General features: G+C 34.1%; 1 protein-coding gene across 2 annotated transcripts; it reads right to left on the reverse strand.

Moving 5' to 3' along the window:
* Positions 1-1,040: 1,040 nt before the first annotated feature.
* On the reverse strand, positions 1,041-59,563 carry Tmem196 (transmembrane protein 196). Of its 2 annotated transcripts, none has more exons than XM_047561844.1 (5): positions 58,619-59,563; positions 10,198-10,254; positions 7,115-7,369; positions 5,891-5,964; positions 1,041-3,844 (listed from the first exon to the last, which is right to left on the reverse strand). In XM_047561844.1, the coding sequence occupies exons 1-5, from the start codon at positions 58,763-58,765 to the stop codon at positions 3,838-3,840; spliced, it is 540 nt and encodes a 179-aa protein (XP_047417800.1). In that variant the 5' UTR covers positions 58,766-59,563; the 3' UTR covers positions 1,041-3,837. The 2 variants fall into 2 exon arrangements, with proteins under 2 accessions (XP_047417800.1, XP_047417799.1); XM_047561843.1 differs by having other exon boundaries at positions 58,601-59,563.
* Between the last annotated feature and the right edge of the window lie 12,526 nt (positions 59,564-72,089).

The following is a 72,089-nucleotide window of genomic DNA, read 5'->3' on the forward strand; positions in this document are numbered from 1 at the left end:
TGGGCAGTATTCCCTATCATACAAACAGATGAAAGTTTGTTAGGGCATTTTTGGTTGCTAGGGTGACTGGGTGTATCCTTCTAGCATTTAATGGGTAGGGACCAGAAATGGTAAATAGCCTGAAATGCATAGGACAGTCTTCATGATGTGTCATTGGTACTCAAATTGACAAACAAGCAGAATATCAGAATTTCCTAATACTGTTGTTTTACTTGTGAGATTTGCAATCTCAGTCCTACCTGTAAGCAAAAATAACCAAAAAAAGGGAGCAGACCTTGGATCAGCAAGCTGTCTTTGTTAAGCAGAGGTGGAATGGCACATTTTCAGGGGAGAAAATGGTGACTGGTTACAAAAGGGGTCTGTTTTTATAGGTCTTAATGTAAATTAATCATAGCAGAATGTTTTGTATGACTTAATCATTAAAGACTGAGGATGTGCACTTGGGCAGTTAGAAAACTAGTTGTGTAGGTTAAACATCTAACTCAGGAAAACAGTTACAAAAGCTTGAAACTCATTGTTACTGGGATAAAATCCCAGAGCCCAGAGTCCATTTGTTTGCCTTCTCCTCCAGGAGAAGTTACTCAGTGTAACTGGGAAAGGATGAAAAACTGGAGCCCAGAGCCTAAAGTTCACCTTCTCTCTTCTAGGACCCATTGTCCTCCCTCCTCCCTGAGGACTGTCATTTCCCTCTTCTTGGGGGATGTTATTTTCCATATCCTTCACTACCTATAATTTATTCTGTCCTCTCTGATCTGTATTTCATCTCCTACTGCCTCCCGGGACTTTATTTTCTTATCATCATTTTATTTTGTGTCCTCAAGCACTCTTCAGTTGAACAAGTTTTAGTTTTTCCTATGTTAAGGAGTGTTCTTTAAAACTTCTATATTCTCCGTGACTGTTTTTTCTCTTTATTCACAGCAGTATTTACCTTGACAATATCAGAATAGCACATTTATTTATTTAGCTTTGGGGGGATAACCATTTTTTGTATTATAATAAAAACAAAGCTGACACCATACAAAGTTTCAAAGAACACCGCCTTTTATTACATAGATGCATCTACAATCATACCACTTTCCACTTCAAAACCTTTTTGTGTGAGTGTACACACACACATATATGCATACAAATGTTTTTAAAATTTTCAAGGAGAGTCCACTTTTATTCTTTTATGCTAATAATAACTCCACTGGTTTGTATTCAAACCACATCCCCACATTGTTTTAACATATTTTTTTCTAATTTATTTATCACATTACTTTCCCCCATGAATGGGCTCATACTAAAACTATAGTCACTTAAAAAACTAGTTCATAGTCAATGTATTGTCAAAACTAAGTCTTCAATTATTTGAACAGTGTCTTTTTAATTTCCCCTACTTATCTCAAGAATCATTATACATCCAAAGTAAATCACTCCACAGAGCCTTGAAAACATTATATCACTCCACAGAGCCTTGAAAACATTGCATTGAAATAATTGCATTTAAATATATAGCTATACTTGGTTAAACATAATTCTGTACTATTTGGATAACTGTGATGACTGCAATTTTTTTTAACTCTATGTCAAAGCAGTGATATACTATTTTTGTCTTTTAATGTGTGGTTTTATGAAGTAGTTTAAAGGCGTTAAAATGACCTACTTATGTATTATAATTCTGTATTGTACAAACATGTCTACAGAGAAATGCCACCAAAAATTAGTGTCAGTGGTTTATTTCTTTCTGTACAAAACTATATCCTTGCATAAATTCAGTAGAACTGCACACACACAAAATTTCTGCATTTATAGTTCAGATTTTCAGTGACAAAACCATGCCCAATTTTGGCATCAAATGAACTGTGATGATGTTGATTCACTATTTGAGGTTGCATTTATGGACAACATGTGTAATCTATCAGATACTGAAGTTATCTCAATGAGTTGGGAAACTTCATAAACTATATCAAACTAGAGTCCAGTTGTTACTGTTGAGTTGATAAAGAGAATTTTTTAAGGAACTAATTTAAACAGTTTAAATGATAATCATGTTGCTATAAAACTAAAAGCCTTCAGGTGTACATTAAATCAAATTATTATTTTTAGCACAATTAAAACCCTTATCTTCCTTATAAATTACAACATATTCTTATGCTGGATAGTAAAGATTTTAATTTTACCTATGGTTCAGTAAGTAACTCATAAAAAATGACAAAAATTGATACATGTTGGGAAGTAATAAAAATATACAATATAGTGTGTTATTTATTTAAAAACATTAGATTTCTTCATTTTCTGTCAGAGTTTATATTCTCAACGACCACAATATTTTCTTGCCCATATGCAATATTGGTTGCTATTTTACCATTCCATTATGGAAGAGAAGTATTGAATGTAGCTATATGAATGTCATTCATATTTTTATTTCCTTCAGAGCCTTTGGATACATATCTTCCCATTATAAAAGAGAATAGAGAAAAAGGGGTGGGTCTGTAAGTCTGTGGTGGAGCATTTGCCTGATATGCATGAAACCCTGGGTTTCATCCCCAGTACTGCAAAATAAATAAATAGATAAATAAAAGGAAGAAAAAGAAAACACCTTAATAAAGGATAGCAAAGCTGATTGTAATTTTGTTTTTAAAGGGGAGACTGCGGAAGGATACATCATCTGTTTTCTGTATAATTTAATTGTGTTTGAGATCTATCACAAGTAATCCTAAGTTGTAATGCCTTTGTTTATAAAAATGAAAGATATGGTTTGACATTATTATTATAAATCAATCTTGAAATTATTATTACATAAGTACTATGATCATAGTAAAATAGCCAAAAAACTAAGTAATCTATCTTTATAATACTGTATTCAGATCACAGAGCTCCATAAATATCAGTCACAAAGTTATATACATACAACAGATATGAAGAAAAAAAATGGAAAATTTTAGTTGAAATTAAATATGTGATTTTGTGGGCATAGAAAAACCTTGAGCAATTACCTTGCCATCTGTGTTGAAATACCCCACAGCATCACAATTTCTTTTCTACTATCTGTTTACATTCATGTAGCTATAAATATATGCTGGATATATGTTCTGTATTTACAGTATATACACACATACACACTTTATTAACTCATTTGTGAACATGCAGATTAATCTGCACAGTGTGATCAAAACATTTTTCTCATATGGTATTCACTTATAACTTTTCACTCATGTGCAAAAATGCAAAAATAGCATACAGATTAATATTCTCTTTCTAAAAATTTCTCTTCTTTATGTTTTAGGGTTTTTATAGTTTACAAGTAAGTTATGAAATATAGTTCATTCACAAATTGAAAATAATTACAATGTTGTTGTAACAAGGCATTGCTGAGGTTTTGAATTGTGGCATTCTTGAAGCCATCGTCTTTCAAAACAAAGACATCAATAAGTTATTGGTATTTTTTGTTATTTTCACTTTTTAATTACTCAATAGGAAATATGTAATTACAAATCTAATACTCATGCTAGTCAAATGTTTGTGTAGAATATGAATTTTATTTCTGTTTTATGTAGATTTTTTTTTTCCTGAAAATTCTTCTTCAGAACAATCTGTAAAGTACGATGAAATGATCAAACTAGAGCATTTCTGGAAAGGTTTTCACTGCATAAAAATGGTCGAAGAATAAGTGAGATAAAATTGATGAAGAATAATTTTAGTGGATGTTCAGGAGAGAGAAAAGCAAATACAAGAACTGTTTTAATTTTATCTCCTAGTCCCTTGATATCTCCTTGCCCCATGAACATCCTAAAAACATTGATTATACTCTTCCATTAAATATCAGTTGTGGTCCTCCATTGCTCATGTTGTCTGTCACTTCCTGTTAGGAAAATAACATGAATTAATTAAAATTCACTTACAGAGTAAGATATTGATTTCATTAACAGAGTCGAAACAGAAATTTCAAGCCATTGAAAGACTTTTGAGGGGAAGGACAGGATTGATACTGTTGCTTCATTTGAGGGAATATAATTTCATGGGATTTTGGAGCACATGAAAATGCTGGAGGGACAGTCCCTTAAACCAAAGTCTCCTATCCACAAAATCAGTTCACTCTCCCTACTTTCCTGAGTGCCCCCTTTTCCCACTCTGCTCTATTTTGGAGGGACCTCAACTAGAAAGAATGATCAAGTGCTCAGGTTTCCCACTGTACCAGCTGCTCTGCTATGCCAGCACATTGCCTGGATTTACCTTCATTCTATAGAAAAATGCAGCCTTTGGACTACAAAATGAAAAGGCTCACAAGGGGATTGTTGTTCATTTGTAACTATGGTTAACAAAAAAATTATAGAAGGAAAGTTTTTTTTTTTTTTAATGACAATATCACTTTTTATAGTAAAAAACAAAACAATGAAATTGCTGAGCATGTCTTTAAGGGCCCAATTACTAAGAAGTTAGGCAATGAAAAAATATATGTAAAGAATAACACAAAAAATTCCATTATAATTATAGAAATATATTAAGAAAAATTTGGTTGTTTTGAATTCATATACCTTATTTAATATTAAGCCCTTCCTTACAAAATAAAAGGTGAGAAGATGTGAGGCCCATTTACTTTTATCATGGAACACCATATTATAAATAATATATCAGTAAAATAATCTAAAAATATATTGAAAACATCCATATTCAAACAAGCCTATTTGCAAAAGAGCAGGAATAAAAAATACTTTCAAGTGAAATTATTTTCTCAATAATCTAATTTCTATCTAATTTCTGTTTTGAGAAAGTACAAGTTATCTTTGGAGAATCTTCTAGAGATATACAATGTGAAAGTGGTCTGAAAATACATTCATGTTATTGGACCGGTGTTAACCTGATTTGAGGCTTCATTTAATAATTCACTATTGATGGCAAGATTAATATAAAGTGTGCCCCAAAATGATAGTTAACAAAATTTACTCAAAATTTTTATTCTTATTTATCCTGCTAGAAGAAAGAGAACTTTTCTTGTGGATTTGTAGAAATAGGAACTTTATTTGTCTCTTCCTTTTCAGAAAAGGCTTTGCATTAATAAAACTGCTTTAAAAATATAAAACTGAAGTATCAAACTTTTATTGCAGAATTTAAAGAAAGTTGTTTTTTTTTTTTTAAATTTACAGAATAAGAGAATTGTCTTAACTAAATTCACCCCAATATGGACACAGTTAAATTATTCATAGGAAATAACAGTAAACAATAGTTTTGAAATGGATGAGTCTTATCACCTTATTTGTAAATAGGAATGTCCAATTTAATGAGAAGGTTCTAGTAGAAATTTGGGTAGGGCCAATTGGATATTTGCAAATGGACATACTCTCTGCAATTGGGTCACTGTATAACTTTCTGTATTTCCAATTATACTGTTGAACCAAACCAAAAACTTTATTTTCAGCAATTGGAAATATGGAAAATAAATTGGAAAAATATTGTATTGGATAATTTTGCCAGAAAAATTTTTTATACAGAATTTGTACTATATTAGTGTCAAACTTTGGCTCTCTGTTCATGCAATTTTGGCAAGAAGGAGATACAGTTTGTAGACTCATCTATTATTGAAAGCAAAACTGGTCTGTGAATGATGATATTGAGTCAGAATCATGATGTAGCAGAGAATAAAAGGAATTATGAATCATCCAAGCAAAAATGTGTTTGGATGCTTAAAGGCAGGCTGAATATTTTAAATACTCAACAAACTTTCAAGCTGCAAGACGCTGCCATGTAGATTTATGTCAACTCCTCGAAGCAGCCCTTATGAAAGTGATACTTGGAGGAATAACATTACAGCATCAGTCCAGACTGATCTGCTGACATCATGGCTTCCTGAAAGAAGCAGTGCTTCCTGCAGCGACATTACAACATGGCAACTCCCTGGAAATCAGCGTACCTTGTAGGTAACTCTGGTGTCGGGGGCACCACCGGGCAGCTGGGCAAGTCGGTTATTTCAATAGCCCTCAATCTCTAATGTAAATATAACAATTATACAATAAATATTGCACAAACATATACAAAAAAACGAAAGCACACTAGAATAGAAATAGAGCACAAAAAACTATCCAATATATAATGATCATCTATTTGTAATGACCTATTTTTTTAAATTATAAGTCCTGCTACTTAAACTATTAATTATTTTTTGAAGGATATCCAGAGCTCTGTCTAAAATTACTTTCTTGGGACAATTTAAGAGCATCTCCTCCCCTTATATATGGATCATATACAAAATGAAAACATACCAACTGTAAAATAAATATTTTTTTTAACTTCAAGGGAACATTATAAAGAAATATACTGTAACTCCTGCTGCTATTTCTTTTACTCTGTGGTTGTAGAATTTTATTTCCATGACACAAAGCAAAATATGTTTGGCCATTATTTTAGTGAGTTTATTTTACAGATGTTTATTATTTCCTTAATAGATCCAGTAACAGGAACTGAATTAAGAAATGTGTGCAAAATATAGAAGAAACAGACAGCTCTCTATATTATTTCTCCTTTTATGCAATTAATATAACTTTCTGCTTGAATAGGTTTCATGAAACAATTGTGCAAGGATCATTGTTTAAAATACAGGCAAAGCAATCCAAATATGCATCAAGTTAAGATGAGAATTAAATGAAGCTTTATATGGATTGTAAAATATGCACTGATAGATGAAGCATTTTGTCGCCTTCTTAAAAAGCCCCTTTATACTTGATGATCTAATTTACATAATCAAATGCATCTACTTACAAGAATAAGGGATGAGCTAGGAAAGGGAATTCATGCGATTTCTAAAACTGGCATTATTGAGTTGAGACTGTTTTTAGTTTGTGTTTTTCCTTGGTATAATACATAAAAATTCATATTTATAAGGCATTCAATATTTTATGAAAGGCTATTTTAGGAAATGTGTTTTGAATAGTCAGGCTACAAAATTATGTTGAAAATAGATGTAACCATGAATTGCAGAGAAAACGTAATTTAAAAATTCCCATACTTAATCCAATAGGGTCAAATTTATAAATTATGACCCCTCATATTGTCATCTGGGCTTGCAAGTTGAGTCACCCAGAGCAGACTGCAGTCTTCATTACATGACAGCAGTAGAAGGCAAAGGTACAAAACTCACTTTCTCAGCCATTTCATGAGAGTGATGCAGGGAATGCTCCCTTTCCGAGAACATCCTCCTCTGCTCATAGCTGGCTAGTCGGCAAGTGAGCCAGGAAGACAGGGTGCAGCCCCCAATCCCAATGCACGCCAGGGACATGGAGGCGAGATGCAGAGGATACAGGGATGAGGTCTTCTTTGTGACTGCCCGAAGGAACTGAAAATTCAGGATGCCCCCAATGAGCCCACAGATACAGCAGGCTGAGAAGAGGATCATCTGATAAGGAAAAGAAATAGGGGTTAAACTTAGCTAACCTAGAAGATGCTAATAGGGGACAGGAGTTAATCGTTTAGCTGGGATCCTACTCATTCAGATGTATTGGAGAGGGAGTAGACCACAGTGTCTCAGAAATAGAAATCAAGGATATATCTGATGACAGTTCTGAAGTAAGCATTGTCTTTCAGCTAGATTCAGATTTAAACAATATTTATTTAATACCTATTGTGTGCTACTATGCTAGGAATTGCAATAGTTGTCATCTCAATTTGCCTCCACTGAAGAGATACTAATACACATTTTGGAAAGGTGAATGGTAATCAGAATAAATTCAGATTATAAGTACACAGATTTTCTGACTTAAATCCAGTTTCACTATGTCAGTCCTCTCAAAGTGTCAAAAGATCTTCTTCTCATTAAATATTCATTACTTCCACCTAACTATTTATGCCTTTCTACCTATGTGAACTTAGGAAATTTAATTAAATTCTTGTTTCTTTCATTAAGTATTTTATTGTGTATGTATCTATTTCCCCAACATGTAGGTTGAGGCTTCCCATGAACTGGCCCTGCATCTTACAAATCTTTTGTTTTACTCTGGTGGCACTACAATGAAATATACATAATAGGTGTTCCAGAAATACTGTTTGATTATTATGGCTTAGCTTTCAAATTTATTGGTTTGATCTGGGTCTCTACTCATAGAAGTGGGGAGTAATCAACTTAAATAGCATCCCAGAAGAACCAAGTACAATGCCTTCTGTAGCAATGTTCTCTGAATATTTAAGAAATTTAATAGACTATTCCAAAAACTTTAATAAATTTTTCTTTGTTTTTGCATTTGGTATAAATAATCCTGTTACTTGATAAGGTGATACTAATTTAATTATCCAACCTTGTTTCCATTCTTCTCTGGAACACAGTATTCAATCACCCCATCCCAACACCCACTGGTCTAGGGATGGAACCCAACCCTCAAGCTCCAAGTCAAGCACTGCAGCACTGAGCTACAGCCTGCCCAGACATTCTTGCCCATTAATAAAGCTTGCTCATTTCCACCTCAAGGATATTTTTAGTTTCTTGGAAATGTTTTTGCTTTTTACTTGTACTCCTAGATGAAAGGCACAAATCAAGTCTTAACTTTTTCAGAAAGCCTACCTGAATTTATTGACCCCCTCTTTGCAATAGTTCCTCAGAGCAAGCAACTTTATAAATTACTTTAGCGTTTACTTTTACAATAAGGTATTGTTTGCTGACTACAGGTAGTTAAGTTTAGCATCATTACTGAGTACCTAGCACTTGTGAGACCATAGTGAGGCAGCTGGCACTACCAAGAATACTCATAATCATTCTCCTTGAGATCTTGTGAAAGAGAAGATTCAACTTCTCAAGGTGGTGTGATAAATATTAAGAGGAGGAGATGCATGGTTGCCCTAGGAGTAGGGAAAAGGGGAGTTTAGAGCTCAGCCCAGTGAGAGTTGTTGGAAGCTTCCGGGAAAATATGCCATCTCAGCTAAGTGCATCTACATGCCAGCAGAAGGCCCAGCCTGTGTGGGTCAAGCGCAATGAATAATGTTCAGATCTTTTTTTTTTTTTTTTTGTTCAGATCTTATGAGTTTTTCTTTTATATTTTATAAGAGACTTAGGAAGACAAAAGAGATAGTAGTGTCTTTTTAAAAAGTTTGTCCTCCCTCTGTCCCTTTCTTGCTTTTTTCTCCCAATAAGTTGTTCCTGCATAGCCATAGAGAGTCTTGATAGAGGAAAGGTGTAGAAAGAATGGAGGTCATGTCTAAGGAATGATGGGAGAATCACAGGTGCCAATTCCATGTATCCAAGAAACACTTTTTTCATCCAAAGATTTCCTTTTCCATTTTCATATAATTTTTTAAAACTACAGCTCACATGTCTACGACAGTGAGTGTGTAATCCTTTTTCTCACAGTAGAAGTTATCATAGAGAAAGGCATAATTAGAAAATGGGGTAAAACGAAGATAGCTGCAATTCTATCCATTTCTGGCCCTGCTCAGTTATCTGATGCCTCCTTGTAGAACTTCAGGCACAAAGGCCACTTCCTAGAGTTGTTGTGCAGCATGGATTTTGCCATTTGGCAAAGGTTTATAATCTTTCCTTTTGTATTCAATAAAATAATCCATGTTCTTTCCTTTTCTTCAAACTCTCACAAAATGTCATAAAAGGCAATAAGGGGCTCCACACTTTAGCATGCAGGGTTCTCCTCCAGCCTAATGTCAGAGTCAACTGGCAGCATGTTCCCTACCCCAGAACCCCATGATAGAACCATTAAACATCTGAAAACACTTACATGTGCATTTATAGTAATAAAACAAGATAAATCTTTAAGAATTATCTGTAACCATAGCAACACAGCTGTCTTGATGCTTTGCAAAATTAGTTTCATAAAGCCAGTAATCCTTAGGCCCAATTCCTTCTTAACCAGTTAAATTTCCCATAGACTCAAGCTTTATCTTTTTTAGCTCATGGAAGGATTCAGGTGATTGCTAGGGAGTCTCTAAGTGGAAACCTGGAGGCTGTCATTCCTAGCAGACATTAATGCTTGCATATTTATGTATTAAGAGGGTATATCAAAGCTTTTTTTGTTGTTGTTTTGGTGTTTTGTTATTGTCTGTACTACTCTTGGTGATTTTCTTTGAAACAAGAAAACCAGGATTTATTTGTCAGATTTGTCAGTCTCCTTTTTATCCTAGATTAGTAACATCCAGTACACGAAAGTTGGCTAGTCATCATTTCTGTTTTTGAATTCTTATAATTTAAACACTTCAATGCACAGTACAAACAAGGCATAAACTTACGACAAGTCCTGATTTTTTTTTGGCACACAATATCCCACATATGCCACAGAGAAGAAACTGCAAAGAAAAAGAAGAACAATTACTTCATATTCAAAGATAGGAGAACACCTAGATTTTAGTTTATTATAATTCACTCATGACACTTGCTCCAGGGAGGCGTGAAAGTTTTAAATTCCCATCAAAGACTAGAAAGAAAAATACTTGGTTATAGAATAGTGAAGGCTAAAAATGTATACTCTAATTAAAATTTATTTTTTGCAAAGTTGATAAATGTAATTGTGATATTTAAGCCCAAATTAATCAGGCTAACACCAGACAAAAATATGAAGTAAATGAATTTAGAGTTCTGTTCCTCTTGTTTCCTATTACTTCTTATCTCTTTCTACTTCCTCAGAAAGAAAAGTGGTGTGATACATTCATTCATACTAAGCAACTAGCAATAGGTTATACTACAGGTAGGGGTTTAACACTTTATCTTTTTAGATAAGGCATCAGGCAGAGACATATTTCTCTATAGAGACATTATTTGTACCTGTCAATTGGTACAATGGCTCCCTTAGTCCATCAGAACTGAGGATGCTGCCTTTGTGGAAACATCAAAAGAACACAAGGGAATGAAGTGACTAGAGGCATGTAATTTCATGTAAATAAGAACACTGGTGACATAATTGCTTTGCAAAAGCAATTACATCTAGTCATTTCCAATGACAGATATTAGACATTTTGATTATCATGAAATGGTAAACAATTAAGTTTGGATATAAACATTTAAGGCCATTTGAATCCAAATTGGCAAATATTTTCAACTTGAAATATATCATATAAATAGAATAATTCATTAGAAAGAATAAACCCACTAAAGGCTTTCAGATTTGCAAAAAGAAACTTGTTTCCACTTTATTTTTTTAGATTTTGCTATTCAAATAAGAACTAGAAATAAAACTGATTTAAACTACATATCTCACACCTGAATAGATTTTAAAAGTATATATCATAATATCCTAAGGCTTATCTGAAATAGTATGCGTATGAGAAGTACAAATAAAACTTGTTGGAAAATAATAGGTAAGGGAAATTGTTGCCAGGGCACTTCCTAAATAAGGGAGGAGAATAATCACAAAGCAGGAAGAGGTACTGGAGGACAAATCAGGTGACACGATTTAGATGACCTTTCAAACTGATGAGGAAAGGATCAGGATTATTTGTTCAATAAATGAAATTACATAATTTGTTAACTTTCCCTAATGTCTCACACCATAATTAATATGAAGTGATTTGAGTGTTTAGAAGCATAAAAATTTATAAGTGCATTGGGATACAACAAAGTTAATAATCTATAATTTTACAGGAATGGGAAGATTATCTAAATATAACACTGAAGTTATAGATCAAGGTAGAAAACACTTATAAGTTGAAGAGGAAATTATGATTTTATGAATCAAAAATATTGAAACTTTCAAAGACAAAAATAACTTTGGGGTTATGTTCAGAAAATATATTATGGGAAAAGGGTTAAAATATTCTATATATAGATCTTACACAATATTTATAGTGCTATAAAACCAGGAGAAGATAGAAAACTTGAATACTTGCATAATTTTCAAAAATATTAAAAAGTTATTTCTGAGCAACTGCTTCTCACTGCCGTCTGTGCCCTAACTTAGACCTCCTGGTGTTTGTGAAGTCCTTATAACTGATTCTATCTAGCATGTTTCAAGGCCATGCTCAAGCAATTCCAGTTTGGACCAATCCTGTACCTCTTCATGCTTCAAACTTCAAAGCCCAAGCACATCCTTCTCCTTAACTAATTCTAACTCGACCTGAAAATCTATTCACCCAGAATTCATTCTTGAAATAATTTGAAAGCAGTGTAGTTTTATGTTCTTTGGATCTGTTTTGAAATCTATAAATATCATCATTATTTATTTACAGTAAGGCTCAGGGGACCTCAGGAGCATAAGCGGAGGTCACCACCCCAGGCACTTGGTTGGAACATCTAGTTGGAAATGAAATTGCTACATCTAGGTAGCAATTGTTCCACTTCACTTGGATGGAGCTAAGAAATTGGGAGTTCAGGGCTGGGGAGGGGGAAAGTAGAGGAGGGAAATTAAGCAATATTTTTCCATTCTTGCTCATCTCTGCAGTGTAAATACTCTCTAAGAGTTACTTCTGGATCCAAAATCCACATTCCCTAGAGGAAACCTGTAATCTGAGAAAAAATAGACACATGTAATGGGAAGTATATAAAATCATGGAATTTCTGAGTACAATCTAAGAGATCTTGACTTAAGTTTAGTCATTGTAATTTACAGAGAAGAGAAAAAGCATCCTCCACCCCAAAAGCTGTAAATTGACCTTTTATTCCAGTGGCTGTCTTTACCCCAAGCCATACCACTGGAAGGGATTTCAAGTGATGATTTAATTAGCCCTCATTATTTGCACATGGGGACCTGAAAAACTAGATGTCCAGGCAGTTTTAGTGACTTACTAAATGTCACAAGTGAAGATGAGCCTTCACACCCTTCACATATAATTTAAGCTTTTACCAACTGTCTAATTTAACTCACTTCTATTAATATGATGGAAATGCTTCTGAAAATAATTTTTTAAGTGTGAGTACATTGTACTTTATACTAGTAAATTCAATGAACATCCACTCATCTATGATTGCTATCTTTGCTCTTGGCATAGTTAATTTTCATGGTAATAAAAATAATTAGAAACTCATCATGGTGTTACAGTCTAAAATTACTTGTACCTTATTTTATAGGGGAATCTGCTATAATAATTTAGAATTACTTATTTTGCTCAACATGACTGTATGCAGGATGGAAAGTACTTATTCACATTGTGGAAATTATTAAGCAAGTATAAAACAAACCAGCTCAAAGCTGATAGCTGGTCATATAAATTGTGTGTGTGTGTGTGTGTGTGTGTGTGTGAGAGAGAGAGAGAGAGAGAGATGGGAGGGATGTGTGTGAAACCATGCTCCTTCCTTATTCTTCCCTTTTTAAAATAATAGTTTTAAGACCCTGGCAGAGGGATCACAAAGTATTTCATTTCCAGGGCATAGGCAAGAGTAGATGGTCACTGTAATTAGGGAAAAGTAGAAGAAACAATTATTTGTATAGGAATAGAGGCAGAAATTCATCTGGGGCCTAATACCCTATGCCTATACTTAATGAACACTATCAACCACTGGAGAAGAGGCAGGATCCCACTACATAAGACCAACCACAGATACAAGGCAGAATTTAGCTTGTCACAAAGAGGAGGGTACAGAATACTAAGAAAGTGCCACATCTGAGGCCAGATGCCCAGGGTCTTTCTAAACTGAGATGGGCCTAGAACAACAAAGAAGTTTCTTCTGGATCCTGCCTGCCCTTAACTTGGAGCCTAGCACATGGAAGTAACAAGAACAGCAGTTTTCCACTAAGGGGAGGCAAGAGCATGGCAGAAGACCCCTCTGGTGCCTGTGAGCAGGGACTCAAGCTGAGTGTCTGGCATTAATAATGAAGAATATATTTTTGCACCCAAGTTCCTACCTGGAACACAGGATGACCATGGCCTACTACTAGAAGAATTTGAAGACTTTGGTGCACCAAAGATATTTATATTAATAACAAAATTTAATTCCTCCTTAGAATGACAGGACCTCTCACACTGGTAGTCTAAAAGAAGATATAAACTACTATATTCTGAAAAAAAAATTAAATTGGAGCTATACCCTCCATCTAAACTCTTACTCAAACAAGAGATTATAAGAAAGCCATGCACATGTGGCTACGGGCATGGTGGTAGAATGGATTATGGCCCTCCATGTTCTAATCCCAAGAACCTTTGAATGTCAATTTATTTGGAAAATAAAAACAAAAACAAGCAGATGTGATTAAGTTAAGGGTCTTGATATGGGGAGAATATTATAGATTTTCCCGAGACACCCTAAAAATATAACCACAAGGATCCATTGTTGGGACTAATGACACATTAACTAACTCAGGTTGACTTCTTACTCCCTGGAAAGTGAGCAAGATCAAGGCCTCAAAGGCGGTTTCAAAAGGAAAGCAGTGTGGAGATTCCTTAGAAAACTTGGAATGGAAACACCATTTGACCCAGCTATCCCACTCCTTGGCCTATACCCAAAGGACTTAAAATCAGCATATTACAGAGATACAGCCACATCAATGTTCATAGCTGCTCAGTTCACAATAGCCAGATTGTGGAACCAACCTAGATGTCCTTCAATTGATGAATGGATAAAGAAAATGTGGTATATATATACAATGGAATATTACTCAGCCATAAAGAATGATAAAATTACGGCATTTGCAGGCAAGTGGATGAAACTGGAGAATATCATGCTAAGTGAGATAAGCCAATCTCAAAAAACCAAAGGAAGAATGATATCACTAATAAGTGGATGATGAAACATAATGGGGGGTGGGAAGGGTTAGTGTTGGGGTTGGAGTTGGGTTTAGGGAGGGAGGCAGGAATGGAGGAAGGGAGGACTGTATAGATGGAGGGGAGGGGTGGGAGGGGGGGAAGGGAAAAAATGGCAGAATGAATCAAACAACATTACCCTATGTAAATTTATGATTACACAAATGGTATGCCTTTACGCCATGTACAGACAGAGAAACAACATGTATCCCATTTGTTCACAATAAAAAAAAAAAAAAAGTTAATGACGGGGGCTGGGGAGATAGCTCAGTTGGTAGAGTGCTTGCCTTTCAAGTACAAGGTCCTGAGTTCAATCCCCAGCACCACAAAAAAAAAAAAAAAAAAGTTAATGACGATAAATCAGACCACCGTCAGGGATTGGTTAACAACAGTTCAGCGAACGTGATCAGCTCATGCTTGCCATATAGCCCTATGGGACTCTCGCCTGCGTGAACCCCCGTGCCTTGCTGACCTTTAAGCTGATTGGTTCCCCCCTAACCTCCACCATACATAAAAACTATGTGACTTCCTCAATAAACATGTTCCTGCTGTGACTGGTCATCCCTGATGTGTCTGATTGTCCTCACCTGGAGGGCTGGGTGTGGGCGGTCAGTCGGCCCTACCTTTCCCGGTCTGACCTTGTTGGGGAATGCTCCCTTCCCTTGTCGCTGGTCGAGAAGACCAAAGGGGCTAAAGACCCCGACAATCCATTAAGCGGGGAGCAGGATCAAAAGGAACAGAAGGCTGTGTAATAACAAAAGCAAAGAGGCAGAGAAATTCCTGAAGATGACACAGGGCTGGTTTTGAAGATTGGAGAAGGGAGCCATAAGGCAAGGATATAGGAGTTCTCTGTCAATTGGGGAGGAAAATGACATGAATTCTCCCTGGAACCTATAGTCCTGCAGACCCATTTTAGATTTCCAGAATTCAGAACTTTGAGAGAATGAATTTCTGTTGTTTTAAGTCACTAAGTAAGGATTCTTTTTTATTTTTACAAAAGCAATAGGAAACTAACACAGGTTCCAAAACATTTCACATGAAACACTCTAAGAGAATTACCAGAAGCTATTTTTAAAGAAGATAGAGGAATGAAGTAGCAAAAGCACTGACTAAGATGGACTCCGTGGCACATGCTTGTCATTCCAGTGACTCAGGAGGCTGAGGCAGGAGGACTCCAAGTTCAAGGTCAGCCTCATTAACTTAGTGAGGCCCTAAGGAACTTAATGAGACCCCATCTCAAAATAAAAATAAATAAGTTATTTAGAGACAGGGTCTTACTGAGTTGCTTAGTGCCTTGTTTTTGCTGTAGCTGGCTTTGAACACGTGATCCTCCTGCCTCAGTGTCCCAAGTCACTGGGATTACAGTGAGGTACTGGAAACTTCCAGGGACACAATAAGTCCACAGGGTAGAAACTGTATTGCTTCAGATTCATACTGTGAGATGGGTAGACACACAAAGAACATGAAAAAGCAAGGGAAAAAATTGCCCCAAGCAAACGAAGATACTCCAATAACAGAATCCATCGACACCACAGTGGAAGAAATGTCAGAGAAGGAGTTTAGAATGTGCATAGTTGAACAGATCTGCAAAAGTAAAGGATGATATAGGAAGCAAATATAGGAAGCAAAAGATCACTTCAATAAAGAGACAGAGATTCTGAAACAAACAACCATAAATCCTTGAAATGAAGGAAACAATAAACCAAATTAAAAATCAATAGAAAGCATCATCAATAGACTAGACTACTTGGAAGACAGAGTTTCAGGCAATAAAGACAAAATATATAATCTTGAAAACAGAGTTGACCACAGAGAGAGATGTTAAGAAACCATGAACAGAGCTTCCAAGAATTATGGGATAACATGAAAAGACCAAATTTAAGATTTATCAGAATAGATGAAGGTGTGGGGATACAAACCAAAGGAATGCATGATCTTTTCAATGAAATAATATCAGAAAATTTCACAAATCTAAAGAATGAAATGGAAAATCCAATACAGGAAGCTTATAGGACCCCAAATGTGCAAAATTACAACAGACCTACATCAAAGCACATTATAATGAAAATACCTAACATACCAAATAAGGATAGAATTTTAAAGGCTTTGAGAGAAAAATATCAGATTACATACAGGTGAAACCAATTCAGATCTCAACTGATTTCTCAACCCAGACCCTCGAAACTAGGAGATCCTGGAATAAGACATACTAAACTCTGAAAGAAATGGATGCCAACCAAGAATCCTATGTCCAGCAAAATTAAGCTTCAGTTTGAAGATGAAATAAAAACCTTCCATGATAAACAAAAATTAAACGAATTTACAACAAGAAAGCCTACACTTCTGAATATTCTCAACAAAATATTCCATGAAGACAAATGGAAAAAGAAAGTGAAAACCAGATAAGAGAGGAACTACATTAAAGGAATAGTCAAACAAAGAGAAACTAATGCAAATTAAAACCTAGAAATAAACCAAAATGACAAGGAACACAAATCATATCTCAATAATAACCTTGAACATTAACAGTCTAAACTCATCAATCAAAAGACATAGACTGGCATATTAGATTCAAAAACAGGACCTAACAATATGCTGTTGACAAGAGACTTACCTCACAGACAAACGCATCCACAGACTAAATGTGAAAAGATGGGAACAAATATCACTCACATGGATCACATAAACAAGCAAGGGTTTCTAGCCTTATATCAGATAAAGTAGACTTCAAGCCAAAGTTAATTAGAATGGACAAAGAAAACCATTTCATACTGCTTGAGGGAATTATACAAAAATAAGACATAACAATCATAAATATTTTTTATGCCCCACACAATGGAGTTATGTACATCAAACAAACCCTTCACAACTTCAAGAATCAAATAGACCACAACACAAATATACTAGGTTTGAACATTTTAAAACATACATATGAACACAAATGTGAATATATATGTAAAAATATATATGAAAATATTTAAATGGATATGGATTTGTGTATAGTTATTTTTCGTTTGAGATGGATGTTTATGATTTTGGTAAGATATAGGATATGATTATATAACTGAATATATATGAAAATTTTGGGGTAGGACTTGGGTTGCCATTAAGGTGCCCATATGACTGTATACATACATATATGGAATATATATGTGAAAATACATAAGGATACTCGGTTGTGTTTATAATTTTTGTTAAAAAGGCTCAAGATTATGGGTAGGGTTAGGTTTAGTTCTGAGTTATGGCTTTGGTGTTTAGGGGATGGATTACCTTAGGAACAAATATATCAATATATATGAAAATAAATATGAATATAGAGATAATATTATACATCCAAATTTATATATGTATATTTACCTATGGATATTTTTAAGGTAAGCAATATTGTTATATCATATGTGAAATATGGATTATGCCTGTAGAAATGAGTATATATGTAAATCTCTGGGTTTTTATGTGAATTTATGAATTTATATCCCCAAATACATAGGTACATTCATGTAAAATGTTATGATTCATATATAGAGAGATTTCTCTGAGGTGTACTGGTAGGTATAGGACTAATGTAGAAAAACAGGATTAATTTAGTGATTGAAAACTTTTACCTATATATAAGAATACAAATATGAATATATATGTAAAAAATACATGAAAATATTTAAATGGATATAAATTTGTATGTAGTTATTTTTATTTTGAGATGGCTGTTTACAATTTATTTTAGTTATAGTTTATGATTATGTAATTGAATATATATGAAAATGTATGAACAGGAATTTGGTTGCTGTTAGAGTATATATATATGAATGTATATAAACATATATAGGCATATATATGTGAAAAATACATATGGATACTCAAACTAAATATAAATAAATAAATGAATAAATAGATTTAAAAAATAAAAATGAATAAATAAATAAAGAGCTGGGGATGGCAAAATATCCCTGGGTTCAGTCCTAGGGGTAGGGTTGGCAGGGAGGAGCACAGAATAAAATAAAATAGCAAATATTTTTAGTGGAAAATATTGATTCAAAAAGTTAGTACATATTTAGAATGGATAGCCCAGTTGATTTTGATTTTGGCATGAGATATGCTGTAAGAAAAATGTTCTTTTTTCTTATATCATTTAGCAGAATAATAGAGATCCTAACTAATTCTAAATATTGATAGGAAAGTAGAAATTTAAATTTGTGCATTTAATTATAGAAAACTAGAAAAATAAAGAGAAAAAACATAGTGATAACCACAAAGATTAAACCAACAGCTGTCAGGAAAGTTAAAAAATAGTGAAAAGAAATAAAGTGAAACTATAAGGTAGGTGGACATGAATAATTCTCATAATGAAAACCATTGGACTAAATGTGAATGCGTTCAATTTTTCCAACAAAGGATTTTGTCAACATGAATGAAAACTTGTCCTTTTCTTAGAGGTTCTTCCTCTCCTTTCTATCTCTAAGAATAAAACATACTAAAACAGGCTTTTGTGGAATTTCCCTGGTTTGTGTTATGTAACAAAGGTTCTCCAAGGATGATTGCTGTGGAAGCAGATAAAAGCAGTGGGTCCCTCAACCAGCCCGAGAGCATGTGAGGCTGACTTGATGGGACTATGAAAGATGATGAGCCGATCTTGTTTCCAGACAGCATATTAACCTTTTTTTTCCACTTTACATTTTACCACTTCACATGAAATGCTTTTTTCTGAAATTCTGTAACCATTACAGAAGATGCATTCATTAGAAACAGGACTAGTTGTTTTCCCCTTCAGATCAGGGGCTGAACCACAAATGGAATTAAATACTTTAAAACCACTCCTGATTTATGCACTTTTATAAAAATCAGTCAGTTTTAAAGATGTATTGAAAAATTGTCAGGAAAACACACAAACATTAAATGTTGTGAAATTGATCTAATATTATCTATTTAATTTAGATAATATAGTCTGTAGTTGGATTAAAAGTTGTATAATTTATTTCGCTAATAGAAGTTTTTAAATATCTTTATTCTGCTTCAACCATTTCTTATTTAAAAAAATAACAACTATGGGCTCTCTTAAATGGCTTATTTTGGAGTGTAGCATGTAAAATGCACATAAAAAGCAATTCGTATTTTTCCTGGTATCATGCTGATATAATTGTAGATTTTTTTTTATCAACACTAGTTAAACTCTAAGGATGCCACTCTTTCATGGGATTCATTTCATTTGGGATTCCTTTCCCCTAGATATTCCTGTAAAGATTATTTGTGTAAAATGGGAAAGTTTATCAATTTGGGTAGCTTGCCTGTAAGCAGTGGGTCTCAACTTTGGTTGCATATCAGTTTAAAATTCTTGATGCCTTGAATAGGTTAGAATCTCCAAGTTAGTGTCCATATATTTAAATCTTTCCAGGTGATTCCAGTGTATAGTCAGGAGCCAAGAACCATATGCCATTAGGAATCACACACATGCTCAATGATACCTTACCTGTAGACCCTCACTTCAGGATTTTCTACAGAACCTTTGGTACAGCCCTTAATTCTCTCAGTGAGATATGGACAAACATGAAGGCCAGCAAAGTACACTTCAAGGGAGAAATACCAAGTCTATAACATACCAAGTTTATAACATACCAAGTTTATAACATACCAAGTTTATAAAATAAGGTCAGAGAGTCAGAGCTGTTTGGTCTCTAATGACTCTTAGAAATTGAGATCATTATATAATCAGTCATTAGTTTTATTCTACTCAGTCCCTTTCATCATTTTTCCCACTGACCCCCTGAACTTTTCTAGACTTTCAAGTTTTCTGTTTCACTTTACTTTACTACATCTAGAGATAACCATAATACACGATTAACAGGAAGTATCACAGTATGTTTCTTGAGAAAAAGGGAATAAGAAAGATATCTATACAAATAATCATCAATTTAGGAAACTATTGAAATGGAATAGGTTGAAATTGAGAGAAAAATAAGAAAACAAATGACTAAATTAAAATATGGGCAAAATATCTGAACAGACACCAGAACAAAGAAGACATACCTGACAACTAAGCATATGAAAAGATAGTCAACATTACTTGTCATTAAGAAATTTATATTTAGGATTCTCCATATTGCTTTCCAGAGTGGCTGCACCAATTTGCAACTCCACCAGCAATGTAAAAATGTGCCTTTTCCCCCACATCCGTCAACATCTATTATTGTTTGTGTTCTTGATAATAGTCATTCTAATTGGAGTAAGATGAAATCTTAGAGTTGTTTTAATTTGCATTTCACTAATTACTAGGGATGTTGAACACTTTTTCATATATTTATTAATTGCCTGTATGTCTCCTTCTATAAAGTGTCCTTCGACAGATGAATGTATAAAATAACTGTAGTATATATACACAATGGAATATTATTCAACCATAAAGAATAATATTATGGCATTTGTAGATAAGTGAATGGAATTGGAGAATATCATGCTAAGTGAAATAAGCCAATCCCAAAAAACCAAAGGCCAAAAATTTTCCCTGGTAAGTGGATGATGATATATAATGGGAGTGGAGGAGTAGGGGGTGAGAGAAGAATGCAGGAACTTTAGATTATGTAGAGGCAAATGAGAGGGATGAAGGAGGGGGCTGTGGTATGAAAGATGGTGGAATGAGACAGACATCATTACCCTATGTACATGTATGATTACACGAATGGTGTGAATCTACATTGTGTATGACCAAAGAAACGAAATGATGTACCCCATTTGTGTACAATGAATCAAAATGCAGTCTGTAAAAAATTAAAAGCTAAATAAAAAAATAAATAAAAACAATAAAATTGAAAAAAAGAAATTTATATTTGAACAGCAACTGAGCACCAATATACATCTTTTATAGTGGGTAAAATGCAAAATACAAGCCGGATGATACTAACTACTGGTGATGTGGAGCAACAGGAATATTCATTATTTGCTTATAAAAATGGAAAAGGAAACAGCTGTTTTGGAAAACAGTGTGGTAGTTTCTTACAAAGCTAAATATAGTCTTCCCTTATGCCCTGATTGTGCTTTTGGTATCTGTCCAACTAATCTGAAATGTCATGGCTTTATTCATCATTGATAAAAATTGGAAGCAGTGAAGTTTTTCTTTATTAGGTGAATGAATAAACTGTGGAACAACCTTGCAAAGCAATATAATTCAATGATTAAAAAATGAGATATCAAATCACTCAAAGACATGGCTAGAATTTAAATACATATTGCTAAATAAAAAAAAACTAGTCTGTGTACAGTACAAGTCTGATTATAGGGCATTCTGAAAAAAGTGAAAAAAAGAAATAGCCAAAAACAACAATAAAAAAAGTAACAGGCCTTTGGGGGAGAGAAAGAAGGTTGAATAGGTAAAGCAGATATTTTCAAGACAGCAAAATTACTCTGTATGATATTATAATTGTGGATACATGGTATTTGAATTTGTTAAAACTTTATGGCACAAAAACCTTAGTGTATGCAAATTTTTAAAAAAAATTTAAAAATTCATTCAGGAATAAAAATAAGAGAATTCAGAACATTATCAAACAATATAATTATTACAAATGTATTAAGATGATTTTACTGAAAGTGGGAAGAGAAAGACACTGACTTAAGTAACTTTGGAAATAGTAGAATAGAAAACTAAAGGAAAAAAATAGAAAATCTGAACCTATGTACTGTATTTAACAATATTGTTTCCTGCCAGGTAACTGGTTAACAATTCTGATACAAATATAGATGTATCTTGGAACTGAAAAATTCAGTTAATGTGTGGTGTGGTGGAAGCCAGATTTCTTACTGTTGGCATATGAGTTTATAGATAATCAAGGGGAAGAGGTTAGAATAATCTACATGGTAAGTCATTAGAATGAAAGATACAGTATTAAACAATTTTATAATTAATATAGATACAGATGGTTAAATATAGAAATATTTATAGATATGTCTATATTCACATTAGAATACACGTATAAATTTCACTGCTTTGTCAACTGATAGGGCCTACATAAACTAAACCTCAGTAAAAATGAGCATACCACTCACCCAGATCTTGGTTTTTAATATCATTCTCCATAAAAGGAGCTGTGCCTCCTTGGAGAAATGGCTGATTCTAGATTAAGGCAAGAAATATATAAGGTGAGCTTAGAGTATAATATAGTATCAGAAGTAATTAGATACCCAATAAACAAACAGCACACACTGATTGAAGTTTGTCAAAAGGAAAAAGGAACCAATTGAAAGAGCTTCCAATTGCCAAAGTTGGAAAAATTTGAGCAATAAAATAGGTAAGTATTGGATTATGACCCTCTGTGTACAGTAAATATTCATGAGATCATAAAGATGAAAACAAATGACCAAATAAATCAATAAATGGTAAAAAGAGAAAAATATCTATGCAAAAAATCCAAATAATTTATATAAATACATTGCTCTTAAGGCAACAAAATATATATCCCTCTCCCTAAGTGTGGGTCACACATAATGATTTACTTCCAAAAGTATCATATGTAAAAGGGAAAAAGTGTAAACTTAAGGTAGAGAAATGGAACAAAAGCTACCTTGGTCAGATGACAAAGGTCAATACCAAGAGTGATGACATGTCCATTTTTTGTGTACTTGATATGATATGACAAAAATGTAAGGATGTCTACTATAATCACTTGTGTTAAACACTGAAATGGAAGTACTTAACAAGAATTAAACAATAGAAAGAAATTTAATATATAAAAATTGGAAAGGGATAAACTGTCATTGTTTTCAGACAATTTGATTAATTTATGAACTCTCCAAAAGAACCAAATCCAAAATTTGCTACAAAAAAGTAAACTAATTTAGTAAGGTAGCAAGGCACGAATTAATATATGGAAATTAATAATATTTATGTACAAAGCATCCTATTGGAAGCTGCAATGGAAGAAATCCCATTCTTATACAAAAGGATGGATTTCCTAAAAATTTATTTTATAATATAGGTGTTAATCAATAAGTGGAAAACTTAAAAACATGAATGATGAACATAATCACGGATTTGTACAATTGAAAAATATATAACATGATGGCTATCTATGTTAAGTTTATGAATGGGAATAATGCCCTAAAAGAGACCTGAGGAAAATTGTTCATCCCTTCAGCCATGTGGTGCACTAGAGGTGCCATCTTCTCCCCAGATGCTGACTCTAATGGTGACCTGATCCTGTACTTCCCAGCCTCCAGAACTGTGGGCAATAACTTTTGCTTTTTATAAATCATTGACTCTAAGGCATTTTGTCATAATAACTTAAACTGACTAAGACAATGATCTTAGATGGAAAAATTATAATAGTAAAGTATGCTGATAGTTTTAATTTAATTTGGTAATTTAATACTATTCAATAAAACACCAAAATGATTTATTCTCTTAAATTAGAAGGTTGATTTTAAAATTAATATGAAAGCATAAATATCTTTCAGGAGAAATATCAAAGGAAAAACTCTGTTAAAGATGAGCTATGAAGTTGTTGAATTTTAATAGCAGCTATCAAAACATATTATGAAACCTCAGTAATTTAAAAAAATGGTATTTGAAAATGAATAGAAAAATTGAACAAAGGAATAGAATTACAAAGTCTAGAAATAGTCAAATACATATGAAATTCATTTTATAATAAAATGGCATCTTTAAGCAGTTATGAAAAGATAACTTTCATAAATGATATTTGGGCATCTCTGTATTCATCTGGAAGAAAAAATGAAATTAGATTCATAATTTACATCATCTCAGGGTAATAGCCCAATGGACTAAAGATTTCATTTACAAACAAAACTGTGAAAGTACTGGAAGAAAACAGAACTTCTTTAGTACTTTGAAGTGGCAAGGACCTTTCATCTATGACTAATAATCCATAAAATGATAGACATTAAAAAATTAAGAGCTAAAAACTGTCACTAAGAGAAATTACAGAAAAACTTCCTATGTGGCCAAAACAAACAAACAAACAAAAAACCAACTATGAATAAGTTTTAAATGACATCTGGTGACAATATTTGCAGCTATAAAAAAAGTCTAATCTTCGCAATGTAACATGAACTCTTAGGAGTCAATTAAGAAAAGATTAACTATCCAATAGAAATATAGGCAAGAGATATGAACAGATACTTCCTTGAAATACAAATGACTTTTAAACATGAATAAGCTCAACTTCATCCATAATGACAGAAATGCAATTTCAAATTAACTTGGTTAAGCTTTTTTCAGCTATTTGATTGGCAGAAGCCTTAGAGTTTAATAAGAACTTTGCCAGTCTTGGCAAAGATAACCAGACAGTCATATACTGTTTGTAGAAAAATTAGTTGCTACAGTCTCTACTAGAAGGAATTCATCAGCAATTATCAAAATTATATAACACATATGTTTACACTCAGCAGTCCCATTTTTGAGAATTTAGCCAACAGATGTAACTGGAAGTATGCAAAGAGATCTATGTGCCAAATTATTTATTTTAGTATTGTAAGTAATGACACAAGAAGGGCAATTCCAAATGTCAGTCAGTAGGGAATTGACTAAATTCAATGGAATTCTCTATAACTACTTAAAAAATATGAGAAATCACTACACATTGATATGGAAAGTTCTGCTAAGTATAGTGAAAATAGCAGAACTCAGGATCATGTATTATATGATACACAACTTTTTGTGTAGATAGGCAAGAGACACATAGTAATATGAATGCCATTGACACATACATATATAAGGTAATTCTGGAAAAACACAGAAGAAACATAGCTGTGGTTACTGGCAGTGAGTGAGGGGAGAGGAGTGATGGCAACCTGGTAATAAGGGCTGGACTTTTCATTGAATATTTTTTGTTTTATTTATCATTGAGCCATATGTAGGTGTTGCCTATTTAGAAAGTTAAATAAGTAACTTCCTATTTGCTCAAGTCAAAATTATTGTGTAGAGATCAGAAAAAAAATAACCCATTAAGATTCATCCTTACAAGTGAATGACTCAGAGAGATTCACGCCTCCTGTGGGTATTTAGAAAACACCAATGAAACCCTCCCAGTCTGTATATTATCAGAATGTGTACTTAGGAAGAGGCGATGACAGAAATATTGAGGGTCACAGAGCTCTGCCAGTGTGTCTTCAGTCACAACTTGAAGGTCATTGTCTTGCCTTCCTATTTGCAAGACTGATTTTCCATGTTGAATTAAACTGAGGTAAGAATTTCCGAGGGTAAGAACTGTTAGACACAAATCCAAAAGGGCCACAGAGTAGTTAAAAGAAGTGAGCGTGGTCCTTGAAATAAAATGAAGCCTATCATGGAGAATAGAGGTGGAATGCTGAGTGACATTTTCTTCTTAGTTAAATATAGTGAAATATAAATCTCTACCTATTAAAGTAGGAGCAGCTTCACCTTCAATGACCACTGTATTTCATCTTTGCATAGAAAGGATTTTGTAGTTTCACCTATTCATAATAGAAGCTGAAATAAAGTTTTATTTTGAAAAGTATTCTGATTGTCTCTCAATTCTCTAGAGGAAATAATGAGTTGAAAAGGCAGTTTTCCTCCAAGATGGATAAATTGATGAAGAAAATAAATCGGGGAGCAAAGAAACAGTTTTGAAGTTCATATGAACCTCCATATACAAAAATGGAATTCAGTATGTCATTTTATTTGCCATTGATGGTATTGTTCAGGTGATAGGTTTTGTTTGTTATATCCAGCTCTGCCATAGTTTCTCCTATGAAGATGTGCTATTGGAATAAAATTTCTAGGTGACATAATGTAAATTCAAACTGAATGATTGAAATAGTACATTATTGAATGATTGTATTTATAGCATGCATGGGGAGAGGCAAAATTAATAATTTCTGTCAATTCTAAAACACATAAATGGGTATAATCCCTCTTTTCATGGGGTAAAATTTAGTTATTCATTTTATTAAGAAATAGCCACAAGTAGATTTATTTATTATCTTCTCAATGAAAGTGGTTGAAAATGATTTGGATGATGTTGACTTTTTAAGTATACTAGTCATCCTTTTATAGCTTTCTCAGATGCTAAGATGTCAACATAAATAGATTTTTTTCAGACCAAAGTCAATGAAAAGAATTTTACCTTGACCCTGAGTGATGATTGTAGAAGATTCCTATTTAGAGGTGAAAGTGACTTTCCAAACTGAAAAAAGTTGTATTCTTATGAGACAGAAAATAATTCAGGAAAGCTATCTATGAGTATGTGTCCCAATGTTGTAGTTGATTCACTTTCTCTTGGAATAAGTTTGACATAGGATAGCTTTTCCCCTTTGATGAAACTAAAATGTTGGGCAATATCACTGCACTCTCATCTGATTTTTATCACCTACTATAAACTAGTACACTGCTGTGAGTTCAATCCCCTCTATACTCTCCCCTCTAGCCTTAATACACAAGCAATCCCAATTCCATTGATAAATGTGTTTCAGGAAGAAATAAGATACTTTTCATTTACTTGAGATCCAATAATTTCAAAGCAATCAAAAAATATCAGAAAATGCTTCAGTACATGAAGATGTCAGAATACATAAAAAGAAAAAGTTCAAGTGTTTTGCCACTTTGTGGTTCTTTTAAACCTTTAGATATTATTCCTGGCAAGCCATGCCCATCTAAAAGCAGACGTTTTAAAGGAAGGAGAGGTGCACCACATCTTCTGATTATGATCAATGGCTCATCTTAAAAGCACTATGACTAAATCTAGGCCTTTGCCATCTTTGTTGGGTATGCTTTATGGGAAAAAAGACAATACTTTTATAGAGAGTTTAGGGACTCCTAAGAACAATTTCATCAAATCTTAGGGCTTCTGTCATATTAATAACAATCTAGACTTTACATACCCAACTTGAAATTCTGTATGAGATCTCATTCAGAACAGTTCTTTACAAAATAATCCCATGTAAATATGTATGCATTCAGTACAAAAAGATTTCCCTCAACATTGTTGGTATTTAGATAGATATAAAAGCTGCCCATGCTACCTGCTTCTTCTCAAAGGGAAGTCTTCGAGAATCTGCTTTGGACTGTCTTGAAATTGGACCACTTTTACCCCAATGACCTGAGTAACAAAGTGATGGCAAGAGTTTTCTCAATGAATGATTTTTGTAGACAATTATCATTAGAATGATATGGACATTTTCATTAGAAATGTAGATCTATGGGCCTCTATTAAATCAAATTTTGATGAGTGAAACGGAAGAATCTGCATCTTGGATCAAACCCCAAGGTAATTCTTGTGCTGTATACAGTTTGAGAACCTTAGCTGTAGAACCTGAGCACTGATTTAATTGTCTACTTTGGCTCAGATGGGCTGGCCCTACCTTGAGCTGGCCAAATATGGACACTGATAAGGAAAAAGTAGTCCTGGAGGATAACCAGCTTGTGGCATGGAAGGGAGCAGCAATGGTTATCAAATATTAGATCACAAAGACTCCTTAGGCTTATATCATGAACCAATGTGTCCTTCTTTAAAGGTCTATGCTTTTTCTAGAGACTTCATCTCTCCATTCCTAGGTGTCAAGCCAATTTTCTAAATGATTATAGCAGGATTTAGTGTCTTGTTCATACTTATCTTCCTCAACCATAGGGGAAGGAAATGAATGTTTTCTCTAGAACTATTTTAGACATTTTATGCCTTGGCATGACAAGTTTTATGTGTTTATCTTTTACAAGCTGATACACCATCAAAGAAGTGTTGGGTTGGGTGTGTTGGTGTATACCAGTAATTCCAGAGACTTCACAGTCTGAGGCAGGAGGATTGCAACTTTGAGGCCAGCCTCAACAATTTAGAAAGATTCTGACTCAAAATTAAAAATGTAGCTCAGTGGAAAACTACCACTTAATTGCGTTAATTGGTTCAATCCCCAATATCAGGTGATATTGGGGAACTGGTGATATGGTTGAACTTTCAAGTTCTTTTAAGCCTCATTTGCTTCTCTGTTTCCCATGATGAGGAGTCATTTCAGGAAATCAGAACAACTATGTTGAAAGGAAAGTGGTGCTATCAGTATTCCAAACTTCATCTCCAAGGAATGAAGGAATTGCTTTTTTTTTCCCCTCCCATACTGGGAATTGAACTCACAACCTGGTGCATGCTAGGCAAGTGCCCTACCATTGAGCTACATTCACAGACCTTTTAAATCTTGTTTTGAGACAGAATGATTCTAAATTGACAATAATGGTCTTAAACTTGTGAACCTCCTACCTCAGTCCCCCAAGAGATTGGAATTACAGGTGTGAACCACTGTACCTGGTTGAGAATTGCTTTTTTAAGGGACATTAACAAAGTGAAAGTTTTCTTACCCTACTTCTGTCCCTATTTTTCTCTCCCTCCCTCTCCCTTTTAAGGGAGTCTGGAGCAGTTGATTAGAGGCCTGTGAAAGAAACACAGGGAAGAATTTTATTATCACTCTGCTCTCTGCTACAATTCTATAATGCATATTTTGTATCAGGCATAAAATTATGATTTTCTTCTTGAATTTATTTATGCCAGAGGTCATCAGTATATATAATTGGACTATGAAAACTAAGGGATTGGAGAAAAGTAAACTAGAACGAAGAATTTCTAAACTCCACTAAAAACCAATGAATCACAGAGCACTATTTACAACTCATTTGAAATTCCCTGAAAGTAGAGTGTCTCCTCTTTCCACGTGACTATCCAGTTAATTTCAAACTGGTTTTAGAGGGCAGCAAACATGTGCAGTATCTTTCCAGTAGTTGATTCAATTTGTCTTCCAGAGAGACTTAAAACCCTCATAAGGTTAATAAGGAGACTTGAAAATCTAATCTCAAAAGGGGACATTAGCGAATTATAAAATTAAAAAGAGATTATACATTTCCCATTGCCTCAAACAGTCTAAAACAAAACTTTACAGGAACATGAATTAGGCTGTTAAACTAGCAGATTCTGGGAAGCGAATCTGGAGAGGGAGGTTTTTAAGAATTGGATTCTGGAAGGAAGCATTGTAATTGAAGTACCAAAACAGTACAAATGATTTATGAACTTAAGGACCCAGAAAAGATGCTGAATTTCTGAACTATTTAAGAATAGCTCTGAATGGTGGTTTCTGTGCCTCATTGATTTCTGTTATTAATCTTATAGCCTTCAGCTTCCTCTGGATAAAGAGGAATGTCATAAAATCATTTTAAACCCTTTCTCTCGCCTTTCACTAGTTCATTTCTTCATGACTCAGCAATCTACTCTTCCAGCAAAGATGTGTAGAGGACTTAACACTTGTAAGTCTGTCATTTTATAATGTGATGCTACAGTGAATCAAAACTGGCTTGTACTCCCAACGGCCAGACGATAGTTTCTGGCTCATAAAAAACAAGAAGAAACAAATCCGATAGATTTTCTATTTCCTGGAGTTAAGGTGTGCTTTTACTGAGAAGCCCACAAAAGTTGCAGGAAGAAATAACAATGTGGCACAATAAAAACTTTGAGTTCATTGAAAAAAAAAAAAAAAAAAAAAACTTGAGTTAAGGACTTTGAGGAAAATACTCAACACTGTACTATTCATTGATATCCTTCAGCATAACAATTGCCTGCCTTACCATAAGAAAATTCCCAAGATGTCTTAGCAGGTGGGACCTTTGTTCCCCTCCTCCAGTCCTTTGACTTTGATTCCTATTAAAGGACCCCAAATGGAAACAATTTCTCAAGGATTCTGTTGAAAATGAATTTTCCAATTCACATGGTTTACTTTTTTTTAGAACGTTGTTTTAGAACTTCTATTTGGATTGTCTTCTCCAATGTGGGATGGGAGGGCACTGAGAAAACACTAGTATTTCTTTTCTGTGGGTAGAGAAATTAAGATGCAATCAATCAATCTGTTAGTCACATATCAAATCCTAGAAGAAGTTCAATGAGAAATGAAACTTGAGATTCCCAAACCACAGTGCCTTAAACTCCACTGTTACTTCAAAACACATCAGAGAAGGTACTGGTAGGAAATATGCTCTTTAATAGATAAATCATAAAATGATGTCAGTGAAAAGTTTTTGAGGGGAATCTCTTGGTCAGAAAGGACAATTATGGAAGGAGCCTGTCACCACAGTGTTGACCTTCCCCTTGAAAGTTTTTATTTTTTCCCCCCAAACTCATGATCATATTTAACATTAGGTTTCTGCAGTATCTCTTGCTCAGTTATGAGTAAAATCTGCCATAAAATAAATCCCTTTCCATTTATACCTTAACACAATCAAAATAAGCTGATATTTTCAATGTTACTAGAAAACAAAGTGAGTAGAAAAAGAAAATGAATTAAAATTATATGATGTGTCTCCTTTTTGGGACATAATTCATCTTATTTGCAGGACCTACTCCATCTCACATCCCATCTGAGGGACCTTCTGAGGGTCCAAAAAGTATAACAAACCTTAGGAAACAAAGGGTCAGAGGCCACTTCTGTGGTCATATGCATACAATTGAAATCATCCTTTGGTGCATACTGTGGTTTATTTTTATAAAACCATATTTTTTGTGCATTTCATTCTGATTTCTACTCAGATATGTTTTTGATAAAACAAATCAGAGGACCTATCTTTATTTTAAAGTTCTGAGACCATAAAAATCCCTGTGCACGGAATCACCTGATTGCTTAAAGATAAGCTATGCAGAACAGGTACATTTGTTTTTGTGTTGCAGGATGGCATATTCACAGGTTGAAGCTAGAATGATCCAAAATTCTGTTCTTTGGTCTATCCAGGAACTGGGGGTAGTCTAAAATGTAGTCTATTATTTCTGGCTTTCAACAAAAATGGAAAGGAATTACATGGAAGAAGATATCAACTCATTACCAAGAAAATTTTTCTAATGAATAGACCTGTCCATAAAGTAGCTTGATTCCCCTCATTACATAAATAAGGATCCTTAAACTGGAAAATGTTTGGTAAGTAGATGATTAGCTACCTGTTAGAGGTGCATAGAAGAGGGTTGAAATATTTCTGATAAGGCATAGAAGTATACTTCCTATGAAATAAACTGAAATATACTAATATTCTAGTTGACAACAATGTACCACTTGGCTAAATGCTCAAAGAATTCAATTTTAGTGACATACATTGGACACTGTGTAGTCTATCTCTGATGATGAGACAGAAGACATTTTAGCCTCCTTCAGTGTCCTGAGCTATTTATTATTATGAGAATAAATTAGTTAATTTTCAAATATAAGAATGTATTGGTTAATTGAGACTACTGACCACAGAATATCAGATGATAGTGCAGTATAACTGAAGAAATAATCACACTATTTTTAAACTTCTTTTCACTTAAGTTTAATAACTGATGACTTTTTATAGTTCCTATTGAATGAAATTATAAGTGGAATCCACATATAGATTTTATATTTTAGGCCACATCCCACAAACACTCATTGATTCATATTCTTTATAGCAATGTGGGAGTTGGGAGAACTAAAAATAGGCTTAATTGCTTTGCCCAGCACCTTAGCAAGAAGAAACCAAGATGCCTGATCTATATGGAGAGCTTGGAAGGTTTTTTTCATTTTTGTCTTCAAACTCTGCTTCTCTCTTCAGAACTAGGGAAATCAAAAAGCATCCTATCATGGTTGGCAAAGTATTGTTATGGTGGTTTTACCTTCTTAGTGTGAGCCTTTTTAGGTTTGGGTTGATATATCAATAATAATTGTAATGACATGAAACACTTAGGTTTGAGGAAGGGAAAATAGTTGTCATAATAAAAAGGATTAGGTAACATTTACTGAGCAAACACCAGACTCTGAGCTAAACCTTTTGTACACATCACCTAAATTCATTCCCCTGTTTCAGCAGAGAAAACATTTCAGATAACTTTTTGTTCACAATATAGAGCAGATAGATGGTAGAACTGGTATCTGAACACAAACCTTTATAACTCTAGAGGCTAGTTTAAGATTTCCTAAGAGTGATTTAAACTCAACTTTTTCAGCATTCATGGTACCGTTTTCTTTCTGTATTTGAGGAGGCTCCTGAGACCGAGTTTAAAATAAACCCATAAATTTCATATTTTGACAGGATACTATTTTGATAGTGTGTGTATAGAAAGCAAAGCCATCTTACCATTTTATGAAGATCAGATCTTGGATGGTTATTGATACAAAAGAACCCAAATTTGGGTCCAAGCCCCAGTGGGGGCTTTTCCTCCTAAAAGGGATTGCATTCTCTTTTCCAAGGAAGTATTTTGCCACCACTTGGTGGCAGCAGCTACCAATTAATTAACAGGGCTGTTTTCCAATTTATAGCTACAAATATCATCTTTACCTCTAGGTAAAGAGGATGCTTTCTTTTTCTTTTGAGTAAACATCAATCCTTTCAATTAATTACCCTTTCTATGTAATAAATTTATTTCCATGAGTTTCTCCTGTGATGATGATGATGATGATGATGATGATGATGATTGTCTTGGACATCACTCATCAATGTCTGCCTCTCCTAAGTAAAGATTCTGGATTTCCCTTTAAAATAAAAGCCATACACAATGACAACAGAATAGTTTCATTCACTTAACTTTATAGCTTTAGAGATGTTCATTGTGCAGCTGACCAAAATAGACTTATGACATAGCTTGGAAAGAATGAAGGTTTATGAAACCAGAACTGGAAAACAACTCATAATCATCAAGCAATACTATTAGTATTATGGGTTTTCACCTCATCAAGAACTTCAAGCATACTGCCTCAATCCATATGACCAGTCCATTTTACAGAAGAGGAAAAAGTTCAGAACAGCTTCAAGGATTTTGATTAAGATATACTTGGACAAAGTGCACAGCTAATAAATGGCAGATGTGAGATTCAAATCCACAACTGTCCAACTCAAAGCATGTACCCTCTCCACCCTCTCCATGCTGCCTCTACAATGATGGTATTACCATGGTTAAGGAAAAACACAGTTAAGCAAGACTTCTAATTTTCAAGTTCAAAAGGAGATATAAAAATGTCAAGGATGCCGAATTCTCCCATGTAGAGACAGGTAGTAGAAATAAATTTATAAAAGTATAGAAAGACTATATTTTGGTTAGCTTTAAAGATAGATGAAATTTTTGCCTACTAAAATTAGCTAAAGGAAAAAATTTTGGTAGCTATAAATAATCTATCTTAAATAATGATGTAGAACTATCTGAAAGTAGATGATGAGACTACCAAATCACTAAAATTTGGGACTGACAATGAGGATTTCTTGAACTCTGTTAAGTCAAAATAAAATACCTGGAGACTATTTTCAGAGACAGAAAAAGATGGCAGCTGAGTAAGGTCTCCAGTGTTTGCCTCCCCATAGATACATCAATTCCAACAGCTATCCATGAACCACACTACCTCCACTAAGCTAAGGAAGCTAGGCGAGAGAACACAGTGCTTAATGATAGTATCATAGTAATAAGAGATGCATTGAGGAAGGCAGGAAGGAGATTCCCACATATCCCTCCCTGAACTCCAAGCAGCATAGAGATATGCCTCTTACTTATTGGAGGGCAAGGATATTAAGTTCAGGCTTTGGACTTAATACCCAGTCACCAGGCCCTCTACAGTGAAACTCAATGTTGGGAAAAGCCCTAAAACCTTGTCCCCAGGCTGGTACCAGCAGACTGAGGTATAAGACCTGATCAGTAGCTAAGTGATTGCCTCTACTATCCCTTTCCTTACCTTGGGGAGCAGGAGGAAGAACATGATTCCACCTTCTGGGAAACAGGGAATGGAAGCTAGCACAGAACTTATAATCAAGCTCTCCAAGGAGAAAATAAAGGGGATTTTCTCAAGGCTTCAAGAAAAAAGAAATAAATAACATATGAGGGTATTCCAATTAACCTGACAGAAGAAAGCTTACAAGCCAGGAGATGGTGGCATGAAATTTTCATTGCACTAAAGAAAAATTTAAAAATCTTGTCCACCAAGGATATTCTACTCAGTAGTCTATCCTTTAGAAATGAGGGAGAGTAAAACAGTCTCAAACAAAAGCTAAAAGAGAGTATTTCCACCATACCTGTCCTACAAGAAATGCTAGTGATTTCTTCAAACTGTAATAAACAGAAATAAATGAGTAAGAGAAAAAGATTGGAAGGTATAAAATCCATTGGTAAGTGTAATTATACAAATTCAAGAATGCTCCAATATTGTAAGCATGGTACAGAAACCAATCGTATTGTTATTATGGACAATTAAAAACAAATGAAAATAAAAGTTATTTCATTAATATATTAAGAGATAGGTAACATAGAAATATGAAAAATGGGACTCCAAAACTTCAAATGTGGGGAAGAATTGAGTATAAGTATTGAGTTTTTTATTGGTGTATTTTGTCTTCCTTTATGATCATAAAATATTGCCATCATTTCCAAATAGCTTATTATAATCAAAAAAGTTTTTTTGTAAGTTTTATGATAATAACAAAGCAAAAATCAATAATAGATCAACCAAAAAACATAAACAAAGGATCAAAACACTGTTACAACAAATCCCTTAATCGCCATAATCATCATATAATACAATAATCCTACTCTTGGCTACATAGCCAAAGGAAATAAAAGTAACATGTCGAATAGACATCAGCATTCCCATGTTCATTGCAGCACTATTTGCAAAGGCCAAGAAGGGAAAAGAACCGAAGTGTCCATCAAGTAATGAGTGGATGAAGAAAATGTGGTACACATGCACAATGGAATACTATTCAACCGCAAAAAAGAATGAAATCCTGTCATTTGTGACAACATCATGGAACTGGAGATTGTTCTGTTAAGTGAAATAAGCCAGACACAGAAATACAAGTACTGCATGATGTCACTCATATGGAATATAAAAATGTTAATCTTATAGAAGTTGAGAGTTGTTGGTTACCAGTGGCTGCAGAGAGGCTAATCAATCATGTTAAATCAAAATTAGGAAAAAGAAGATCTGGTGTGCTATTGCACAGTAAGGTGACTGTACATAGCAATTATATATTATGTATTTGAAAAATACTAGAAGAAATTATTTTTTAATGTGCTTCTGTAAAGAAAGGATAAATGTTTGAGGAGACAGATATATTTATCCTGATTTAAATATTATACAACATATACAGGTATCCAAATATCACAAGGTAACACACACACACACACACACACACACACACATATAATTTTTACGTTTTATGTATCAGAAAATTTTAAGAGTATTGTCAGTTTAATGAAATGACAAAAATTTATGCAATTTTATTCTTATAATATTAAAATTGTTATTATTTTCATGCTTATGAAGTTAAGGTAATATATTACAATCCCCAAAGGATATCTACTTAAAATATGACCCATAACTTGGGCTGTATTTTCACATGCAAAATTAGTAACTCCATGTGGAAAACACCGTCTTTTTTATGAGTATGTTGGCAACCCTTCATAATAATTGAGAACTGTGCTAAATGTCTGGGAGAGTTATGGTTCTTTTTTTAAAATGAATTTCATTGTACATATTTAAAATATATAACATGGCATTATATGGCAGATAGATAGATAGATAGATAGATATAGAGAGATAGTAAAATGTTTACTCTAGCAAAGCAAATTAATATATTCACCATCTCTTTCAATGAAAGGAAGGTCAGGTCTGTAGGAGTTAGTTTTGTACTGATTAAGCGCTCCTCTAGATTTTTCTCTTCTATTTGTTTTCTTTCCTTTTCCCTACTTGGTCTTGCTGTCTCTCAATAAGCAACAATCACAAACAATTCTTCTACTTACTAGGACTCAGCTCAACCTGCTGCAGTGGAAACTAGGGTGTTAGTGAATCAGAACCATTACTTGTCCAACATCACTCTATTTCTTGCATGCCTTGCTTGTGGAGTTTTTACAGTTTAAGATCAACCTCCTCCATGAACAAAGGCATTTCTTTTTTTCTAAGCTTTAAGTAACTCTGTCAACAAACTTTCTTGTATTAAGCCTGAAGCCTTTATCTCTGTCTACAATTTGAGTCCGCCATTAACCCTGTGTCTTCTCTAGGAGAAACATGCTCTAGTCTCCTGACAATTTTTGCAACTACTCTTTCCTGATGTTGTTTTTATTTCTCTCTCCTTAAGAAAATTATCAGCATCCTCTCCCCATCTCCATCTCCCACAAAGAACAGATTTTAAAAGTTTTCACTACAGAAACTTAAGATTGTGAGGCGATCAATATGTTATCTAACTTGACTTAATTATTTCAGAAAATAAATATATATAAACACCATATTGAACCCTATAAATAAACACAATTATTATTTGTCAGTTAAAAATCAAAGAACAATTAAAAAGTGACAGCCATGGAATTGCTTGGAAAGCAAATCAATACATTGGTGAAGTTTCTTCTTTTCGTTAGGATACAATTTCTTTCTAGTAAATTTTCAAATAGTTGATGTCTCTAAATCATCCTTTTGTCTGGTTCACATTCTCCTGATACATATTTGTATCTCAGAAACACCTCCTAATATGTATCAGTTTTTTAAACTGTTAGAAAGTTGCTTTGGGGTTGTGATTACTTATAATCAGTGGTCCTCTGGTGTTCCTTTGTCTATTCCAGGTCATTTTCTACTCCCCTAAACAAGAGGATAGAAGTTTAAAATACATGGGGCCTACAACATTCAGGAGTCTATAAGCAAACATCACCCATCCATTATGCAATTCTTTTCTTTTAGAGGTGTTCCTATACTTTATAGAATTCAAAATAGCATCATCCTCCTATAAATAAGGTTGTATTCAATTTGCACCAAAAATGCAACTTCAGAAACTTTGAATTGGGGATCTTTTAAATATCTGCTTTAAAGGTTTCAATTTCCCAATGCTCATTTCCTTGAATAGGATTTCGTTTCCAAAGGTGTTTGAGAACACTAACTGTAATGCTTGAACAACGTTAAGAGGAATGGGTAAAGATTAATGCAATTCAAAGTTTTCTTCTCATCTCCAAGGGAGAAAGCAGGGAGAGTATCTGAAAAGGATATTATGTTTATTATTATTATTTTTTTTTAGCATAGAACTAAGAAGATGTCAACTGGCATGTGAAGAAGAAACAAAAATGTTGTAAAGGAAAATGATCCCATTCTCTTGACAAGCTAAATGGTGTGGTGGCTGTGCATTGGCTAGCAGGGAGGGCTCTCAGGTGGAAGGAAAGGGTCTATAAAGGCTTTTCAGGTTGGGTTGCTGGTTTCTGAAGTGCTAGAGGAGCCATATTGATGCTTCAAAAACACTTTTCACTCTGGGAAAATGTAAATTTTGAGGTGCTAACCAGAAAGGTCAGGGATATAGAACCAACACTTCTCTTCAGAGACAGAGTTTAAAAGAAATAATTGGAGTAGGCATAGTGCTTAAGAGTACATTCTTTGAAGTCAAGGAAACAAGGGTATTAAATTTGGCTGTACACATAGCAGTAGGGCTTAAAGAACCTGCCTACACTCTCAGAATCCCATTTCTCCATCTATAAAGCAAATATACTATAAGTATGCTAATATTCATCTTACATTTCTGTTAAAAGAATTACTAAGATAATGCTTATGTTTTAGGTATATTGTTAGTATATAATAAATCACAAATAAGTGGAGTTATTTAATAATGATTACTACATTTGTATGATATTTTCAATTATCTAGTAGTTCAGACCAGTGTCTGAATTCCTAATAGAACTATAATATTTTATACCTTCCTTTTTGCATATTTACACAATCTTGCCTAATATCAAACCTGTGTGTAAATTTGCTTCAAAGTGCTGTTTTCCCTCCTCTTTGGAGATTTCTCCCATATCACATCAGTTTAGACTTGGGCACTATCAATTTCTCCAACCTCTGACCCTGATATGATGCACTGCAATTAGAAAGAGTTGATGGCTTGTAAGTAGACTACCTTCTAGAAAATAATTATCAAATTATTAATTTCTATTTAATGCAAGGGAAGTTTTCTAAAAGTAGCCAATAATACTTGCCTCTGAATGTGATATTTCAAAGTAAATGCCAGGTCTAAAGTGTGTCCATGCTCCAGGACACCAGAGAATAGCACAGGATGTTGGTCATCTTGACAGCTTTGCCTATTTTTAGCTCAGCCTGCAATCATTTTGCAATTCAGTGTGTGTGCATCCAGATGTAAAGCAGTCAATGAAAGAGATCCAGCAGGGATATTTGCAGCTTCAAAAACTCACAAAATGAATCTCAATCCTGTTTCTATTCCATCCTGTTTATGCCTATCAATCTTTCTACCATTCTCCCCAAATTGAGAGGCACTAATGAGTTTTTCCTCCTCTTCTCATAGTTTTCATCAAATTAATTACTGTATGCCATTCATTCTACATCAATGGTGATCTTCTTATTTCATTCTGGGGTTCACTAACCTTCACCTGGATTATCTGAGAGCCTGTAAGAAAATCTTCCACCCTTGTGTTTCTGTAATAGCACTTAAGTTCACCCTAAGCATGATTTTTAGCACCTAATCCCTTTGTTCAATCTTTTCTCAATGCCTCTCCAAACTTCTTGGCTTAGCATAAGAACCCAGATGGATAGTTCCAACCCAACTTGACAACTGGTCCCCTGCTAATCTTCTATGGCCAGAGTAGATTTACGTAATTCCATGTAGTCTAAATTTATCATCTTTTCTCATCCTACTTCTCCACTTAGAAAGTTTTATTCTTATTCTTACCCATTCTCTAGGGTCCATTTCAAATTCTCTGATCAGATATGATGCCATCTATTTTTCTGGATCCTCATAGTACCTCTTTATGGGTCATATTACATTTTTTACTTCTATTATTTATATTTTTATTATTTACATCAGTAGAACTTAAACTATTTAAGGAGGAAGGCATTCTTTACTCATCTTTATAATTACCACCAGCACACTACTCCTACTAGGAATACTTAGCAGGGTCCCTGGCTTAAAATAGGCCCTTATTAAAATGCTGGAATGAACTGGTAAAGTCTGTGGTTACAGTACTTAACAATCAATAGGTTTGCAATACTTACTTCTTAAGTAAATAAAATAGTAGTTTTTATTCCTGTGTTCCAGTAAAATTGTCTTTTCAAAAATTATCAGTGCCATTCCCTTATTTTTCAAATATTCTCCTTGTTGGCTTCCATGGTGCTCTCCTGATTGAAATTCTTCCCATTGCTCCCTTTTCTCTAATATGGATTCTTTTCCCCTACTCATGCTTTGAGCAGGTGTTCCTAAAGTTTAAGTTCCCATCTTCTCACTCCATGCATTTTATGGCTTTAGTTATTACTTCTCTCCCAACAACTTTTCACATCCACACATTGAGTATGGACCTCTATCTAAACTCAGACTTCCAACTGACTTTTCTATAACAATGCCTATGTTTCAAATTATACATTTCAATCTTTTTAAAAAAAACTACTTTGTATCAATTACAATGTGTGGTTGTAGAAAGCTGTAATTTTGCTGCTCAGTATTTATTTATGCATTTCTTGGCACTTATGCTTCATTTTTCTGCTGAGGAAATCATCTATCCCTCATTCTCAGTCATATGCTTCTCAAATGGATGAGGTTTAATGCATTGGGATCCTTTATCCACTTATCTCAGTAATTGCTTCAGATACAATCACATGACACAAATAAGGTCTGAGGAAAAGAACAAATTATAGAAATTTTGTTTCATTAGTCAGGGAAGCAAATTCTCTTTTCTACTGGCCATAGGTGTGGTGATGACGTGACAAGAGAACTGGTAGGGAGCACAGCATGAAAACTAAGAACAAAGTCAACCACAAGATTCAGGCACCAAGATGCCTCAAAGAGAGCCTTTGTACTCAGGATGTACTAATCACTGTCATCTTCAACTAGAAACATTTCCTCCTCCAATACTTCTCACTTTTGGAAATAGAACAGCCATCCATTCTGCTCTCTTACTTGACATCTGGGACACATTGACATCTGCTTCATACTCTTGCATACTAGACTGAGTGAACCACACACTATTGTTCTTTTGGTCTCCAGAATGTTTCTGAAACGTATCTGCATCTCTTCACTTCCACTGCTTCAGTTTATTCCCAGACACTATCATTTCTCTTCAGTGTCACAGCAAAAGCCTTCAAATTGTTCTTTCTACCCTTGCCTTTGTCAAAGCCACTTTCCTCTGAACTTGTTTCTTCCATGTTTAAAAATCTACCAGTATTATCCCAAATATTTACCTGACCTATGAAGTGTTCCATGATCTGCCTTCTTCTCTAGCCTCAGCCTTCACTGACTTCTCTCTTAATTTCTTGAAGTTCATCAAATTCTTTCTACCTCAAGGACTTGACATATGCTGTTTCTTTTTATTCAAATATTTCTATTCTTCTCTACCTGGCTAACTCCTAGTCAAGATTAAACTCTTGGCCTCAATGTTATTTCTTCATGGAAGACTTCATTAACTTTTTGAACTGAGTCCTTGTGTTAAGTTCTATGGCACCTCAATTTTCCCCTGTGGCATTGTAATTTAACAGTTATTTGTATAATTATTTGTTTAAAGTTTTTCTACTCTCCATAGAATATGAATGTCAGGAGAAGGTAGGGACTTTATATTCTTGTTTTTTACTGGGTTCCTAGACCAATAAGGCATGGCAGAGCATCTTATGCTCATATGATGCAAGGATATTTTATGAAAACAAAGGAACCAAAGAGGCACAACTAGTTTAAAATTAATTCATTTTTGCCCCCCCAAAAATGTCTCCATTTTTGTTAACTGCATTTTTCATAGCCTGTGTCGCTTCACTTGTTGAATCTGCCTCCACAAGATTTCTCACATGAACCCTTTTTTGTTGTTGTTGTTGTTGTTGTTATTGTTTTACCATTTCCACTGGTAAGTCCTTCATTCTGACAATAATATTAAAGATGTGCATAATCTCTTTGACTCATTCTTCACACTACTGCCTGGGTGATTATTCTGACTGACAACAGTCATTCTTAATCTGAAGACCTTTAAAACACTTTTAGTACTTGCTCATTTCTTTTTTAAAAAAAGTATATAATTAAAATCCCATTGAATATTACTCTAGTTTCTTACAGCTAGGCCAAGCTCTTTGAGGTCTCTTTCTTCTGTGGATTCTGTGCTCTGAAACCAAACTTCTCTTTGCAATTCTCAAACTCTCATGGACTGGGACTCACCAGCCTGACATATGCTCTCCTCCTCTTTTCTCCTCCACCTCTCTCTAGTTGTGCCAAAGGCATATCCTTCATGAAGTCATCTGTCTCCCTCTTCACCTTCCCTTGTGCATCCACAGGGGTTGCATGCACCTCATTCTTTACTGAAGTATATATTTTTGGATTTAATAGGAGATTAATTAAGGTTAGTGATTAAGAATGACTGCTTTTGAGTAAAATTCGATGTGTTTGAATCCAAGTTCTTCCATTTTCCAACTATGTATCATTGAGAAAACTACTTAAATATTTCTTTCCACAGTTTCTTCTTTAGCTAGATGCATAAATGTGCATACTTGGAAGAATTCAACTGCTCAATATCTTCTTTTTTGCAGGTTTATTTCTCCCACCAACTTGGATCCAGGGACCAGGGTGTTATAGATGTGACCTTATTTTTTTCCTCACTCATTTTTAGCAGATATTTCTCCAGTATCTATCATGACATAAGTCACAACTCTCTGTAACTAAATATATCATTTATAATGAAATTATATTCTTCATTCTTTTTATAAGAATGAGGAGACTAATGTTATAAATAACACATGATTGCAGAATTTAAAAGGACAACTCTTGTTGAGAGTACTTAATCTTGTATATGGGACATGATAGTTGTCAATAAAGTTTTATTTTCTCTATATGGGAAATTCCTTCTTAAATATTAGAATCAGTATAAAATTAAATGTATTTCTGAAGTTTTCTTCAACCCCTGTACACAGTCCTAATCAAAACCTAATAAAATATATTGTATATTAATGCCTCTCATAACACCAATGTGCAGATCATATTTTATGGTAATTATTACACACACCATTCTAAAAGGTTTGAAATTCCTTTAAATCAGGTGGTATTTTTTTAAGAAAGTCTTTAAAACCTTAGCACTAACATAAGACTTGGCCCAAACACAAATTTCAATGAAGATTTGCTGGTAAATGGTAAGTGAATGGATTTCAGGTTATTGGGAGAAGTGGGAAAAAGCCTCTCCTTATCTCACACTTTTGATAGTTTTCAGATGATACTTGAAATCCCTTTGACACACAGAAACTTTGATTGCAATTTCAAAGTAAAGGTTGAAAGGCCTGCAACATGGGAGCAGGCTACTTAGGTGCTCATTTGGGGGAATTGTAGGCTGTAACCCTCAGCTGTCTCTGGTGTCTGTACCAACCAACCAATTTTACTTTTCTGGTTAAATAACACCTCAAATTGTTTTCAAGAATTTCCTCATCTTTGTTCATATCTTAGCAAAACAATACAGGAAAAGTTTCCTGATCAGCTAATCACTTCTTTTGATAAAAAAATGTATCTAGAAAAGAGCTGTGCAATAGAAATCGAATGTAACCCACAAATACAAATGATGTATATCTTCTCATACATCAAAAGAGACAGGTTATATTAATTTTAATAATATAGGTTAAACCAAAATATAAAAGTATTTTCATTTTTCTATGTAATCAACATAAAAACATGGGACATTCTACATTCTTTTTTTCATACTCAGTCTTTGAAATCCAGTGTGTATTAATTATATTTATAGCACACCTTAATTCAGACTAGCCACATTTAAAGTGCTCTATAGCCACACATGGCTCGTGACAACTCTCTTCAACTGTGCAAATATGAATGACATCCACTTCTATTAATGATCATAAGTCAAGGAGAAACAAGTTTCCTCCCAAATATCTTATCACTCAGGAGACAGTGCTTTCTTAATTTAATTAATTTTTGTTATGTGAGAGTTTCAGAGGCAATGTACTCTTCCTGCCAAGTTTTCTGATAACCTATTAATGTAATATCTCCAAACTTGCATCTTTTAACAGAGAAGGTACTTTCATCTTATTATAATAATAAATGTCCTGAAGGTCTGAGGACCTAAGATGGTTGATGGACTTTGGCTAGAGCTGAAAAGATCATTATGTCTCCATTGTAATTATTCCTTGGAGAGATTTTTTTCTTTAATTATAAGTAATTGGCATATAAAGGTGGTGAATAATGCTTTTCATAATGATATTTTAATTTCTTAACTTTATACAAAAAAACTCAGTCAAACCTGTCACTAGTAAGTATACTGTTATGGCCATAATCAACAGTAAATTTATATGGATTTGTTTTTGTGTTTGACATATCACTGCTTCTTATGTTTCTGCCTATTTCAACAATCTCACTTTAAAACTTAAAATAAATAAATAAATAAATTTAATTAAGTCAGGTATACTGTTTGCACATTAGTAATGTAAGTTACTTGGGAAGCTGAGGCAGAAGGATCACAAGTTCAAGGTCAGCTTCAAAAAAAAAGAAAAAGAAAAAGGGACTAGGGGTTTGTTTAATCAATGGTACGGTGAAGTACCCTTGGGTTCTATACCCAGTACCAGAAAAAACTATGAAAAATAAATTTACTTAACACTTTTCTTAATGTGTTACTATTAAGAGGCATTTGTCTGCATAAAATATTTTTTAAATGTTTAAAACTATGTGAAGGCATAATATTCATGTACATATTTGTCCCTAAACACTTGAGGTAAATCATATAAATTTGTTCATCCTGATTCCTATATATTTGAATTAAAAAGAAAAAAATAGCAAATATTCATAGCTATAGGACTGTGACTTCCAGTCCAACTTCTTTGAATGTCCACAACTTGATAAATGAACTTTTCAATCTGTTTTTAAAGTCTTCTTGAAAGCAATTCATTTTCATTTACTTATCTAAACTGATCTATAGCTCTTGTGGGTTTGAAATTATTTGCTAAGTTCTAAAAGTTAGCTTCCATTCCAGTTGGTGTGGAAAATCACCATGGAGTACTTTTAAGATTCTGAAGAAAGTAATTTCTTTGGATCTTCCAAGTGGATGGAAACCCCTGAAACCTGTTGAAATACTTATATTTTCATGATAGTCTGGCTGGTGCAATAATTTGGGATCATTCCTGTTCAGTCAACATTTTCCTTTTGGTAGAGAAACATATTTTAAGAATTCTTAATATATTGAGGCAACTGTGGAAATAGTGTTTTACTAAGAATTAGGTGTCTTGGACTCTTTTCCAAGTTCTGTGACTAGCCAGCTACACTAATTTTCTGGGAATTAATTTATTTATGTGTAATATGTTGAATTTAGAATAATTTATTTGTAAATGTTTAAGCAGTTTACATTATGTGACTTAATTATAAATTTCACCATCAGGGAGAGAAAACATTTATGATATTTTTAGTGTGCTTGAAACTAGGATCCTACACTTTCTTTACCCTCAGTTATTAAATGCTAAAGTCTCAGACTAGACAGAAAAATAAAAAGGAGTCTAAGACTTCTCTCACTATTGGTCATTAAATGTGCCAAACTCTCTGCATCTTCACTTATATTAATGTTGTTTTCTCTATATTTGTACAATAGATAAAAATAAAACTTAATAAAACCTTTCCCACTTCCGCTCTAAATCCAATCACCCTTTTACTTACTCAAATACATTCTCTATATTTATATTTTCCCTTCTACTTCCTTATTCATGTTGGCATGCAAAAGTCTTCCAAAATCTCCTTTAAAAATTAAAAAAAAATTCCTTGACCCCAGATCTTTTCATAACTTTTGCCCTCTCTTCACAGAGCCCATTTCTCTTCCTAGGGTTCTACACTTACTATTTCCATTGCACACTTTGGACTGGCTTATATTCCTATCTCTTTATTTCAACTACATTTGCTAAGTAAACAATGGCCACCACATCTCAGTCCTCCCCTCACAAAGAAGGTCTCTCCTTTTGGAATTCTCTGACACCACACTCTTCTGGTCTTCTGCATATTTCTGGCCACAACTTCTCAGCCTCCTTTTCTCTTGCTCCTCATAGCTATCACACCTCTGAATTTTATAGTGATAAAAGGCTTTGTTTGAGTGCTTGCAGCCAACCATGTTACTTTAAATACCTCTATTTTCAGATTATTTCCCCATTTAAGTGTCTGGCATAGCTGTTTCTTCTCAACTCTAGATCCAAGTATATAACAATCTACAGGATCTCTCCATTTTGATGTCACATATAACTCTAATGTGACAGGTTGCAAATAGATTGTTTTTTTTTGCACATTATAATTATACCTAATAGTTGGATTCATTATGCTATATTCACATATGCACATAACATAATTGAATCAATCTCATTTCCCAGAAACTTCCCTTTCCCTACCATTCTCACTCCCCTGATCCACTTGTTCTACCCTATTATCTTCTTTCTGTATCTAGATTTTTGATCTCTCCCCATCTCCCTCTCTCCTCACACAGAGTATTTCCCTCTTCTAATCATCTACTTCTCAGAACAGTAAATGGAAACTCTATCCTATTAGTTGTTTGATCTCAACATCTGGGAGTCCTTCTTAATACTTCCCTCTATACTGGTGTATAATCAAACACATGTCTTGTCATTCTGTATCTTAAATACCTGTGTTTCCTCTATTTTTACCACCTCCACTATCATTCTAGTAGTCATATTAAACATCCTAGTATTTGTATGACTCCAATAATGTTTTCTAAGCTGCAGCCCAGATGAGCATTTTTCAATGCAAATATAAGTTTGTCCTTCTTCTGCTTAAAAGTTTTTATTGGTTCCTCTTAAAAATTAGTGGGAAATCAAATCAGTAGCATGTTGACAAAGTTTTAAATAATGGAATGGGGATGTGGCTGGTGGTAGAGCAGTTGTCTAGCATGTAGGAAGCCCTAGGTTCAATTCCCACCACCACACACATGTGAATAAATAAATAAATGAAGCTTAAGTGATTTTCACTTCTGTTGGCCTTTGTACCTCACTCAATGTCTTCTACCTCCTCGTTCTCACTTGCTACACTCCAGTCACCTTGGTCTTTATATAATTTCTGAAACAGACTGACTTTTTCTATGTCATGGTCTTTACCCACACTGTTTTCAACTTAAAAAAATGTTACTTGCCTTCTTCTCTGAGTAATGCCTTATTATCCTTCAGAAGGAAGTTACACCCTGGTAACACTAATCTACAGAAAGTAATAGCAGTTACATTCTAGACAAAGCAGATTTCAGAATAAGGAAAATTATGAATAAAGAGTCATTACACATACAAGCACACATACACATACACACACACACACACGAAGAAAATACTGATTCTTTAGCAATGTTTTTACTGGTTCCCCTATTGCTAACAAAGTACATTTGTATTTTCCACAAACTTGTATCATTTCCTGTCCAAAAAAAAGTACAATCTATAATTTTAATTCGTGTATTATTTATTCATTCTCTACATTCCTTTTTTTAAAAATAAGCTTCAGAAGATCAGGGATCATGCTTATTTTATTCACTGCTACATCTTTATGACCTAATTCAAAATATTGAATTTGGTGGCTCTAGCATCACTATCAATAAATCTAATAGGAAAGAAAACTGATAGAGTGAGCAGCTGGACATGGAGAGAACAAGAGCCCACCCCTCCTGGCTCCCAACAGAGCTCTTCTTCCACAAGCCACTGTCATTTCTCTCCATGACTCATTCCAACCCAGTGCAGACCATGGCGTGCAGGTCCACTGATTCTCATTGCCAGTAAACTCAGCACTGATTTGGCCCCATCTCTGTAAGCCTAACCCTGGAGAATGCCAGGCCTTGAGTTGTGCTATCTCACAATCCAGTTTTCCGGGCTTTCTCTGCCTGTATTAGATGGTCTTGGCCTTCCCCTCTCCCAGTTCTTCAACATTTTAAACATATTGTTCATCTTTAAAAGAAGCCACTTTTCTGCTTTCCTATTTATATTTCTTTCTTTTCTTAGTCCATGGAAAACCTTGCTAATTATGCAGTGTTCTTTCTCCCCCTAAAGCTTAAACTAATTTCTTATTTTCCATCACAGAATGATGTGCTGACAGTTGCATATATCAGTTTTCTTCTGCTTCACACTGACATTCACAATCGGTTTAACTGGAAAAAGGTGAATGCACATCTTTGTCAATAAAGCTATGACCTCTCATAAATATAATTAACTGTGCAGAATAATAAAATACCAAGAGGACAAAATATACAACAAATATATTCATGTGATAAGCTTCTTCAAATAGCATCAGGCCATCTTGGAGATAAGAGGCAAATGGAGAAGTTTAACAAACAAACAAACAAACAAACAAAACACTCAAGGGAGAAATGGAAAGAATGACCTATCAGTATTACGTGAAGATGCACAGCAGGTAATGGGAAAAATCTCTTCAGAGACTATAGAGTAACTGAGTGAACTATGAACACAAGATTAAATTTCCAAACAAATCATCAGACAAAGCATGAGGTTAATCGGCATGCCAACCACTTTGAAATAAATCCAAGTCCAAAAAGGTCTCAGAAACTTCCTACTGGCCTGGGATTCAAATCTTTCAGTGCAAAGAACAAATCAGGCTTGATTCTCAAAATGTCATTTTTCACATCTCCCCCTCAATGCTCACATAATGTGATCTTTCTTGTTTTTAATGCATTATGCATTGTTCTGTTCTAATTCTGTTTTGGGGTGGCATTTCTTATTTAAAAAATAATCTATTGAATATTTTGATCATGCTAAATAAATGATATTTTTTGATCTTAGATCTGTTTCTTCTCCAGAAATGACAAGGAATATTATAACTGAATTTAGAAACTTAATTATAAATTTATGAATTTTGTGTGAGAGGGGCTTTAAATTTTGCAGTATCTTAAATGTCAAATGTTCAAGTAAATCTTTTTAGTCACTATTCACATTAGTCCTTTAAACAGAACAATACAAAACCAATGCCATAGATAGTAGTAACAACACCAGAGGAATTTATCTCCCAAATCCATAATTTTCATTATTTTAGTCAAATATAATAAATGAGGAACTTTAAAATTAAATCTATGTAAATATTTAAGATACATATTATTTCTGGAGGGAAGTAAAGGGGACCGTATTGGGTATAGATAATGTTACCAATAACATTCTATTTACTAAGGAGGTTTAAAATTTTGATAGATAATATACAGAACTTCTATATTACATAATTCATAATAATTTAATAATCATATTTACATGTAAGTTAAGTAGTTATATGTGATATAATTTGCATGATTTTTGCTTATATTTCTATATTTAAGATTTATTTTTAATGAATATGAGTAAGATAAGATTAGATTTTATAATATAGAACATACAAATATAATGCTCATAACTTGATACATATGACAACTGTAACAGTTTAAATGTGATGGATTTATTGATAGGGAGAGAATAAAAGTTACTCCCTTGGGTACCTGCCAGTTTTGAGTCTGATTTATGATATGTTCTTACATTTGAAAATAACCAGGGACCCTAGGGGATTTAAGGATTGAAATTATGCTCTTCCCAAGAATCTCCAACACAATGGATGACTGGCCATGCAATGTGTGTGGCAGTTTCTGAAAGCCAACTAGTTATAGAAATTAACTGCAGCTTCATAGAGAGTACAACGCTATGAACTTGACCCCCATTCAGGGGCACTAGCAGTCTAAAGGCAGCAAATATTGCAAAAGTTATCAATTTCTTCCTAGAATTGCTCATCTTTCCACCTGCCCTGTGCCAGTGTGTGCACACCTACACCTACACATTATTTCTTTCTTTATGTGACTTAGATTTCAGATTTTATCCTATTCTTTTTTCTGATTTTACTTTTCGGTATTAATCACTAAATTTTAAATCCTTTAGGTTCTCATCCCATAAGTAAAGGGATTTGTTGAGATAAAAGTTAATGAAGCAATTGGAGTTCTTAGACAATGCAATGTATTACAAACATAAACTGTCATTGAAAATGTTATTAATGTCATCTTTATTTTAATGCCTCAGAATAATCCACATAGGAAAATAATTGGCAAAAATAAAAACAAGTAGCGAATAAAACTAATTCCAACAGCCTAGTCAAAAATAATGAGAAAATCAAAACCATATCAATATCTGGTAAAATAAGTAAAAGCACACCTATTTTCCCCAACATTTACCTAAAATAATTATTTCTGGGACCCTGGAATATCCACACTAAATCACAACTAATTTTTACCAATGTCTAAAGTTGGTTACAAAGATAACACATATCTAAGAGAGGATATGCAATTTAAATGTTAGCAAATCTAGAGTCCAAACAAGATCAACTTCACCAATGATCTCAAAATAAGATCCTCTTTAGAAATGTATAAGGATACAATTTTGCTATAATACAGAGAAACCACAGAGAATATGGATTTTTGCAGAAAAATGGCAAAAGCATTCAATCACTGTTGTGGGTTTAACATGGTATTGAATATCTAACAGGTATGTGGAATGCTGTTGTATAAATATTACATTTAATTTTCAAGATAATTTTGTAATAAGCAGAGTTACTATTTTTCAGATGAGTTAGCTAGTTGCTTAGCAAGATAATTTAACTCTCTCAAAATTTAAATAATCAGAACATGCTAAGCAAGAATTTGAATTCAGACCCTAATAGCTTCCAGGTCTTTTATCCTTTCTTAGTATTATACTTATAGCCTCAATTAAATGTACAAATTCCTATTTTTATATGTCAGGCAGCTGTGAGAATATTGAACACAAGGAAGTTATGTGCTTAGAAATCCACCATCAACAGAAAATATACTGAAAGATCTGATTAGATTTGTGATGATGAATTTACACTTCCCTCAAGTTTTTCTTTTAATCCAGGATGTACATGGGACCACAGGCGGGTATTTGACTTGAAAATCAGCAGTGATTCCCAAACCCAGTAACTTGGTCTTGTAATCATCAAGTTCTAGCTCCCCAAGCCCAGCTGGGAAGCAAATGCAAAGTAGTCTTGCCATTCGTTCAGGAACCTTTTAAAGCTTCTCCCACCTTACTTAGATGAAGTAAATCTTCATTTACCAGTTCAGACCATGAACACATCTAAACAAGACTGGTTTCTTTAATACCCTCAGAACACTCCATTGTGTTGTTCCTTCTACCCCTCCATGACTTTACACATGGCCAGCTTTGCTTACTTAGCACATCTTCTCTTCTTTGCCCATGGCAAACCTGTCTCACCTCCAAACCTATATTAAGTTCCCCTTCCATGAGGAAACCATTTTGACCCTTTGCTGCTATTTTTTATTTTGAACACTTTAAATTTGTTGTCTTTCATCATTCTGATTTTCCCTCATAATATTTAAGAATCATTTGAAATGAATAATTTGTTTTTTTAAAGCTAAGGTTTAAGCTTTAAGAGTAGGAAAAACTTTAGTCAATATCTTAGATTTTATAATTCTGATAACACGTGGGTTGTGCTTGTTGATTGACTATGCCAGTGTCTTCTGGAAAATTAGAAAGAAAGAAAGATCAGAACCTGGGCTTAAACCATCCTCCCTGACTCATATATTCAGGTTCTGGGGAGCAAATAATGAGGTCAAGCCTCAATAACATTTTTAATGAAAATTTCCAATGTTACCCACATTGTGATGGAAAAAATACAGACTTTGAAATAAGACTGACTGCTCTGGCTTTAAATACTGACTCTGATGATTAAATAACAGCAGTCTCTAGGTAAGTTCCATTTTCTACTTAAGTTTTTTAAAACACTACATTCTTTACAAAGTTATTAGGATTAGAAATAATAATGTACATGATAGCATCTTGGAATTATTTAACAATTAATAATAATAAATCAGTAATAGATTTATTTTTACAAGATAGATCAAGGCACTCTGCCTGCTAAGGGTTATTTATTTAACCATTAATATTTTTCTTTTGCCTTGATCACATAATTTTGTCCAATATTTAACAACGGATCATGAACTAATGGAACTTAGAACTGCTTCTCAGCTTCTCAGGAGCCTTAATGCTGGTGCTAAAACATTAAGGTTATAATGGTCATGGGTAAAATCTAGATATTTAATTGATGCATCTGTGAATTATATAACACATAATAAGTGTTGCTTCAAGAGCTACTTGGGCAGTCCAAGGAAAAACTGTACAGTTTTCCAAAATATTAAGTATTTTTGTCAGAGAGAATAATTAGTACTTTTGACTTTCTGAGAAATACTTAAAATAGTTCTAAATGTGTTTTGAGGGCTGTTTTATAGCATATATAGTAGTCATCATATCTAACCTAATTTATACAATTATTTAATTGAGCTGAATATCTTTATGATACTTTTTACTGCCATCTCTCACTCCAGAAGGAAAACAAAGGAGCCTAGCAATGGCTGTGTGTGCCTCTAGTTTCAGCTACTCAGGAGGCTGAGGCAGGAGGGTTCACTTGAGTCCAGGAGTGTGAGTACAGCCTTGGAAACAATAATGAGGATCTGTCTCCAAAAAGAAAGCATCTCCACCACCACCACCATCAACAACAAAAGGAAAACAAAAGGAAAGATGCTTTGTAGATACCACTGTTTCCTCATTCAGTTACAGGCTAAATATTTTCATGATCCCTGAGTTATAGATATTTGGTACATTTTCATAGTTGCTAAAGTCTATATACCTGAATTAAATCAAAAGCTAACTAGACATATATTACATGTGAATAACAACAAGAAGAAAGAAACTAGGGTTGATTAAGGGTTCTGGGGAAATGCTGAACGCCAGTGTAACCCCAGTGGACCTTAGGTCCAGGCAGTCATGGAACACAGAAGGGCAACAGAGGGAAGGTAGCACTAATAATCACTGGACACCTGCTTGGTACCAGGTTCAGTATTAAGAGTTAATAAACATTGTCTCTGAGCTCCACAACAGCTTCATGAAACTGGGATGTTCCTACTTTTACAAATTCAGAAACCATGAGTTAGTGGAGGAGCATAACTTTTCTACTGTCATAGTTACATTGAGACATATATATAAATTCAGTCTGTCATTCAACTTGAATAACATTCAACTTGAATATATAATATATTGGTTCTATAATCATGAGAAGGACTACATTGCTTTGTATATCACAATTTCTTTTCTTTCTCTCTTTCCTAGAAATATGCTCAATGAGAGTTTCTATATGCGCCCATCTACTTATCTGGATACTGTCCATTTGGCATTTTGAGACACCTAAATGTAGAGTTACCACCAGGTAATTTCACTAAATTCCAAAAAGAATAAACTCAAATATTAAACAAAAAATAGTATTTGTAATCTGAAAATCTAAAATCTGAAATGCTCCAAACTCCAAAAATTTCCAATGCTAACATGACACTGCAAATGGAAAATTTCACATCTGTCCTCATGTAATAGGTAGTAGACAAAAGACGGGTACATTAAACATATTGTATAAAATTACCTTCAGCCTATGTGTATAAGGTGTATTTGAAACATCAATTAATTTTATGTTGTCCCATGAAGATAATCTTATTATTTAGATACAACTATTTTAAAATTAAAAAAAAAAACATGAAATTCGATACATATGTTGTCCCAAGCATTTCAGGTTAACGGTTATTCAACTGTTTATATCTGTACGTGTGTGTATGTGGGGAGTGGTGGAGTGTTGATAATTCATTTTATTCAATAGTGCAATTAAATTTGGTACTTCACAAGTGAAACAATTTCAATCCAACATCCCTTGAATATGAAACTGTTGTGACTCCTTCCATTTTGGTTCTATGTGTATATGGGGAGAGTGTGACTGGGGGTATGTGTGCATACGTGTGAGCACACACAACAAAAGTTGCTATAGTTTTTACTAAGTTGAAAGATGGGCATTTTGCATTGCATACCTTGGGTACACTTTCTGTCTACTGAAAGAATTTATTGTTAGACTACACTAAGTGAATATACAAAAACAATTATTTGGTTAAGTTGAATGGTCTGGCTAATAATTAAACCCATATAAAGAGCCAACTCAAACATTTTAGGGAAAAGGATTCAAATTCAGAGATTTGATTTAGTTTCAAATCATGTTTCTATCAAGTAAAATGTCAACAAGTAGATGATTGTTATAAATATTATCAATTATGCCCTAAAATTTCCAGGGCAGAGATTTCAAGGTAAGTTATATCCCCCAATTAGGGCAACAATTAAAAAGTAGATTTTTGCTTTGGACAGAATAGAAATTTAAAAACATGCTATTTTAGTGTGGATAGAATTTAGACAAAGAAAATTTCATCAATAATGACAAAACCACTATCCTTTTCCATCACATCATTATCAATGAACACCAGAAAAGGACATGTATTTATGCCACCTTAGATATTTGATATGGTCCCTTCAATAATAATTCTACTTCTGAGTAGTTTGGCTTATTCTACTTATCTAAATTTGAGAATGAGAGTATATGAGTTATACACGAGACTCTGCACCTGGACTCCATAGAATTCATGAATGGCTTTTATTCTTTGTAAAAACTTGACCACACATTGAGCTTTATGACCCAAAGAAAACTATTTATGCATGGAGAAATGTTTGAGATTTTAAGATAATTTTGGCTGGTTTTGATGAACTGGTAAGGAAGAGAACTTCAGTTTTAATTCTTTTCATAAAAAATGTTTTGAATATGTCTTTTTCATAAATTACTTGAAAAATTAAAATTAAAATCAATTTTAAAATGAGAGAAACATATATTTGTAATTTTTTTCTGAGAATACAGGTAGCGTTTACATCTCATGATAGAGAGTATGATCTCATGTATTTTGACAGTGTAGAAAAATGGCATACTATCTGGACAGAGATATGCTAGCTTCAAACTGTGCATTGGAAGTAACTGGGGAACTTCTTTCATGTTTTTGTTCTAATTAAATAAATTAAAATATCTAAATATAAAATAATATTTTTCAGCACATATCATTTGTATATGGTACCTCATTTGTGCTGCTATGTTATCAGAATGTATAGATGAATATTTTAATTGTTTTGAAATTGGCTGAATTGTTGCCATGGTGAATCAGGAGTCTATAGAACTGGTATATTTGCACTGATTATGCCATAAAATTTCACCCAACCAAAACATCATATTTATTAAGCAGAAAAGTTATGATATATAAATATGATATATAAATTAAGTATATCCTAAAAGATAGGCAATAAAATCACTCAAATTTTAAATGATTTGGATAAGGAAACTTCTAAGTATTTTAAAAGACTGCATTTTGGTTTACATGTGGGAAACCTATGCTTAGAAAAATTCTTTTAATGAATTTTACAAAATGATTATCAGATATAGATGGATGGGATTATAGCCTGATGTAAATACAACTCAGCAACAGACTCTGTTCTGGACTGAATCTCCAGATTTCAAATGCCAGACTAGGGTAACAATAAAAAAGTTCTTGGGAATTCATGGATTTGCATATTACTAAACCCCATCCATCTACATTATAGATGATGCACTGAGAGAAGTGACTTTTGCACAGCAACTTGGAAACACAACTCTGTCTATTTAACTCCCTGTCAAATCTTGGATATTAATTCTATTTCCTATGCCTTTATCTTTTCCAAAGTAACCAACTCAATGGTTCATTCACTGTCACCTAATGATATGCTTTCTGATTTTGTAGTTTCATTGTAAGTGACCATTTCAGCTATAACAAAGAATCAAGAAAAAACAAAAATGCTATAAAGACATCTTTCAGCTTTCTCTATAAAATTATAGGTAGATGATTATTTTTCCTTCTCATTGCCCACATTTGTTAGGCTAATCACAGTAAGCATCTTGTCTGATTGTGAAATAGTGACTGGAACTATCTATGTAAGTATTCCTCCCATTTGTTTTAGATCCTTTATCTAAATACTGCTTTATTTTTAAGTCGTTTTAAAAAAACATTTATGTTTGGGGTCAAATAATCAAACTGGCTGCCTAAAACCTTAATAGACTTGTCCTACATTAAAGATTGTGATTTTAGTAATCCTTTATAGTGCAGCTTTTATTTCCACTGACTTTCAATTTAATTTAGAAACCTTGTAGGAATGATGTTAATGTTTTGAAGAAAGCTTCATGACATCAATCAAAACATAGTAAGCTTTATACTTTATATATCCTAACAGGTTAATTATTGGAAGATCTCGTTAGGTATTTATAAACAATATAGTTTTTAATTCATAAATTACCAAAGAGATGAATAGTTTTCAAAATCTAGTTTCTCTCTGCACTTTCCTCAAATCTCTTAGGGAATTAAGAATTGGTGTTAATATTATAAAAATATGAGGTAATAAATCTATTGCCTCAAACTGGCATACAGCTTCTTATGGTCTGACCCCAACCCCTGTGTCTATGTCTAACTTCCTCTTCTACACCTAAGCCCTAGGAAAACATGAAGAGCCTACTCCTGGAACACACCCTACCCTATCCCCATTCTCTGCCTTCATCCATGCTGCCTGAAAGGATCTCCCTTCTCACACCCTCCACTGCAAGTTTGTGTGTCCAGTACTTGCTGTTTGTATTAATTCAGTGCTCACTGCATACCAGGCTCTTTACTTAGGACATTATTTAATCTGTGCCTTGTACCACTATTGTTTTACAGATGAGGAAACTTTGCCTAGTCACCCATCTAGAAGTGACAATCTGAGGTTTTTAACAAAGTAGTCTGACTTCGGATCCTTACTCAGTGATACATTAACACTGTGATAACTTGATTTCAAGTCTCAATGAACTTTCAAGTTCAAGAATAAAATAATATTTCTTCCATGGATGTTTCATTGACCATGCAAACCTTTCTCCCTGTTTTTGTTCTTGTAACTCTGAGGTCACACTAACTTTTTACCACTGACCAAATTAGTGATGTGCACATATTATTTTCTTTGTTAGCAAAGAAAGAGGATAATGCTCTGATTAATCTTGATACCCTCTGCAGTAAAGAGTAAAATGTCTTTCCCAAGATCAACTTTGTGTTAATACTGGTTATATGAATTCATCAGTGAAGGAATTAAAGAGATAGTTCTGATTGCATCACAAATGACTTGCCAAAAATAATTTAAATCGTCTATTTAGCCAGTCTATAATATGATAAACATAATGATTCCAATTGAGTATTTCTTCACCAATTTGATTTTTTTAAGTGGGTTTATAACAGTGAGCAATGGTGTTGGGTATTTTAATTTCAAACCCATTCATTCAGTCAAATGTATTATTTGATTTTACTGAACTAAACAATATAATTCAAAATTCTTGTTCCAGGAATCTAGGTGAACTTGGCTTACTCTGAACAACCAATTAAAAATGGAAGTAATTCTTTATAATAATGACTACATGAATATGAATGTTATATTTTACATGATACTAAGCTAAGCTAATCATTTCAAAGTTTTTTGAATATAAGGTGAATACATAATTTAATATTATTTAGAGGCAACTTATGTTTATTCATTCAATTTCTTGAATTTCAGGGGGTGGGGAGTGACTTAAAAATATTTGAGGCTTATCATTCTTAAGTCATCAGAAGATGGCATTTTCTCCCCTTTTCTCTACATGTTGGCATTAAAGTTTGACAGTTGTACAATAAAAGTTTTAAAGTCATGTTCTTCGTATATAATAACAACAATAACCAAAACTCTCAAAAATATTTATAACCACATGTAAGATGTAGAATTATCAGATTTAAGATGTGCCTTTTACCTGTTCAAACTCAAATTTAATTTATACCTTGACAAAAATTGCATAATAAAGAACATCATAGCTATTTGGAGCTTGATAGTATCTTCTTATTAACTTCAGAACAAGTATTCTTAGGGGATTTCAATAATAGAATTAAACACCATTTTTGTCTCAAGTTCTGTAATTTAAGAATATTTATCTGACTTGGAAAAATTTAATATAAAAACTAATTACCCAAGGCACAATTTTTCCAGTTTGGAGCATGCCAGAGCATTTCTCAAAAATGAATTACTTTGGAATGATTTTTCTTGAACTCCAGAATGGTCATTTTCTCCTAGTGTCTTAAAACTCAAGTAATGAAACCATGATCATTAAATACATTATGGATTATCAGTGACAGAATACCTACTAATAGATCATGCACAAAAGTAGGACCAAACTGGAGACTCAGAGGGCCTGACAGCTATATAGTTTAAATGACAGAGGAAAAAAAAAACTGTTTTTTTTTTTTCCAACAATTTGATCCACACTAGAAGTAGTGCTATTTTATTTATCCTTGTTGGAATGAGTGGGTCTCTAAAGCTTTCCTTAAGATTCACTCAAGTAATTAACCAAGAAGCTTGTAGGGTCTGCCACCTTACCTAGAGAAAATTCTGACATTTTTTATGAGCAGTTAGGTACTCTTTAAGATGGGTTATTCTCCAATTAGAATGCTGTTGCATTTCTTATCATTATTGGTAAACTTATCATTCTTACTAAACTTATTGCCTACAACTTACAAAAGAGTTTTCAGAGGTAAAGTATCAGGAAGATAGCAAAGAAAAAATTAAGAGTAGAGTTTTCTGGGATGAAATGCACCATATGTTCCTTTCACAAGTACACACCACATTTCTTTTTTTCTTTCCTTTTTTTTTTTTTTTTTTTTTCCTTGTCATGTTGGTGCTGAGTTTTGTATACCTTGGGCATTGTTGCCCAGAAATAAATGCCTAACTATCCCTGTTTGTTTCTGACACAGGAAAATGATGTAACACTCTCATCTTGATCTTCCTTTTAAAAGGGACAAAAGACTGAGTCTGCCCTTGACAGATGTGACCCCCTCATCATTAACACTGGCCAGCCCTTTTGTAGAATCAGCCAGTGGAACTGAACACAGTCCCCCCAACTTTAAACAAAGCCATTTAATTTGGTCTTGGTAAGAGAAAAAAAACCAAATAAATAAAAGGACAACATAAAGAAACATAGCTTGCCAATACGAACCTACATGCAAGCCAGAGGAAATTTATGATACTGTTTCCCAGGGGAGGGAGTGACTAACGCACGCACACTGACCATCATCATAAAGAGGTAAAGAGAGAGTGAAATGGCTCAACGTACACACACCCCGCTCCATACCGGGGACGAGTCTCCTAGCTGCGGCTTGTGCTCTCGGAGGGCCAGGCTGAAGCTGACCGCCCCCACGGCCACGCTGGATACCCCCAGCCCTATCTCCAGCACGGAAAGCACCAAGAGGCTCCCAATAATCTGGCCGCTGGTGCACATCCTTCCTGGGTCATCATTCCTTCCAGATCAGAGAGGAAAACCAACCATCCGCCTTCTTTCTTCCACGATCCTCCTTACCCCTTCCACCCCCTACCAGATCCTAAAACTTTTCTTTCTTCACCAGCGAAACATTATCCGCAAGGACTGGATTTCCAGAACCGAGACCCTCTCCCCTGTCTTGGTCAGAGACGAAAGAACTGCTCCACCCACTGGTACGCTCAGACAGGGATCCTGGATGGATCTTCCTGGGCTTGGTGGTCAGAGTCCAGAAAGGATCACATCGGTAGCAGGGCTTTCAAGGAGCTTCAGACCTGGGGAGCCCTGGGAGCAAACCCGCGCTCAAGAGGCGCTGTCCAGAGTTCTGCCGTGTCCCAATCTCCGCAGGGAAACCCTATTCCTTTTTAGCCTCCCGGACCTTTCCGGGTCCCTTCTCTTTCCTTGCCGAGGAGAATGAGCTTTGCTTCCCGGAGATCCAAGGGGGGCTGCTCAGAGCTTCCCTCTGCCTCTCCCTCTCGCCTCCGCTCCTTTGTTTTCGTGGTAAAGCAAAGTGCTTCTACGAGTCTCTTGGTCCCCTGGCGGAGCCGGCGGATGGTATTCAGCACCACGCTCCTCGCAGTCTCCGTGTCGCCAGAAAAAGCGACCTTGTCTGATGGCCTCTTTCCGTCTGGGTTTCTTCTCCCTCGTCGTCGTCCTCTTCCTCCCCCTCTCTCTTGATCCGACTCTCTCTCATTGCTATGACCTCATTGGAATTTAGGTTGACGGAGGAGGGAAAAGCCTGATGTATTCGTGGGTCTAGGACCAATACTCTTGGCAGGCCCTTGATCTGCCCCGCCCCGGGACCCTAACCACAGGAATCCAAGTGATGCCGACCTCCGCATCTCCCCCACTCACTCCCTTCTGGGCTTCCATCCAGCAGGGAGAAGAGGCGATGCCTACGTCAACGCAGGGCTCATTCCGTGTAAAACTTTCTTCTGCGTATACACGGGGTGGTGGCGGCGGGGGAAGGGGCGGAGGAGCAGTGAGCCAAGAAAGGCAGAGAGAGCAGGGGATGGAGAAAAGCCGAACTCCTAATTTCACTAGGACTCCGAAGGACCCTCCCGGAGGAACTCCTTTGTCCAGATAGGCTAGACTCAAGCCTGCTTATAAAGAACGTCCACTCCAGGATACTACGACCCAACCTGTCAAGTTCCATATCGGAGAAAGAAGCAGCAGTTGGCTGGAGCCACACTTCGCTGAGGATGTGACCACAGTGCACTCCAGCCCACAGAGCACTGCTTTCCCCTAGGCGCGCTACTGAGTCCTGGGATGTGTGGCCAGACCTGGTCGAGCTGGGACCCTGTGTTCCCACTGAAATTCAGGAGATGTGTACCCTTAAGGACTACATTAAAACTGAAATTATTAAAAAAAAAAAAAAAAAAAAAAAAAAGATGTCTGGGTCAATGCACAAAGGTTTTTGACAGTCAACCCTAGCCAGAATCATCAGGGCACAGACCAAGCCTGGTTTGGGCATTTTTGTTTTGTCATCTTTGACGCATGTAGGTCTCCAGAAGTCTGGGAATCGCTGTTTGAATCCTGTTTCCATTTCTCTGCTCTTCTGAATAATCTCAAGGTATTCCATTAAGGATATCCAGAGAGTAGAGGAAGGAGGAGAGGTTTTGAGGTGTGGATAATCTTTCTCAAAAACTGAGTTCTGCAGGTACAGATGGACTGAAGGAAAATAGAGTACAGAAGGATTGAGTAGGGGTATACTAACATAAGGCTATGACATCTTTACTTCTAAATACATGCAGACAAGTGCACAGTGCAAGCACTTCTGACTGGAGGCTTTTTTTAAAAGTCCCAATATTGAGAACACAAAATCTGAGTGACCCATTGCCTAAATTCTGTAGCCTAAGTGCTATTTCCAGTGCTCTTAAATTTGATTTAGGGATTGTTTTACAGTTTAAATTCAACTCTACAGTATAATTTATTTCTTTATGGCATATTCTGCAATTTTAAATCTTAAGTCTTAAAAAAACACGAAAGAACAATCACAAGTTATTTGGCCTTTAAGAGTTGTCAATTATTGTAACGTTAGAGAACAACTTAAACATTTATATTGAATGATAATGAGTTTACTTGCTACTTCTTAAAATTTGGTCCATCAAATAGACATTTGCTAAATCCATCAAATGATTTTTGCCTCCTGAGCCACAGTTTATTGTATTTAAATATTGTAAATGTCTTCTAAATAATCTCGTCTATACACAGAAATAATGAAGGATCTATGTTGCCTAATCTTTGGTGCAACACAATCTTTAGTCAACACTGTTCTTTTTGTAATTTCTTCTTCCTTTTTCATTAAAGAATAACTAGTTGTAGTATTTATTAAAATAAATTAATTAATGCAGATATGGAGGAAAGAGAATAGCTTATTGGGAGAGAACTTAATATTGGTGTTAACAACAAATGAATTTTAAAGAGAAATGAACAAGTAATGTCTTATGGTTGAATTTTTATCTCTAACAAATGTGATGGAAAAATATGAGTTTACTTAAATACCTTAAACCCTAATCAGATGTCCAAATATAACCAATCTTGATTGATACTAGATCACTGGTACAGAATTCAGAACTTTGAAAATTAAATTTTTGTAAATACCCATGAGTTACAATATACTACAAATATTCTCTGGACTAAAGTTAAAGCAATTATTATCCACAGAATAAATTACATATTGTTCTGTATTTAAAATCATGTCTATCAATGTCAGAATTTTCAATGAAATTTTACATTATTTTTTCTGGCACAATGTACATTTTGCATACCTGGCAAATTGGTGTAAAATATTCTCCCATAGTAAACACAAATGCATCTAAAACTTCATAATTACATAAATAAAGAATAAAAATGGGTTAAAACTGACAAAATGATTTATTATTGTCATTATCTCTGAAAATTATTTGTTAGGGAAAAAATTATAGGATTTAACCATAAATCAAGAAAAGCTACACAAACTACATTGCTATTCAAATTCTAGAGCTGCCACAATTTGAGGATTTAGTTTTTCTTACATCATGGTATAATCAGAAGTGTTATTTATGAGATCCATTGAAACTTGGCTCAATATTTCTACATCTTCAATAAAAGCAACAGTATAAAAAAAATTCAAGCTTTCCACCTGCTGGCTTGAACATGACACAAATAAATGTGTGGATAGCCTCGAAATAATTCTTATAAAACTCCATCTCTAATAAAAATGCTTCACTGTTGTTCTCTTTAGTGACCCAAATATTGCTATTAAGTATTCAAGAGTTCTGAGATATTCATATATTTATTTACATAAATTATATTAATAGATATTAATTTGTATAAAGAAATATCTAGGAATGAGGACACAAATACCCGATGCTATGATTTGAATAAGAGTTCACCAAAGGCACATGTATTAGAAGTTTTGTTCCCAATCTGTGGTGCTATTGGAAGATTGTGGACCTTTAAGAGGTGGGGTTTAGTGTGAGGAAATTAGACCACTGGGAAGGACAGGTTTTTGAGGGGGACTCCATCCCTCTTGTTTCTCCTTGATTTCTGGCTGCCATGAGTTGACTATCTTGTTCCCCCATGTGGTTCCTGCCATGATGTAAAATAGACTTACCACAGGTTCAAAAGCAATAGGGCCAATCAGTCATGAATTGGAATCTCCAAAATTGCAAGCCAAAATAAACCTTTCCTTCTTTCAAATATATTATTTCAGATATTTTCTTATAGTAACAAGAAGTTGATTAATACACCTCCTGTTTTAATGTAATGAAGTACACTGACAGAAAGATCACTGTACTCACTACTGTGGAGTTAGTTATTGAGGAGCCCCCAAATTTTAAATGATTACTTTTTATCATTGTGATCATCATGCTCTGATTTACAGAATCTAAACTTTAGATGCTCACCATATGCACTGGACCGAAGAATCAATGTAGTAAAAAAAAATTAAGTAAAATAATCACAAACTTATCTCAAACCATTTGGCAGTTTTGAAGTGCTAGATATACATTTTGAAGATATAGATGCCCACTTTAATATATACATACATGCATATATAGATATATACACACACATACATATATACACACATATCCCATACCAATGGGATGGTATTAAGAATTTGGTATTTGAAGGAGTAATTAGGTTTAGATATACTCATATATTTAAGTGAACATAACTCAAGATTTTATTCTCTTCATAATACAAAAGGAAGCTTAAAACTGGATCACTTGGCCCTTTCTTTTATCTCCTCTTAGTTCAAAAGGCTTGCATCTCTAAATAGGCAGTATTCTCTTGGGTTTTCAACACACTCAAACCTCAGTAGAATCATCTCTGTAGTTGTAGCCAAATTGGCTTAGTTTGCCCACCATGGCCGCTGAGCTTCCTGTCATAATACCACTTCACCTGCGCATACAGTGAACACTTGCCTTTCTTGCACTGTGTTGATTTGTGGGCTTGGTACTTGCCACGCTTACAGAAAGTCTGGTGTGTTTAGGAAAAATCATCATATCTACAGGAGTGCTATTGGCACAGAAAGAAGTTTATTTGATATTCTAATGCTCTTGTCAATGTGGTTAGAAAAGATTGTACCTAAATATTTATGTAGGGTTGAGGAAGTGGTTCTGCTAAAAAGGGAAAAAAATAAATACAGCAACATTTGGAGGTTTTTTTTTTTTTTTTACTTAAAAATCCAAAAGTAAAACTAATTACATTGGAATTTATTTTTTGCCTTTTGACTTTTAATGATAATGTAGCTCAGAAGACATTATCCAAAAGTAACTTCAGAGCTCATGTTTATTAATCAGAGAAAGTATAGTACTTAATATTTAGATCAATTTTCCATTTATGTCCAAAATATCACCTAGTTATAGATCTTTAAACACACAGACATACACACACACACTGTAATTTCTAATCTTTCACTCTTGGCCATTATGAAGACAGTGGGCAGCTCAGATCTGTGAACCCTGTAGAAAAGAAACAAAGTTTTCTGTCTTTGTTTCCTTCTTATGGTTATCCACAGATTATTTTATCATAAAAGGGGTTATTGGCAGATAATGGTAGTTGCATAGAAAGTAAATAGCAGAATATTTTAAGGCTGAGTGTAAGGATTGTGTGTTTGTGATCCCCTGAAATTCCTGTGTTGAATGCCATACCCCAATACCAATGGGATGGTATTAGAAATTTAAGACCTTCGGGGGAAGTAATTAGGCTTAGATTAAGTCATGAGGGTGAAACTTCCATGGTGATATTTGTATCCTTTTTATTATTTTTTTTAATTTTTAAAAATCAAATTTATTGCACTTCATGGAAATTTTAAAATTCCCTTCTTTAAGAGATATTTTTAGAAAAAATGAAGACAAGTCACACTTTAGGAGAAAATAGATGCAATCTGTGTATCCGACAAAGAACCCAGGGATTCTGCTTCAAGATAATGAAAACATGTATCCTCAAAACCACTTGCCCATGAATGGTCAGAGCAGCCCCCACCTGCCTGTGTGGGAGATTGAACCTGGTGCTTCATACAAGACACTGAGCTATGCCCCGGATCAGCTAGCAACCTTCTTCTTTATGGCCATCTGACAATTTTGGAAGACTGAAGACAATATTTAGTTTTCCAATCTATGAACATGGTGTATCTCCATTTATTTTTAAATGCATTTTTGTTGTTTCTTTTTAGTTATACATGACAGTAGAATCCATTTTTTATATAATTATACAAGAATGGAATTTATCTTATTCTAATTAGGACCCCATTCTTGTGGATGTACACAATGGAGGATTTGACTGTGGTGTATATATATGTACATAGGAAATTATGTCATATGTATCCTTTTTAGAGGAGAAAGAAGAGTTCACACTCTCTACCATGAGAAGATATAACAAGAAGGCTGTCACTGGCAAACCAATAAAAGGACCCTCATTAGACACTGATAGAATCTCTCAGCACCTTGATTTGGGACTTCTCAGCTTCCAGGTGTGAGAATTAATTTTTGTTATTAAGTCGCCCAGTCTATGGTATGTTGTTACAGTAGCCCAAATTGACTATGGCACTGAGGGCTGATTACTGATGAGGAGGGAGTGACTTGGAGAAAAAGATCTATACATCTCCATAGGGAATCCTTTATCTTTTCTTTCAATCTAAACTCCTTAGTTACAGGGTGCAGTTCTGCAAGTGTATTTTAAAATTTGAAGGAATAACGGCCATTTTTTCCCCAAATTTGGTGAAAACTACAAACTCACACAGCCAAGAAGCCAAAGAAATTGCAAATAAGATAAACAAAGTATCCTATGTATAGGATAAATACACCAAGGAACATATCAGTCAAGCTGCTGGAAATTAGTGATAAGGATTACACCTTGGAAGCAGAAAAGGAAGGACACATTAGGAAAAGGGGCAAGAATTTGAAACTATCCATCTAACATTATTCAAGTTGGAGGACAAGTGAATGACATTTTAAGGTACTAAAATTTAAAGATAAATACAAAACCCTTACCAATGTAGAATTATATACTGAGCAAAAATATCCAAAAGTAAAGGGAACCAGAATTTCAGACCAATAAAAGCTGAGAGAATTTACTAAAATAAGATCTACAACGTAAGTCATGTTAAAAGAACTATACTTTAAACAGAATAAAAATATAAGACATAAGCTTGGACCTACAATTAGGAATATTGAGCATCAAAATGATACATATATGGGGAAACTGTAAATAATACTTTCTTCAGTTACAATCTTTCAAAAAGGAAAAAATAATGTTTTTGGATTTGTGATATATGTACGGTTAAAATATAAGACAGCAATAGCACAAAGGGAACAACTAAGTGAAAGATATTGTCTTAAGGTTCTTATATGTGTAGTAGTACAATGTTATTTGAGAGTAGTTGTGATAAGTAAAAGTTGTAATTATAATCTGTAAGCTAGAGTAACTACTAAGCAAATGTGATAAATAATAGCAAATTAGCAAAATGGAGATAAATGCTAAATATTACTATGTGATCTAAAAGAAAGAAGGAAAAGATAATATAAAAGAAACAAGTGAGACAAATGACAAAATGTCTGATGAAACAATCCCAATCATATTGATAATTATGAATTAAGTGGTTTGACTACTCCAATTAAAGAGCAGTGATGGGAAGACTGAATAATAATAACAGTAATAATCTTCATCATAAAAAGACAAACGGTATATGCTATCTTTAGAAAGTTTAGTTTAAATGCAAACAAATGGAAATTCATATTCTGAATATAATGTATACCACATCCTTCTAGTTGCATCTCCTTTAGAAAAATACTATGAAATTTGAATATCATGTAAAAAGCAACTACCTAAGGGTGTGGAACAGTGAACAGGAGTAGGCAGACTCTGGTTATGTGTGGATGCTTACTTAAAGAAAGAGAGTTGAAAAACTGTACAAGTAGGTCCTCAATTCTACATCTTTTAGCCTGTGGCAAAGTGCAGACTGTATGATGCATCCAACCATGGCAGGGCCACGGTGTGGAGAAACCTGTGGTATTCTTATCTGAGAAACAAGAAAAATGTAGCAAGAAAATTGTCAATGCAACTTAGAATAGGGAACAGCTGACAGGAAAGAAGCCATAGGGTGGGTACCAATTGTTAATAGATCCCTGTACAACACATGTAAAACAAGATCAAAGACATGATCTGAGACCAGAACTTGAAGGCAAGGAAGAGTGTGCAGTTCTTGCACAGCCAGGAAAATTGACAGCCAAAAAAAGGAAACTATGCTTACAGAGAAAAATGAAAGACTTAGAATCTTCACAATTTATAATAACTTAAAAATTATATAAGATATGAAAAACCAAGATAATAAACATTCTCACTAGAGGAAAAAATATCCAGCCTGACCATAAAATACATCCATAATATTGGAAATGACAGATAAGTTTTAAGACAGTAAGTACAACTACCTCAATGAATTAAAGCAGAATATTTTTTCAACTAATAAATATTTCAGTAGAGAAATAGAAAATTATATTTGAGGATAAAATCAATAAAAAAAGAACAAAACAAAAATTCTAGAAGTTAAAAAAATAAAATAATTGAAATTTATAAAAAAGACACTGGAGGGACTTAGCAACTGAAAGGCCATGACAAAGGAGTAAGTAAATTTGAAGATATATTGATAGAAATGGACAATTATAATTAGCAAGATAAAAATTTTAAAAATGGATGGAGGCTCAGGGACCTGTTAACTGAAACCACATGGTAAATACAAGTCACAAGTGGAATACACAATGAAAGAGGAGAGAAATAGAAAAAAAAACATTTGAGAGTATAATGGCCAAAATTTTTACAAAATTGATAAAAGGAAGAAATTCACATATTTGAGATTGTAAATGAGCTCCAAAACAGAAAAAATGTAAAGAAACTAATAAGGCATGTCTAGTAAAGCTAAGTTATTATAATTCAAAGACAAAGCATATCTTGAAAACAACAAGAGAAAAATGACACATCATGTGCAGAAAAAATAACTTTTTATTAGAAACCATGGAAACAAGGGGAAAAAAAAGAGAATGTCATAATAAGTGCTTAAGGAAAAAAGAAATCCAACCTAGGAATCTATATATATCTAAAATAACACTTAAAAATAATGGTCAAGTAAAACCACTTTTAGACAAAAGAATAAGAATCCATGTTCATCAGACCTGAACAACAAGAAATCACGTTTTCAAATTGAGCAAAATGATACCAGATTCTATGAAAAAACATAAAATATATCAGAAATTGTCTATAACTGGGTTAATGCAAAAGACTATGTTATCATTTAATTTCTTTATAAACCAGATAACTGTTTAAAGCAAAAATTGTAACATTATTTTGTGGGGTTTTTAATAAATGTAGATATTTATTTTATTGTATTTTATTTTTACAGACTGCATTTTGATTCATTGTACACAAATGGGATCTATCTTTTCATCTCTATGGTTGTGCACCATGTAGATTCTTACCATTTGTGTAATCATACATGTGCATAGGGTAATGATGTCTATCTCATTACATTTTTCATATCTCTCTCCCTCTCATTTCCTTCTATGTAATCTAAAGTTCCTCCATTCTTCTCACCTACCTCCTCACTCCTATTATAAATCATCATTCACTTATCAGGGAAAACATTTGGCCTTTGATTTTTTGGAGTTGACTTATTTCACTTAGCCTGATATTCTCCAATTCCTTCCATAATATTATGGCATATTCTTTATGGCTGAATAATATTCCATTGTGTATATATACCACAGTTTCTTTATCCATTCATCTGTTGAAGGACATCTAGGTTGGTTCCACAATCTAGCTATTGTGAATTGAGCTGCTATAAACATTGATGTAGCTGCAGTCACTGTAGTATACTAATTTTGAATCCTTTTGGTATAAACCGAGGACTTCCTTAATAAGACTCCCAAAGCACAAGAAATCAAAGCAAGAATCAATAAATGGGATGGATTCAAACTAAAAAGCTTTTTCTCAGAAAAGGATACAATCAATAGTATGAAAAAAGAGTCTACAGAGTGAGAGGAAATCTTTTCCACACACACTTTGGATAGAGCACTAATCTCCAAAATTTATAAAGAACTTACAAAACTCTACACCAAAAATACAAAGAACCCAATCAATAAATGGGCCAAGGAACTGGACAGACACTTTACAGAAGAAGATATACAGACGATTAACAAATATATGAAAAAGTGGTCAACATTTCTAGTAATTATAGAAATGCAAATTAAAACAACCCTAAGCGTTCATCTTACTCCAATTAGAATGGCTATTATTAAGAACATTAACAATAATGGATGTTGGCATGGATGTGGGGAAAAAGGCATACTTTCACGTTGCTGGTGGAGTTGCAAATTGGTGCAGCCACTCTGGAAGGCAGTGTGGCAATTCCTCAGAAAACTTGGAATTGACCCACTTTTGATCCACTACTCGGTTTATACCCAAATGTAGATATTTATGTAAAGAATACATGGATTTACTATATAGAGATTATGAAAAGTTAATAATGTTGTATAATTCCTAAGGTAACCAAGAAAAATTCAAAATATAAAAATAAGACCAGAAATATAGCTAAGAAGCTAACCAAAACATTAAATAAAATTCTAAAATTCTAAATAAAAGTAAAGGATAAACACAGGAACAAAGCATATAGGATATAAGTAGAAAACAAAAAGTAAAGTGGTATAACATCCAACAGTATTAGTGATTGCATTAAATACATCAGCTATTAATGAGATAAACCTTACGACTAAAAGAAAAAATTATCAGAAAGAATGAAAGAGGGGGAGACAACTATGTGTTGTATATAAACCAAATACTTTAAATAAAAAGATATTCTACGCTAACAGTGATTATATTAACAATAGAGAAAATACGTTTCAAAACAAAATTATTACCTGAAGTAGAAATAGATATAAAGAAAGGTTAAATGAAAAGATAGACTATAGTTAGCTTCTGAGCTGTCTTCCTGTCTCTGCTTCCTGGAACTCATACCCTTGTGTAATACCCTCCCTTTCAATGTGGACTGGACCTAGCAGCTTACTTGTAATTAATAGAATATGGCAAAAACAATGGAGTGTCACCTCTTTGATTAGTTTACAAAAAACTCTGCTGACTTTTGGTTGTCTGTATTCCTTCTCTACTTGTATGTTTTCGGAGAACATATTGGTATGCTGGACAGGCCCAAAAGACCAAAATTTGAATGTGGCCTCAGACTACCAGTGAGGAATTAATACCCTTGGTTCAGAATTTGATGAGGGACTGTCTTGCCAAAACCCAAGTGAGTGGTCTTTGACACAGATCCCTGACTAGTTGGATTTTGAGATGACTACAGACCTAGCCACAACCTTGACTGCAAAAGGCCCACCTAAGTGACACACTTAAATTTCTGATTTTCAGAAATTGTGATAAGAAATGTTGTTGTTTCAAACCATTTACTTTGGAGTAATAGTTTTCAGAATATTAGGCTAATACAAAAACACAGGGGCTGGGGATGTAGCTCAGTGGTAGAGCCGTTGCTTAGCATGTGTATAGTCCTGGGTTCAATTCCCAGCAACACACACACACACACACACACACACACACACACACACACACAGAAAACAAAGGCATGAACAATCATAAATGTGGAAACCCCTGATAACAGAACTTCAAATATATGAGGAAAAATTTGTTAGAATTAAAAAGAGAAATGGAAAAGTCTATAGTTTATATTTGGAGATTTTATTATCAATTGATAGAACAAGTAAAGAAAAATCAGCAAAGACATAGAAAGACTGAAAATATTATCGACCAACTGTTGTAATCTAGCATGGTAATAATAGTTTCCCTTCTATCTTAATGAGAATCAGATGTCTGGCTATTGAGGTTTATTCAAGTGAAGTGTTTGCCCAAATTCTTGGAACTAGAAAGAAATAGGTTTCATATTTTTTTGATTTCTGATACTTCCTTGATCACTCTGAAGAATGAGTGTTAAGATATTTAATAATTATTTTCATTATGTGCATATTAACTGAGCAACCATTTACATAATTATTTAAAAGAGAAAGAAATTGATGAGAACAAGCTATTAGGTTACATTAACAAAAAATGAGAAGTAAATTAACACATAATGGTAGAATTAAAAAGACTAGGAAAATCTTTTTTCTTAGCTTTAACCCTATATTTAATCCTTTCTAAAACATTTCTGATCTCTTCAAACTCTTCTAGTGACCAGAAACAATGCATTAAGAAAATGTTTGAATATTAAATAGACATCTTTATTTTTATAATTTTTATCCATTGCTTTCAGTTATATGTTCTGGTACACAGAGCACAAGCAAAAACAATTTTTATTTTGATAGTCTTTCAATCATTTTACAAATGTCATACCTTTCCAACATTTATAGGAGAAATTGCCAAGTTCCTTCAAGAGATTGTACACAATGGTCTTTAGCACTAGTGAGTCTTAACTTGCATCTGTCTCTCAAAAGGAAAAAGAAAAACAGTTATAACTGAATAAAGTAAAATACATATGTTCTGAGTAAAAGCAAGTAGTGGAGGATAATTATCTCAGTAATTTTGCATTTCTGTAAATGATCTCTATAGTGATTGTGACCATTTTTGGTCACATTGTCAACCATTGATTCATACTGAGTTTTTAACTGATGTAAACCCTAGAGAATTTTTCTGTGTACTGCCCTGTTTCCTCAAGTATTCCTATACAAGTATTTGTATAGTTGCTGTTCTTTTAACTGAAGGGCAGGTTGATTCATTTGTCACTACTTAATTTCATCTTGTTATCTTTGACCCTTCATTATTTCCTGTTGAGATCTTTTTGAATCCTCTCTGTCATCCCATGCATTCACTTTTTCTTCCAGAATTATGTCATATGCCCCCAAGCAGTGGGCCTATTCTGGCCTCATTCTTCTTGTTCTGAACATTTCTAAAAATGTCATTTTTATTATCTGAGGCATTTTTAACAAGTTTCTGCTTATTTGTGCCTCTTGCTTTTCTGTCTCCATATTCTCAGATTCTTGCTACTTCAGGGTTTATTATTGTTTATTATAGACCCCAACTCTCAGCTTTTCATATTTCCTTCAAAATGTATGCTTATCCTCGTAGTTCCTAGGCAGGCGCAAGTTTTTCTTCATTTCATAGTCACTCAGACAGAGACAATTATAACTGAAGTATCTAGTTGGGGGCCGATATGTTCTGGAGATTCAAATGTATATTTCACTAAGCCACTACTCCTTTCTATGTTTAGAATTTTAAGATGATACCAATTTACAAACTCACAAGTGCTTAATAAATCTTCATTGAATGAATATATGAAAATAAAAGGAAGATTGATGAAAAACTGATAATGTGTTAGTTGCTTTCCATCATTATAATAAATACTGAAATAAGCAACTTGTAAGGAGAAAAGGTTCATTCTGTCTCACAGGTTTGGAGGTTTTAGTCCATGATTGGTTGACTGTTGCTTTTGGGCCTATGGTGAGGAAGCACATTATGAAAAGGAGTGTGTGGTAGAGCAAAACTGCTCATCTCAGGGTCAGGAATGGAAAAGAAAGGAAGAGACCAGGGTCCCCAAATCCCCTTAAAGGGCATACCACCAATGACCTGAGGTCTTCCACTAGGCTCTACCTCTTAAAATTTCCACCACCTCTAAATAGCACCAACATGGGAACCAAACCTTTAATTCATGGGATTCTTGAAGACATTGAAGATCCAAACTATAGTAGATAGACTATTATTTTTACAATACTTCATCTACTTAACTTCATGAATTACTGATATATATATATAT

The sequence above is a fragment of the Sciurus carolinensis genome, chromosome 8, assembly GCF_902686445.1.
Source record: "Sciurus carolinensis chromosome 8, mSciCar1.2, whole genome shotgun sequence".
In the NCBI taxonomy this organism is placed as follows: Eukaryota; Metazoa; Chordata; class Mammalia; order Rodentia; family Sciuridae; genus Sciurus; species Sciurus carolinensis.

Coding starts and splice junctions, on each gene's coding strand:
- Tmem196 (XM_047561843.1), bottom strand. CDS start 58,765: ATGTGCACCAGCGGCCAGATTATTGGGAGCCTCTTGGTGCTTTCCGTG. Junction 10,255..58,600: donor CGGTATGGAGCGGGGTGTGT/GTACGTTGAGCC, acceptor TTTTCTTTGCAG/TTTCTTCTCTGTGGCATATG. Junction 7,370..10,197: donor AAAAAAAATCAGGACTTGTC/GTAAGTTTATGC, acceptor TTTCCTTATCAG/ATGATCCTCTTCTCAGCCTG.